General features: G+C 37.5%; 1 pseudogene; it reads left to right on the forward strand.

Annotated features, from left to right (window-relative positions):
- The first annotated feature begins 21,018 nt into the window (after positions 1 to 21,018).
- LOC138155130 (cytosolic carboxypeptidase 1-like) lies at positions 21,019 to 26,224 on the forward strand (annotated as a pseudogene).
- Positions 26,225 to 57,893: the final 31,669 nt, after the last annotated feature.

The following is a 57,893-nucleotide window of genomic DNA, read 5'->3' on the forward strand; positions in this document are numbered from 1 at the left end:
TCTCTCTCTCTCTCTCTCTCTCTCTCTCTCTCTCTCTCTCTCTCTCTGTTTCTCTCTCTCTCTCTTTATTTTTTCTTGGAGTTGATCTGGGAATTCTATCCATAGGTACTTTGTTTTCTATATTTATAAGTTTTAAGCAAGTTTCTTGTATTATTTCTTGTATTATACTGTTCAGATCTTTTGTCTTTTTTATGTTTTCTGGGAGACCTGTAATTCTTAAATTGACTCTCTACCCTCCTTTCTTCTAGATAAATATGTTTTGCTTACTTAGAAATCATGATTACTTTTAACATGATTATTTTTTATTTCTCTTCAGCAAGATTTTCTTTCATTTCTGTGTATTTGTATTCCCAAGTAGTAAAGTGCCAATGGTTGTGGAGAAGGATTGAGCAAGAGGGTTCTCCTGCCCAGCTCACATTATAGGGAAAATGTAGTAATAAATTACTTGTAGTAAGAGAAAATCACTTGTTTGCTCTTTTTGTGGTGGCCAAGAATTGGAAATTGAGGAGATGTGCATCAGTTGACACATGGCTGAACAAGTGGTGGTATATAAATGTAATGGCATACTATTGTGCTATAAGAAATGATGAGCAGACAGATTTCAGAAAAATCTGGAAAGACTTAGATGAACTGATGATGAGTGAAGTGAGCAGAAAGAGGAAAACATTGTACACAGAAACAGCAACATTGTGTGATGATCAAGTGTTACAGACTTAGCTCTTCTCAGCAGTACAATAATCCAAGACAATTCCAGAAGACTCACAATGGAAAATTCTATATACATCCAGAGGAAGAACTAAGCAGTCTGAATGTATATTGAATCATGCTATTTTTACTTTTTTTATTTGCTTTTCTTTCTCATGACTTTTTCTTTTTTCTTCTAATGTTTCTTTTTACAACATGAATAATGTGGAAATATGTTTAACATGATTGTACATGTATAACCTATATCAGATTGCTTGCTGTCTTGAGGAGGGAGGAGGGAAGGAAGGGAGGGAGAAAAATCTGCAAATCAAAATCTTACAAAAGTGAATGTTGAAAACTATCTTTACATGTAATTGGAAAAATAAAATATTATCAAGTGCAACAAAAAGCATTTGCCTCTGTGGGGGGAGGGAGTAATAATGATGATAATAATCATCTGCTCATTCAGGTGCACTTAATATCTGAGCTAAAATTGAAATTGAAGGCAATGAGGGGCCATTGAGCACAGGAAGCATTGAAAAAAAGACAAACTCAAAACTCATATCTGAAATTCTGTATTGCTACTTCCCCAAATCACCCAAGCCTTGCTTAACAAAGACATCTGTCATTTTCCTTCTCTCAAAGGTGATGATTTCTAAAATCAGACTTTCCATGTGTCTGAATGTGAATTTGCTGACCAACTTCCACCATTTTTAATTAAGTTATTTTTTTCCAAGATAAATGATTATTCAATTGTTCTTCTTCATTTAAGGAAGCATTGAACACCTGACCTTTGCAGTATGGAAAGTGCTTATGTGGCTATGATAGAATCATGGAATCAAGCACCTGATTTAATAGCTGTGGGAAAGGAAGGAATTTTTTCCAGAAATTCACAGGAAAGATTGTGCTACTGAGATGGGGACCAGAGTCACATAATTTTAGAATTGAAAGAGATATTAGGGATCAACTAATCCTACCCCTTCATTTTACAGATAAATAAACTGAGACCTTAGAGGCATGAAATTACTTGCCCCAAATCATACTTCTATTTTATTGGCAGAGCCAGCAGTAGGACACAGGTCTCATGACTCTGAACACAATATTCTTAAGAAACAATGTGGTATAATGGAAAAGTCATTAGACTTGGAGTCATATAACCTGCCATGAATGAAATGCTAGCTTTGTGACATTAGGTAAGTCACTTACCTTCTTTGAGTTGCATTAATAAAATGATAGAGGGGTGTGGGGAGAGTTGAATTTAACAATATATGTATTACCTACCTTACAGGATTATTATGAGGAAAAGTGTCTTATAAACTTTGAAGTGCTATATAAAAGTTCTTTCTGCTCCCCCACAATGCTTCTCAGTGTGAGTTTGCCATATTCAGACAACAGGTGGGAATTTACAGATTCTCCTGATCATGATTGTTTGGAAACCATACAGGGTTGTGTAAATATGAGTGATTATTATTGCTAGATCTTGGTTTTCTTACTGTGGTGCTCACTCTATGTCCCGAGGGACCTCTAATAGACCAATTCCTCAGTATTTGTCCTACCAGTCACCTCCAACAGAAACTAGACCCTGGTTTATGCCTCATCCCTCAAACTGATTGCTGACTATTCTCATTCCTATTTTCTCCTCAGGGACAGCAATTTCCAGCTGAAGTCACCACTTGAGATACACCACCATGTTATTTGTACTCCATTTGAAATTCCACTCACACCAAACCCTATTCTTTACTTCTTCCTTCATTGCCCACCCCCTGCACCTTCAATATCTTCTTTATTCTATGCCAAAAGGGTCCTAACCCCCTTTACCAAACAAACTAGATACCATTACTGACCTTTTGTTGCCCTTCTTCCATTGGCTAGCCCTGCCAGATTCTGGATTCACTGTCTGATGACTATTCCTTCCCAGCTGTCCTCCTTGAAGCAGAGACTATCTCTGGGTTCCATAGTGCCAATAGAAAGGGAAAGGAAAGGTCCAGAAAAAGGTACCCTCCCATTTCTGCTAACTGAGTTAGTACAAAATGTGGCGATTTTGCTGTACATGAACTCAAATGACCTTTCTTTTTTTATAAAGCAAATTTCCAGTGGGGCCATTTTTCTATTTTTACACTCATGAAATAATTCTTTGAATTTTGCTTTCATTTGAAACTCTCCAGATTTGACACAGAATTGAATGAGAGAGTGATCCTTTCCTTTTTTAGGAAACAGCATGGTATACTTGCCATCTTTAAAACTCTCCTTTAGGGGTACCTATGTGCATTTCAGGCAAGTGATGGTCTATTTTGGTGTGTTTTATTTCTGCTTTCATCCCTGTATGCACTAAGTGTTACTGCTCTTCTCTTTAAAATTATTTTTGCACCTTTTGCAACATCACATTCTCCATAGAAAGTTTCCATACTTTTTCTCCGCCTAAAGAGATTCCCCCCCCCCCCCCGCCTTTTTTTTGGTGTTGGATTGGGGCATGGGGATGGATGGGGAGAGAGGGTAGGAATTGAATTATATTCATGCAGTTCTTTTCAAGTTAGGTCCAAGGCAATAGCAAGCTTTTTCTGTTTCCCCAGGAATTCTCATAAGAGAAATTTGCTCATAAATGGTTTTTAAAAGAGCTGAATTTCATTTTTTTAAAATAGAAGTTGCTCCTGTTATTGAATGGCCTTTCTGGAAAATTCAGGGGTGGGGGTGAAGGGGAATGAAATCCTACCAGCTAGAATTTGCAAAAAAAGAAAAACATTTTTTAGGACAACTCAAAGGCAAATCATTCTTGTTATTCTTCTTCTATTGTCCTCCTTAGGCCAATTTTCCCCCAAGATATTGAATCGGCATTAGAAAGAACCTCAGAGGTCAGTGAGTTCAATTAGAAACATGGTCCCCTTTTGTAACATCCATGAAGGGTTATCATCCTAATTTGACTTGAAATCTTCCACTGACAAAGATTTTTTAATGTTCCTTATTGTCTTCCCTCTTCAGAAAGATTTAACCACAAGGAAATTATTTTTCCCCATTTTTTTCTTGGTCTCCATAGCCAAAATATTCATTATCTAGTAATCAACCTATTTATAAGGCCCACCAGAGTTCATGAAAGGTATTTGTTAACATCAGATGATATTATGGTGATTGACTTTAGATGTTGAAACTATCTCCTCAACAAGACCTACAATCATCCAAAAGAGAACAGTCTGGCTACCTAGAAAGAAGAAAAAATTCAATGAGAAACACATATTGCCATATGATAACATATAGTTGAGCAAGTAACCCAGTGAATTAAACCATGAGTACATATGTTTGGGACAGGTAAAGAGAATGAAACAGGAGCTGGTCCCATAATTGAATAGGAGGACAAGATTGTATGGGATTGCATTTAGGAAATAGTACAACACTTTTAATGTTCTCAAACTACTCACTTTCTCAAAATTCCCCTTCTTTTCATACCAATATTCTCCCCGTATGCTGTATGGCTGGTAATTATAGAATACCACTATCTCAGAAGAATCAAAATTATGAGCAATGCAAAAAGAGAGAAAGAAAGATGAGTCAGAGTAGGATGCAGTCAGTTTCTAATAATGTATTAGGCAAAGTGGCATAAAGGGAATTATCAGGAAAATGTATGATAGAAAAAAATCACCCATGGAAAAAAGATAGCCAAAGTGCAAAATGAATGAATGAATTAGTGAATTATTGAAAGAATGAAAAAAAAATATTAAGGTCTTCCTATATACCAAGCACTGTGATAAGTCCTGGAAATACAAATGTAAAATTAAAGACAATCCTTGCCCTCAAGGAACTTATCAACTAATAGAAGGAGAAAACACTTAGAAGGGAATGGTGATTTGGGAGTGGTATTTTGGTTTGGAAAATTGCAGGGATGGTAAATGGAGGTATAGGAGGGTAGATTTGGACACCCTGTCTAGGAGCAATGACAGAATAGTTTTGATTATGGAAGCATAACTGTAAAGGATCCAGGGGAAAATCAGGGTGTATGTTTGCAGCTGGTAGCATATTGAGAAGTACAGGGATTAAAGTAGTGTAGCTAGACCCCAGGCCTTAAGAGAAATGGGCAATTGAGGCATACAACATTGAGGACAACGTGGCCCCAGGTGGTAGTCTGGGCATGAAAGAGCTGAGTCTTCCATGGTTTAGTTTTTAGTCTGGTAAGGAGAACCCCTATAGGGCTTCCAGGGCCTAACTGAAGAGCTGTATGGATAATTTATGGAAAGACATGAACAACACTCACACAGAGAAAGCATGAATAAATTGTCTAAACTGGAGAAGAAATACCCAGACTGATAAGATCATTGATCTATTCAATTATTTTTCTTGTCTATCTCCTTTTGACCTTCACTCATTAGTCCTAGTTCTACCATCTGAGATCAAGAAGAACAGGTATAAAACTTAGATATGGAAATTCTATAATTTTTCAGTGACAGATATCATGTCACCCCTAAGCCTTCTCTTCTTTAGGGTAACCCCAGTTGTCTAGGCTGACTCTGAGTTTGACTTACTTTGTAATCTGGCTAAAAGGTTATGACAAAGCAAATTGAATACATGTGGTAAAGTAAAAAGTTTAAACATTCTGTTTAAACCAGTTAAAATTATGTTGTCTGTATTTCTGTCACTTGGACTCATTGACTTCCATGTTCAGATATAAAGCTAAAGACATAGTAGATCTCCACAGACAGTTGAAGTAACTAATGAATTTCTTCTCACTATGGAGATGTGAAAGCTGTTCTTGGTCTTTAACGCTTCAGTCACTAGGTACAGGACTCCCTTTATTAGCTGTCTGGACTTTCTTTACTTTCACATGTATCTGTTTAAGACCTTATACTCCCAATTGCTGTATCCAAGATAAGTTTACCTGCTGATGAGATTTCCCAGAAATCTGATGTAGTCCAATGTGGTCTGACCTTATCCTTCAATATAAAGCATTGATCCCCATCTGGTTTTGTCATAGACCCCTTTGCCAGTCTGGTGCAGCCTATTGTCTACCCAGAATAATGTTTCCAAATTAGAAAACTGAAATTAGAGGTCAATGAAAATAGAGATATACATGCATACATATGTGTGTGTATATATATATATATACACATACATACATACATACATATTTTACTCATCCAAATTCACAGACCCACCCTCTTTTTGCCTCAATTTCATCTGTTTTTAATAGCACCTACTTCCCAGGTTGTGGTGAGGATTAAATGAGATAATAATTGTGAAGTATTTAAGTACAGTGCCTGGCACCAATAAGCACTATATAAATGTTAACTATAGTGTTGTTATTATTGTTATTATCACTATATGAACCCCAGGTTAAGAACTCTCTACTTAAGGCATTTTCCAGCTCACCCTCCCCTAGTCAACTCGCCCCAGCTGATCAAAGGGCAGCTTCTTGGGTGTTCCATTATCATCCATCATAAGTACATCTACTATTCAGTTGCATTGCAGTGAGTGTCAGTTCAATGCCAGGGAGTTACATTCTAGGGTTTCTTTGTTATTGAACACAATAGGACTTTTTTGCCCTTTGGTAAATGAAAGACACCATCAGCACTCAGACACTTTCATCTCAACCCATCTCTCGTGCCCTTTGTTCAGCCTCCCCCAACCCTGCATGTCTATTCAGGCTTTTGCAAATGCCCATGCCTAAAACAATATCCCAGAATTTTGGCCCATTGTATTGAATGACTAAATGCCAAAAGTCTTGGTGAAAAATATGGGTCATAGAAAATTTTGATAAAGTTGTTGATGAAGCTGATGTGACATTGATGATTGGGTATGATTAGACAAGCATCCAAAGATGATGGAGCTAGAAAACAGTTCATATGAAAAGATTTGAGGTTTTTTAGTCAACTACAAGCTTGTAGATAAATCAACAGTGGGATAGTGTTGTCAAAAGATATCCTGTAATCTGAGGTTTCATTAAAAGAAGCATAATGTCCTGAATGAAAAAGGTGATCATCTTACCATATTTAGATATGGTCAGGTCACATATGGAGGGTCATGTTGAGTTTTTGTTCTACATTTTATAAGAGAAATAGTCAAGTTGAAGCATAAACAGATAGAATACCGGATCATAGATTTAGAAGCAGAAGGGGTCTTGAAGGGCACTGAGTGCGACTGCTTTGTTTTTCAGGTGAAGAAACTGAGGCATAGAGATATTATGACTTGCCCACTGTCACCCACCTAATAAATGTCTGGGGTAGGATTTGAACCCAGATCTCTCTGATTCCATGTTTAGTTCCTTATCAATATAGCACTCTTGCTTTCAGAGCAATAAGGGGGAGAGTAGGCCATCTTTTGGCAGAGGAATAATCAGCAAGAGGAGCTGAATGAAACATATACTTTCAGATATAGCCAATAAGTTTATTGATTTTGCTTTACTACACTTATTTTTTGCAATAAAGGGTTTCTTATGGGAAAAGGGAATTGTTTGGTAGTAAGGTAAAGAAAGGAAAGGACATCAAAGAAGCATTTTAAAGAAAAATTGATGGAAGGAGAGAGTTCAGAGGGGTTTTTTTTACTATTATATTTAAAACTCTTAAAAACTAATTGAATAGAACATAAGTTCATGGTTTTATATGAAATAATTTTTTCTGTTCTTTGGATATTGAAATACATCGGTTAAGTTCAATTTTTTTTCTTTTTGGAGGGGGGAGGGCAGGGCAATTGGGGTTAAATGACTTGCCCAAGGTCACATAGCTAGTAAGTGTTAAGTGTCTGAGGCCAGGTTTGAACTCAGGTTTTCCTAACTCCAGGGCTGGTGCTCTATTCACTGTGCCACCTAGCCGCCCCTAAGTTAAATTTTTTAAACAAAAATCTGGTGATGTTTAGCTTGGGGAAGATTAGGTAGGAAAATCATTTTTGGAAGGCCATTGTTAGTATCTGACTTGAAATATTTGGAAGTTTGTTAAGTGAAAGAGGGATTCAATTGGTTGTACTGGGTTATATAAGCTAAACTAGAAGCAGTGAATAGAAGGTAGGGGGAGAAACATTTCAGCTCCCAAGTGTCTTAATTTCCCCCAAGTACCCTGGACTGTCTCAGGAGATAGCAGTTTTCCCACCTCCTAAGGACTTTAAGTGGAGTTTGGATGATCATTATTTGGGAGCACTTAGAGAGAATTCTATTCTAATATAGATTAGACAAATCTTTGAGGTTCTTGGGTCATAGATAGAGCAGGAAGGAAACTTGGGGATCCCTCCATCTAAATCCCTTGTTTTGTAGATAAGGAAAATGAAACCCAGGTAATTAAAGTGAGTTGTCCAAGGTCCCACAGTTAGAGGCAGAGTCAGGATAAGACCTCAGCCCTTTAACTTCAAGTACAGCACATATTAGTACCATTTTACAGACAGAGAAAGATCCAGACCAGAGAGATTTCATGGAAGACAAAGGAATAAAAAAAATTTGTAAAGAAAAGGGGTAGGTAGTATAAAAAGCTAGAGAGAGATAAAGGATGCTGAGGAACGAGAAAAGCATTTAACAGTTAAAATACTTAATGTGATGTTTTCTTTGTCCTGCCTTTACATTTTGCTTCAATTCAATTCTATTCTATCAGCATTTCTTGGGTACCTAGTCTATGATGGTTTTATGCTATATGCTAAGGATATAAAGACTTAGCAAAGCAGGTCTTACCCTCAAGAATTATATGCTTTACTTTGGAAACCAACATTTACAAAAGTAAGTACATACAAAATATATACAGTGCCAATGTGGAGCAAGGGTTTTTTTTTGGGGGGGGGAAGAAAGGGGAGTTGGAAATTCCCTGTCATTTGGGAAGATAAGGAAAGGTTTACTTCAGGAAGTGATACCTGAAGTGTGCTTTGAAAAAACCTAGAAATCTCTACAGCAGAGGTGAGAAGAGAGGTGACCCTAGGGTTGTTGTTTGTCCATTCTCAAAGAGGACCATGACATCAGGAAGATGATGCCATGACACGCAAGTGACTTGGATTTAAGTGAGTCAGGGATGTGCGAAGTCACCAGCCTCACTTTCTCCTCCAGAGTCATCTGAGTCCAGTGACAAGACATAGATCAGAATGACTGAGATGGCACAGGATGCAGTTAGGACATTAGCCTTTTCAAGCTAAGGTCTTTAACAGGTCTCAGTTTGACTGAGGCATAGCATATTCAGCGATTAAGGTTAGGTAAAAAAATCAATCTGGGAAGGGACCCTCAGGGTTTCTGAACAAAACAGAAACAGTATGGCTTATGCATAAGCATGGAAGCTAAGAATTCAATATCATGTGTAGGGAACAATAAGAAGGTGAATTAGGCTATAATACAGAGTATGGAGCGGGAGTACAGTGAAATATTTCTAGAAATATAGATTAGAGCCAGATGAGGAAAGGTTTTAAATGCTAAAAATAAAGTTTTCATTTGATTCTTGTAGCAATGAAGAGACAAAAGGTACATCTTGAACAGTGGGTGATATGTTCACAATCCTGTATTAAGAATATCAATTATATACTCACATGGAGGATGAATTGGAAAGTGTTTGACTGTGGTCAAGGAGACCCATTAAGGAATTATTAAAATATTTCAGTTCAGAAGTGACATGAACCTGAAATAGGGTGGTTTCCATGTGAGTATTGAGAAAGGGACAGAGGTGAGAGATGTTGTGGAGGTAAATTCAGATAGCAGACACATGTGTCCATGAACACGTGCATGCATATAAACTGTATGTGCACATATATTGGCATATGCAATCTGTACATAAATCTACATGTATATAGTGTACAAACATACCCATTCACATGTGTGTAAATGTATGTGTGTACTGTATGTACATGTTTATAACATACACATGTTTATTACATAGATACATGTGCATTTATATTGGAAGAATAGAGATAAATATATAATTAAATATAAAAATACATTTTATCTTTCCTTTTCTTTCTATTTATCCAAATCATTCTCGGCCTACAAGACTCAGATTAGTTTCCACTTGCTTCATCAAAGTTTCCCCAATTATCTTAACCTATATTATTTCTTTAAAAAAAACTAAACAAACTTCTGTTTATATTGAGTTTACATACATTAAGAGTAACACCACTCAATACAGCCCTCACTGTCCTCTAATAATTTTATTAAAGTTAATCCTTACTACCCAGTTAATCTATAAGTTCATTGAGAACTGAAATCATTAACTTATATACCCTTTTTGACTTTTCACAGCTCCAAGAGCAGAACTGGGTACATTTAGTGGTCAGTGAAGATCTATTGATTGAGCAATGCATAGTTCTTGGTTATTATTGGGTCTAGGGATGAGAATAGGGAAAACCTTACATTGAATAGTTGGGTTTTTTAACTTTTCTTTCTCCTGTCATGCAACGAGATACCAAATATAATGGATCCTTGTCCTGCTGTCCTCCTCCTTTACCCCTCCACCTTTCTCTTGAGATACTAGGATAAAGTTGAAGAGAAAAGAGGGAACAGTTCTGGTTAAGGATTACACATCTTGCATCACAAGGTATCCTGGGTCTTTCCCAGATTTACAATGTTTAAATACTTCTTCTGGAACATTGATTCTTAACCTTTTTTTGTGTCGTGGACCCTTTTCATTGCTTGGAGAATCTTTCTCAGCATAGCATTTTAAAATGCATAAAATAAAGTAAATAGGATTACCAAAGAAATAAATTGTATTGAAATAAAGACATAAGTTGTTTTGTTTTGGTTTTTTTTACCACCTTGGGGGGTCTGTGAACATCATATTAAGAACCCCAGATCTAGAAGAAGAAGAATATTTTGTAGCATCCTCCCAATCAGATTACATATTCTTAGATAAAAGAAGTAATAATTTTTCACTGCTAAATCAATATCACTTGATGCATTTTCTTGAATACAATAGATAATTAATGTTTACTGAATTGAATCAAATCTTATGCAGGCTCTGATGAACTCCATTCCAACCTAGAAGTAACATTTCGGTTTCTTGATCAGGTGAGGACTAAATCCAGTATACCTGCTGTTTAATAGTAACTGAAACTAGAAAGTTGTATTAAAACATAATGTCAACTTTAAAGTTATCAAAATAAGAACTAAAAAAAAAAATAACCATAATAAGATTCAGTAAGAATACTCTAGTCATTTGTGACAAAATATTGTCAAACTGCTCAAATCATGACCAAGTCATAGCCCTAGATAAGGTTCTCCTAAAGTCCTAAGTTCTCTAGGAAATATCTTCTCTGTTTCTTAAGAATGGAGAACACCGGGGTGGCCAGGTAGCACAGCGAGTAAGAGCATCAGCCCCAGCGGCCCCAGCCCCAGCGTGGGGATGACCTGGGATTGAAGCCAGGCTCAGACACTTAGCACCCACCCAGAAACACCTGGCTGTGTAACCTTGAGCAAGTTACTTAACCCCAATTGCTTAGGGGCGGCCACTGGCCAGGTGGCAGTAAGAGCACTGGCCCCAGAGTCAGGATGACCTGGGATCAAATCTGGTCTCTGAACTGGCCGAGTAACCTTGAGTAACCCCCACTGCTAAAAAAAAAAAAAAATAAGAATGGAGAACACCAACAATGTTTGGGAGAAACCTAAATAACCAGATCCTGAAATGTTTTGCAATGACTTCTTTAAGACATAATTACTTTAAAGAAAAGGAGACCAAAAAGGGAAAAAGGAGAGAAATCGAACTGAGGGCTAAAAAATATCATATAAAATGTTGGGGCAGTATTAAAACAGTTGGAAAAGGGGCGACTAGGTGGGAGAGTGAATAGAGCACCGGCCCTGGATTCAGGAGGACCCCAGTTTAAATCCTGCCTTGGACACTTAACACAAAAACTAGCCATGTGACCTTGGGCATGTCACTTAACCCCAATTGCACTCCAAAAAGCAAAAAATAAATAAATTAAATAAAACAGTTGGAAAAATACAATAGAAGGAAATCAAAGTAGTCTTTTTTATAAATGTGGCTTTTCATACTCACTTCTTCCTATCTCACAGTCCACTTGGCTAACTTTGTCAAAGTCACAAAAAAATAATTTCTAGGTCTTCTAATATGTGGGTGGAATCTCTGAAAAAGAACATTAATCACCCTTTTCCTAGCTCCTAGAAAATTCAAATAGGCCTACTCTTCCCAGTACTGACATGAATAAGAAAATGAAGTATCTTTTCTTCTCTAGGTATAAGTTGTCATACACTTGGGGTGAGGAGCCAGTTTCAAGACTTCCCTGCTAATTCTCTCTAGTAGAATTACTTAGGAGCAAGGCATTACTTTGCTCAGAGCTATAGAAAACATTTCTCGTGTTTAGGATCTAAGCAGCAGGGAGTGCTGATAAGGCACATACTGTCCTTACCTTTCTATTTGTATTCCCTGCTTTTATTGTATTAACAAAGAAGAGTTGAAGATCTAGGATGATTGAATTTACATTTTAAAAAATTCAAGATATAATACACATGAATTCATTCCTCTTTATGTGGAGGCCTGCCAGTGTGTCACAACTTTCCTTTGCAAATAATTTCCGGTTATCTTTTAACTGGAATGGATTTAATAACTGGAAGACTGAGAGCCATTGAGACTTGATGACCCCTTTAATGGCCCCAAGTTACAGGACAAAAACTACTGAGGAAATGTCTTTTAAGGTCTTTGCCCTGGTGATTTCCGTAAATGACTTGGCCTTTAAATTGCTAGGATTGTTTAGCCTCCTACAATTACTGGTGTTCTAATTTCCTGGGACTAATTTTAGAGGGTAGAAGATTTTAATCATGGAAAGGAATTGTTTCCATTGTTCAGACTAACTTCAGAAGCAAAGCAACATTTGAAAGCCAGCGCCCAAACCTTCAGAAAGGCAGTCAGCATTCCTCAGGGACAAGGGAGGGGCTCAGAGACATACATGCCTGTCTACCTGTGTGAAAGAGGAGCCCAGGAAGGGGCCATTGATTCTCTGATGATTTTTTGGTTTGCTTGTTTGAGGGGGATGACTGTAGGGGAGGTCCTCTCCTTTTCTTTTTATGATCATAGAACAGAAGAGACTAAGAATAAAGGTCTAAGGACAGGTTCATATACTTTGAAAGGTAAGAATTATTTCAAAAGACAAAAATATAGAATAAGCAATAATAATAATAACAGAAAAGTTGATATTTATGCATCCCTTTAAGGTTTACAAAGTGCTTTACATACATTACCTCATTTGACCTATAATAACTTAGGAAAGGTAGCAGAGAGACCCTGAAAATCCAATGCTGACAAGCAAATGCTCTATTCTTTTATGCCTTAGGGTACATTCCTTTGGTTTCAGTGTCAACTGAAAGGGGACAAAAGGAGAAGATAAAGAAATGGGATGGGTCTATGTAAAAGGTGTCCTCCTCTGTGGTTATAGATGCCACCTACAACAATAAATTAATTTCTAACCTATTCCCATTACAAAAGAAACAATTTGAGGGGCAGAGCTTGGAAGAGATGTACAGAATACTGCTACAATATTTTTTTATGTTGAGTGAGTCTCTTGAGATACTTGGGAAAGCACTCCAAAGTTCTACCTTCCTGGATCTAAACATAACCGATGATGTGCTTACCCCAGCACTTACAATCTTCTGTTTCTATTCAGTTTGTATTTTGCCCTCTCTCATCTTCCCCTGTGTTTGGATTGTTCATTCATGACATGCACCAAGACAAATCCAAGCTATTGTACTTGTGGTAGGATCTCCATCACATAAAAGGCCAATTTGATTTTGACAGAGCAGATGCTTTCTTCTAAAACTTTCTCTATATTAACCTATTAATTGAAGTTTACTGGATGAAACCAGACAGTCCCTTAAAATAAGAGTCATTTAGCAAATGTTTATTCAAATAGACTATGATGTCATCTATACTTTTTAGTATTGTTTTAGAATATAGTAGAATATATAGTCATAGAATCTTAGAATTAAAAAGAGTCTTGGTATTTATTTAGTCCAATATCGCACTCGATGAGAAATCCCTTTTGCAGCATCCTTGAAAAATCAGTCATTCAGTTATTTCTTAAATACCTCTAGTGAAATACCTCTCCTGAAGCATTCTATTTCACTGTTGGACAGCTCTGTTTGTAAAATCATAGAATGTTAGAGTTGGAAAGAACAATGGCAGTCATTGAGTCCAAACTCTCACTCAGTATAAGAATGACCTCCATAACATCCCTAACAGATGGTAATTTAACTTCTATTTGAACCCTCCTTGTAAGAGTAATGAGAGCTCACTATTTCACAAATCATAAAGCATCCCATGTCATTGTTATGCAGCACTAGTTGTTTTCTTTAAAACTCTATCATATGGAGTCAAAATCTGCCTTCTTGTGATTCCTTTCCATTAATTCTTGTTTAGTCTCCTGGAACAACAGAACAAGTTTTCTCTTGTCTTTAGATCATTCACAGTTTGTAACATTGTGATCTGAATTAATTCAATAAGCATGTATTAAGCACCTACAATATTCAGTGGACCGTTTAAGACATGGAGGAAACTGATCCCTGATGCCCCTCTCCAAATCACCCAAAACCAAATCCTTGCCTTCAGGGAATTTACATTTTCTGTACATCTGTATTAATTGGTTGATTCATAAATCATGGTATGACAATATTTCAAATATGACAGCTATGTTCCTTTTCTTTTTTTTTTTTTTTTGGCTTTCTTGAAAGGGGGGAAGGCAAGGCAAATTGGGGCTAAGTGACTTGCCCAAGGTCACATGGTCAGGAAGTGTTAAGTGTCTGAGGCTGAATTTAAGCTCAGGTCCTCCAAACTCCAGGGCCAGTGCTCTAGTCACTGGGCCACCTAGCCACCCCAGGACAGCTATTTTTCAACCACTTGTAATGCAGATCAAGCTGGTAAATTCAGTTTACTGTATAATAGGATACCAATTTCTTAGAAAGGGATGAATCCTTTTATGTAGTTTCTGCTATTAGTCTTACACTTATATAAGAACTTTGATTTATTTTCTTCCTTTATATATTTCTGATGGCTGGAAGCTACCACGGAGGAATCTGATTTTAACAGATGATTCTTTTGTGGGATGGAAGACAACTTTTTAGTTTTTGCTTTCTTCATCTGTTAAATAGACATTGTTTATTTCACAGTGGTTTGGGTGGGTGTTTTTATGGGGTTTTGAGCATTCTTTTAAAACTTCCGAAGAAAGCATTATATATTTACTCTACCATTGGATTTTTGTATGTAGTTGTGGATAAATGTCTTTACAATGGATTTAGGATAGGTCAGAGAGGGAATTTGTTTTAATGTAAGAATCATGGTGAACAGTACACAGACTGGAAAACCCATTTACCAATTTTCATTCCTGAGGTTGGTTTGGTTCCGGCCAAACTATGACTCTCAGTTGGTGCTGGACTGCCCTAGACCTTTCCTGAGAGCTTCACTATGAAAAGACTAAGGTTTCAGAGGACACTGGCAAGGTTGAATCATTTCTGTAGGGGACTGTATGTGTGAGTGTGTGTGTATGTGTTAGCATACTGTTTTGTGGGACTAAAAAGAACCTCAGGCTGAATAATACTAGTTGAACCATAAATTAAACTGCAGAAGGACTCCAGAACTAACATAAAAATGGGGTCTTAACAACTTTTTAGCAGCCAGATGAAGCCACTAGAAATCTCCTTTTCTTTTATAGTTTTCAGACTGACTCTTGGTTTAGAGGTTGGGACTCCTTGACCATGCAGAATGAATTTCTTTCTGCATTTTGGCTCTGGCTTTATTGATTCTGGATTTAATTTTGTGATAATTACATTGCTTTAGGAAAGGCTTGTAGGAAGATATTTTCAATCTTTTCATGGACTTTTTAATCTATGCAGTAATGCAATAAACACGGTTACTGAAAGTGATTTTTAAAAATAGTATTCCAATTTAGTTTCTGTAATCCATCTCTTATGATATATATAGATGATGCAAAAAATGATGGATGAATTGATAAACTTAAAAATATTTTAAATTTCTATTATATGCCAGGTTCTTGAAATACAAAGGTAAAAAGTAACATAGTCTCTATTCTCAAGCAGTTTACATTCTAATAGTAGGATACAATCCACAGATGGGAATGGTAGCCAGAGAAGAGAATATTAGTCTGAGGAATCAGAGATTATGAGGGAAGTCATAGTATAATTGATTATCATGTAATTTCTAGTAACAATGGTAATATTAATTTGAAATCAGGAAGATCTGAACTCAAATACAATCTCAGACACTAGCTGTGTGACCCTGGGTAAGTCACTTAACCTTGTTTACCTCCATTTCCTCATCTGTAAAACTATCTAGAAAAGGAAATGGCAAACCATTCCCGTATCTTTACCAAGAAAACTCCAAATGGGCTCAAAGAGTCAGACATGACCAAAATAACTGAACAACAGCAACAATCCTTAATGGAAACATTTTTTAACATCATTAATGTCTTAATGAAAACACGATAGGAAAAGGTAGAGTATGATTTTTCTCCTAAGTCCTGGTATCTATTGAATATCCTGCAAAAGGGATAGGAAGAAATAAAGTAATATTTACACTATCTTTTGCCATATCAAATAAATAAATCTCTGATACTAAATTCCTTTTTGTTTAACATTATATATTTTTCTACTATCTCCTAAAATTAAAAATGACACATTTTTGGCAGTATTAAATAGTAAAATTCTTTTTTCTTTGAAGAATAATAATAGTGGTCACATGCAGCTAAGTAGAACAAAGAAGGCATTGGTTCAATTTTGATTTTATATTTATGTTGAAAGAGGCATCATATTGTAGTATATAGAGAGTCAACTTCAGAGTCAGAAAGACCTGGGTTCAAGTTGCATGTCTGATATACAGGCTTTGTGACCTTGGGCAAGTCACTTAATTGCATAATGCCCTGGGAAATTCTCTAGGACTATAAGTTGCCAATCTGCATTGGAGAATTTCCTTAGCAATAGTTGCATACACACAAATGAAACCAACATCCAGATAAAGCAAACAAGTAAAACCAAATAACTGCAAAAAAATTGTGTAAAACTGTGTTTGTATTTAGATACTTAGTCCAGAAGATGTTTTGTGGTACACATGACTTTCTACCGACTTGAATGAATGGGGGGGGGGGGGTGGCAAGGGAGGAAGGAAAGAAAGAGGAAAGAAAAAGCATTTATTAAATACTTAACATAGACCAAAAACTGAGATAAGTGCTTTGTTATACAAAACCAAAAAGTGAGACAGATACTGCTTTCAATGGGCTAAAATTCTAATTGGAGGAGACAATACCTAAAAATACCTAGCTGTGGGGTGTACAGAAAGTCTCTGTTGTCCTAAGGGTAAAGCAACAGAGTACATGGAAATATCTATAAACTTCCCTAGCTGCCCTTCATTTATCCCATTGTATATTTACCAGCCATGGATTTGTCTAAACTGTTCTTGACCCACCATCTCTACTTTCAGACAGATCATTTTTTGAGAGTAACAATTATACTTGTCATGAGTACCTGGCTATCTAAGTGGATTAAAGCATGGTGCTAATGGCATTAGGGTTCAAGATTTGGGTCTTTGTAGGCCAGCTTTGTTCTTTGATCTTAGACTTTGTCTTTACCTCTAGCCAGCTGTTAGGCAACATATACCTCAAAAATGTGTTTTGCCCATAAGAAGGGATACTCAACAAAAAAGCCATGAATAGAACAGTGGAAGTCTGTCCAAAAGTCACAACTTGTTAGTGAATATCATAGGTCATTTTTTTTCTATTTGTACATGAATCCAGCTAAGTCAATAGTATACTATATTATTATACTGGAGGCAGAAAAAATTGTCTTGTTTCAAAATTTTCATTGATTTCCTTGTTTTTACATAACCATTCCTCTTTGTATCCTCCAAAGAGCTATCTTTTGGAATACATTTTTTAAAAGACAGAATAAGGGAGAAAAAAAGCAGTTCAGCAAAACTAAACAACACATCAATTGAGTGTGGCAGTATGTACAATATGCTGACACCATTGTCTAGGACCTTTTGAATGAAGGATTGATGATCCATTTTTCCATTTTTTCTTAGGGGACAAGTTTTATTATTATAATTGCATAATATTCATTTTTCAAATTGTTTTTATAACAGGAAGATTATATATATGCACACATATATACGTACACATATAAAATCTTGATGTCATTAAAATCTACATGCAGAAATTTCATTAGAGATGAACCTCATATAGTTTTGTCTTCATTTTAATTCAGTGGGGCCTAGAGAATAGAAGAGGTGGCTCCTGGAACTCATTTCAAAATTGTACAAGTAAAGAGTGTAAAATGGAAGAAAGATTTATTATGCATTTTGATAAGACCTAGACTCATACTTCCATCTGTCACCCAACCAAGACAGTGGGTCAGATATTTATAGTTGAAAAATAAAAAATGATACATGCATATAGAGGCAGGAGGTTATTTTCTTAGAAATCCAAGGAGCAATGAATCAACTGTCAATAGAGCATCTGAGGGATTGTCAGGAATGTGATTATGATAGAACATTTCAAGTAATATTTGATACACTATTCATAGCACCTGTTCAAAGTTTGATAAAGCATTATGTAACTGGTATGTTAGGATAAAATTATCTTTATTTAGTTAAGGTCTCATGCACTATCATCACATAAATACTGTGTGCCCACATTCATGACATTATGGGCACATGCTTCAAATTGATCATATTCCATGGGCCTTCTGATCAAAAAAGTCACAAGTAATTTTAGTCCTAAACATAATCCACTTCTCAGTTTCACATCTCTATTAGTCATTTTCATCTATTCAGATTTTTAAGTTACCCAAGTATGTAGAATGAAGCATGGAGTGGGAAATATCACATGACTTCATATTGTCTCTCATTTCAAAATGAAACCAATTATTTGGGCTTATCTTCCATATTCAGATGTATTTTTCTATGATTGTCTCTGTTGCAAGCGTATGATTATTTTATTCAGAGGTTAAAAATAGGGAACAAGGTCTACACCAGCTTTATCCAGCAGTCTTTGGAAATGCATAAGTATTAAGAAAGTGCTCTTTCCAAGTCCTTGAAGCAGCTTCCATGTTCTTTTATTTGTTCCCATAATTTTACAATCATGCTTTTCTCATCCTGCAGTTCACATTATTAACCATAAGCATGTCAGTTCTGCTCTAGGCATTCTATGGGAGAGAGATGTTATGGGGGTAGGTCCTGCTCTAAACACTTCTAATTGAAATGAGACTAAGAAAATAAATGCCATAAAATATATATGAAGAAAACGAATAACTTACTCTGATAGATGGCTTTGGTTTTTATTTCCATTTTCATTAATGTTTGCTTCCAAATTTTGGTCTCAACTTTTATTGTCAAAAACAAATCTTTGTGGAAGTCAAAGGAAAATTTCAAAGAAGTGAGAGATTTTGAGGAGAGGTCTGAAAATATAGTATTCAATTGGTGGATATCTCTGAGATATCTCTGACTGAGTTTCAGGGAACACAGGGAAACAAAGCCCAGAGACAAGTTGGGGGAAGGGAACATAGAGATCCAGGCTATGCTTGAGAAGACCAAAGAGCACTAGATAAGGAATAAGAGATAATTAAAGGAATAGGGCAGTGGATAGGATTAGTGGTAGATGGAAGCACAAGAAGTTTGAATTTAGTATCTTAAGTATGTTCTAACTGAAGGCTGTAATTAAGGAGATGGATGCTGGGGTCAGTCCAAATTTCAAGTTAATTATTTGGCAATGGCATTTTGAGTAAAATAGCAAGGGAAGAAATGGAGAGGTCAAGCTAGACAAGGCAAAGGAGGAGAAAACACTAGCTACAAATTCAGGTTTTTAATTGTATTTTATTATGGAGAGATTGGATTTAAGTAATGTGTAGTTGAATCTCTCATTTATATCACTGAATATGTATCAACCTTCATTCTAGGGTGATACCAGAAGAGGTCTAAATTTCCATTTTAAATAATAATCCCAGCAGCAGCACTTGGATTTATTTCATAAAACCATAATTTCAAGTGTGAAAGGATCTCAAAGATCATCTAGACTAAGCCCAGAGAGGTTAAGTAATTTTTCCAAGGTCACAAAGGTTTTGCTTACATCATTTAATAGTTCCACGTAGTAACTCTGAGTTTGAAAATGGAATATGACATAAAAAATGGCCTTTTCTTTCTATCATTACTGAAAATTGACCTCTCAGAGAGAGTACTAGGGAGGGAAGTCATTGGCGCTGTTGTGCCTAGACATAGGACTACAATTCTAAACACTATTCTGCATTTACAGAGAGAAATGCAACTTCTTTATTTAGGCCGAAACTCACCAGTGAGTTGCCCAAAATCAATGCCATTTTCAGATGCCTTAGGATTCTGGAGCCATGTTTAAGCTACAGAAGATAATGTAAACAACATGTTGGCATTTAAGAGGTCTAATAGCCTCTGGAAATGAATAAGTTTACATGGAGAAAAGGAAAATTTTTATAATTAAAGGTAAATAAGAAACTTCTGATCAGGTCCTATATCAAATAATAAACATGAGTGGTACTAATTATAAGATAAATGGTGCCTGTATGATTTACGTAAGACAAAAAAGCAGATAAAAGAATGACATCTTTGGATACTGTAATCATTTCTTTCAGTGCATCTAGTACTTCTGAAAGTTGCAGATCAACCAGTCTGGAAAATGATTTCATCTTTTTATATTCTTCTTTCCTTTCTTTTCTTATTTCTCCTTCCCTTCTTCTTCCCCTCCCCCCCCCCCAATTCCTCCTAGCTCCCACCCTTTCCCTAAGACAATGAGAGGACAGGACAGGTTTTTCAACATTGCTTTACCAAGTTTTTTTTAACCATGGTCTGGAGACCACCTTGAGGGGTGACAGAATAGTTCACTTCTCAAGCCTATTTCATTCTTGGTTTCTCAGTGGAAGTTGCCAACAAGGCACCAATTAGGGGAAACAAGAGACTGAAGGAAAATAGAAATTTGCTACTGTATTGCGTGAGTGTGTGTGTGTGTGTGTGTGTGTGTTTTGACATCTAGTTTGAACTTCAACATGGCCTGTGCTCTTTTGCAAGCATTTAAAAAGAAATAAACTTAGTCTCATTACCATCAGATAAGATGATGGGGGAAATGGGCTGGAAAAAAATCCTGAATCTTTTCTGAGCCCTATTCTCCAGCTTACAAAGAAAAGGGCAAATTCTTTACTGCTGTGCCATTCAGCTATTATGTTTAACAATCTAATTAGAAAGGCTGGGTAGCCCATTCCCATTGTAAAAGCAAAGACAGTACACACAAGAAAAACCAATTAGACAGCTGTCGTTTACAGATCTGAACTGCCCTCCAGCCAGTTTCTAATGAACCACCCACCTCCCAGGTCTTCCCCTCCCCAACCCCCAGGGGAATGCTCTTGTACATAAACTGGGCCAGATGACCATGGCAACAAGGGTACAGTGTTGCCCATACTCAAGATGGGGAATAGCCTCAATTACCTGGAGTGAGCAGCCAAGAATTAGTTGCCCCTTGACATTAGCTCTCACTTTGATGCTTCATAGTGACTTCCAACTTGTACCCAACTCTATGCAGGGGGGCTTCTCTGGATTATGCGGACCCTGAGTTTAGGCAGGTCAGACCTCTGCTAACAGGTGGCAATAAATCAGAGTCATTGCTTTCACTTTTACGAATATTACTTTCTACACACCAGGGACTTATTTTAACTTGAAACAGATGAAAAACTAAACATTAGGGCTGCATACTTGCCATGCCTTTGTTTTTTGGGGGGCCCCGTATGGCTTAAATTAAGGCGCACTGCATTGGGCAGATTGCTTACTGCAAGTTAGTCATCTGTTGGGTGTTTTGTGTGTCCCATAAGGCAGTTGTGGTTATTCACAAGTCTATTAATTAAAAAGAGAACTAGTAAGGGGGAACTACTGAGTGGGCTGATGAACCATGCAACCACTTCCAAAATGAAGAAGACGTATTAAAAACAGGGGGAAAAACACACCTCTCTTGCATTCCATCTCCTGAATCATCTGATATCACTAGTTGTTTGAACTAAGCTTTATAAAGCTCATGAAAAATAAGCTCTTGTCATCACTGCATCTCAATGAGGAGTTTTCACTATAAGAACTAGAGCAATGCTGTCTGGACTGATGGGACCAAGATTGTGTCAACGTTTCCATTAAAAAAAAATCAGCAGGTTATGACTCATGGACAACAATTCACCTTATGTTGAAATTTGGCCTTATCAGAACAGAAAACATAAAGGCCTTTAATTCTGTGGGAATTAAAAGAGTATATTATGTCTATTAGCAAGATAATTTAATAGAGAATACCTTGGGTTTTTTTTTCCCCTCAGGGCCTTTTCAAGGATCAAAGGACATCATATGCAATATTCTATTATTCTCCCAAGAGTTTTAGGAAGGTAGGAAGAACCCAGGGTTTTTAATTTTACAGGTATAGGAAAGTATTGAAGGAAATATATATATTTTGAAAAATATATTGTATATTTTTTGAAAAATATATATATTTTGAAATATATATATATTGAAGGAAATATATATTGAAGGAACTATATAGGAAAGTATTGAAGGAAAGTATAAAATCTTAAAGGCAAGATTCCCAAGTTCACCTATAAGTCATTGCATAGATGAATATGTAATCGTGTGTGTTTGTATGTGTGTTTTGATCAACTGAATTTTTAAGGATCAAATTTCTGAAGTTTTTGTAGCCATTCATCCTCGATGCTATTAAGAACTAAAATTTCAGACAGGGTGGCACAGTAATGTTGCCCTGCCAGGGTTTGTATGAAAACACCAAGCAACTGGTGACAAGTGACCAGTGGGGGCCTTCTGGGAGAAGCAGCCCTTGCTGCTACTGCCACTGCTACCCCTGTTGGAGCTGGAATTGGAGCTGGAAGCCACCCTTCCTTCTAGGCAGGTCCCTCTTCCCTCCCAGAGTGTACTACTGAAATGAAGAATTAGTGAAATGAAAAAGTAACTGTTTATAAGAACAGATTAAAAGTGCTATCAGAAATAGCAATAATAAACAAACCAAAAAGACACCTTACTAGTAATTCTCAGATTGTGGCACTCCTGGCTTAGCTGAAGAAGATCAGTTATACATGTCCAGAAACAGAAGCCTGAGATACATTACATCAAAGATTCTTCACCTGACCCAAAGTCAAGAGAAAATCGGGGTAAAAATGAGAATCAAAGGTTCTACAGGAATGGATGTTCTATTTTCAACATTAGAGTACATGAAAGATCTTCAGAACACCCTCACTATCTTAAATATTTTTGTTGAATTGGTGTCAGTTGATGGTAGTAGGAGAATAAAGTTAGTCTCCAAGTTCACACCTTTCTTTCAAGAACTGGACCAAAAGACAAAAAATCTGGAGCAAAATCTAGAATTAATGGGGCCTTAACGATAACTCTGAATTTGGTGGAACAGAATTTGCCGAATAAAAGTTTAATGCTGCCTTGTCTTCAACTTTTGCCAGTCCTTTGAATGCAGTGTCCTTATGGAAAAATGGAGTTATGGAACTGATGTCTAAAATCATGGCCTTTTTAGTAAAAAGAACACTGACCTTATGAAGGTTCCTTTAGACACACTTACGGCAATGCTAAAATCAAAAACAAATGCCAGGAGAGCTGTAGACAGAGGATGTGTCCATGTGCTTTTAACAATTTATGTAGATTGGCACTGGCATGATAATCGACACAGAAACCTGCTCATCCAGAAGGGAGTTTTACAGAGTTTAAAAAGTGTTACAAGCCTCAAGTTGGGAAGAAAGGCATTTACTGATGCCAATGGGATAAAAATTCTATACAACACTTCACAAGATTGCTTGGCAGTCAGGACTCTTGATCCTCTAGTCAACACATCCTGTATGATTATGAGGAAATGTTTTCCTAAAAATCATCTTCCATTACTAACTAATAAAAGTGCTTTTCATTTTCAGTTACCAGTTATTCCTGTGACAGTACCTGTGACTCAGCTTTATAATTTATTGCCTGAAGTGGATGGTGTAGTAGATGAAAGTGATGATAATGAAAACTTTGAATTAGAAGCTGAAAATGAAATTGAGAATGAAGATGATATGGACCAAAATGTTAAGAATGATGATATGGAGGCTAATCAACAAGTTAAAACCCAAGCAAGACCTAGGACGACCAATAGAATAACTAAAGGTGTATGCACTTTTCCCACGAACTTTCTGATGACTTTCAAGAATGTGATTTAATTGCCAAAGAACCAATGTCCTTGGCAAAGGAAGGAAATCTAGGTGGACCTATTGTTGTTCCTACAGAGAGGAGCCATCTATGGAACCAAACAGTCTAATAAAGTCAGTGAAAAAGAATATCATTTCACAAAGAGAGGAAAGTGATAAATAACCTGCTTTTTTGGACCTGGAAAAAAGGACATTAAAAAATAGTGATGGTTTGTTGCATCAACAGGAAGGTGATCAAAATAGAAGTTTCATCAAGCCAGTATCTCACTAGTGACCTAGTAAAGACCTGGAATAAATAATGCTGCAGCATGCTCCCCCAAATTCCCAGAGCTTTGCTGCCAGAATAAAGATTCCAGTCCTCACCTTATCTCCATTACATGCACTAAAACATGTCCACATACTTCTACTTGTGAAAATATGCTCTTTGAGGTACAGACTATTCAACTAGGTATGCTTTACTGTAGTTGAAACTGAAGAAGAGGATGATTCTTCATTTAATTCATCAGTGGAGTCAACGTCAATGGAAGTACCAAACATGCCACCGCTCTGTGATTCTCATCTATATGCCGATATTGTGCAAAATACTAAATTTGTTCCTGAATATTCAGAAGTGTTTCATCCTGATTATTTTGGTCACATTCTACCTCCATTTAGGACTCTATAGAGTGCAAAGGACAAAAATTGCTCGGGAGGTTGAGAGACATCAAAATAATAGCATTGACAAAATTATGAATTACATGGATAACCCAAATTTGACATGGATAACTGTACCAGAAGAAGGAGAATGGTTGAAATTTAATTCTATATTTTAATCTGGAAATCTATAGGAAGTTATTCAAATTGGGGGAAAAAACTAAGTATGATCTTATTCTGAACTCAGATAACAAATAGCAATCATTGTCATCAGACTTTGAAGTCAGTGGAATGTGGGCAGGTGTTGGATACAGATTTGATATCATCCACTGTGAAAAATCTAACAGTCTTCAAATCCGGCCTCAGACACTTAACACAAAAACTAGCCATGTGACCTTGGGCAAGTTACTTAACCCCAATTGCCCTCAAAAAAGAAAAAAAAATCTCATAGTTTAATTATGATATGCAACCCCTTACATATTCAGTCCAGGAAGCATTACATACTAGACCAAGGCAGATTCATGTAGGTACTGACATTTCTATGGTAAAATCATTCTTCAAGAAGTTCAGATGCTGCTGGTGGGCAAAAAGGAAAATACTGCTATCCGATTACATTCACAGTCACTTTCCCACATATGGATGATGTTTGCTACTTTGTTTATCATTATCCTTATACATACTCAACTTTACAGATGCTTCTTCAAAAATTGGAATCATCACACAACTCTCAGCAAATCTATTTTCAGCAAGATGTGTTATGTGAAACTCTGCCTGGAAACAGCTCTCCTTTATTGACTATAACTCCCATGCCAGAGTCCAATTATGATGAAAATATCTGTCAATTTAGAAATTGCACTTATATTTTCTTATCTGCTTGAGTACATCCTGGAGAAACTAATTCAAGCTGGATTATGAAAGGAATTTTGGAATATCTCATGAGTAATAACCCTACTGCTCAGAGCTTGCCTGAATATTATGTTTTTAAAATTGTCCCTATGCTAAAACCAGATGGCGTCATTAATGGAAACCACCATTGTTCTTTAAGTGGAGAAGATTTGAACTGGTAGCGGCAAAGTCCAAACCCAGATTTGCATCCTGTGATTTACCACACTAAAGGTCTGCTATAGTATATGGCTGCAAATAAACGATTACCTTTGGTTTACTGTGGTTATCATGGTCACTCTTGATAGAAAAATGTATTATGTATGTCTGCAGCATCAAGGAAACTGTGTGGCATACTAATGATAATGCTGCCTCTTGTGACATAGTTGAAGATATGGGATACAGGACTTTGCCTAAGATGTTGACCCATACTGCCCCAGCAATCTGCATGAGCAGCTGTAGCTTAGTGGAAAAGTCCAAACAATCTACAACCCATATTGTTGTATTGAGGGAAATAGGAGTACAAGCTGCACCATGGAGAGCACATTATATGGCTGTGATCAAGGAAGATACAAGGGTTTACAGATTGGGACATGAGAATTGGAAGAGATGGGAACAAAGTTTTGTGTTAATTTATTCTGTTTGAAAAGACTGACATCGCCATTAGAATATAATCTGCCTAACAGCTTTCTTGAGTTTGAAAATGACTGGATTGAATCTAGCTTCAAAGTAACAAGCCCTACAACTTATGTTTTGGAAGAAGGTGAGCCTAGTTTCCTTAAAGAAGTTGATTATAGTGCAGAAAGCAATTGTGAAAATGTTGAGGATTATGAACCTTCTGTTCAAAAAGATGCACTTTCTGACTCAGAGTCATCAAAAACATGCCTTCTTTGAGCCATCTGCCAATTCATGTAAATGACTGAAGAATAAGAGAAATAACTTAGTTTCTATTGGATAGGAAACTTTAGATTTTTAAAAAGAGCTGACTCAAAAAGACAAAAAAACAACTGGAGCCAGTTGGGTTTCAAGACAATAAATGTGTTTTTGATTTATGATAAAAACTGGCATTTCTTTTATTTAAAGAATTCAATGGTCTGAGTGATAGCATTGAATTGTCAAAGATTGATTTACCTTTTTCTTTTTTTCAACAAAACTTTATTCAGTATCATTGCATAACTTTTTGCCATGTTTCATTCATGGCCCAAACTAGGCATTACCTCCTCCAAGAAGCCTTCTCTGATCACTATCCTTCCAGCCGAAAATGAACTTTCCCTCCACAAAGTTTTCATGACACTTGGACCTCTTCCTTTTGCTTATCGTATCTACTTTTATATCATGGTTACTTGCCGTTGACCTTGATACTGTATTGTGAGCATCTTGAGAATTAGACCTGTATCCTATCTCTATAGCCCCATTGGCCAGCAGAGTGCCTTAAACAAGGAGAGTGTAACCTTATACCCTACCTCAAATAGATAAGTATGCAATGTTTCAGAGCAAAAAAATCCTAGGGGTCAGTGGTAATGAGTTGTTGAAAATAATAAATGTAAAGGGCTTTCTATTGATCTGTGTGTTCTTTGTGTGGGAGTGGGTGGATATTGAAGACAAGAAATTAAGTTCTTCATAATGATGTTAACTCTTTCATAGTTTTTGAAGTAATCCAGAAATTGCTTTGAAACCATTTCATTGTACAGTTACCAAGTTAAACAAATAAAAAAAAAATATATCAAAAAGAGAAAAGAACTAAATTTCTTTGACTAAGCTTTTGTGAATTCTTGTTTCGTAGCCATTTGAGGGATGCCTGTGAATAGCAACTGTGCTCTTAAGGATGTTATGTACTATCATTATTCCTGTTTTACAGGTGAGGGAGTCAAGATTCCTAGAGATTCCATGATGAGTAAGCAGTCCAACCAAGTCCAGCACTCCAAGTCATTTTGAAGATGTATGTCTCCTATCTGGGAGTGTGTTATATTTATTTGTATGGATTTTTGTCCTGGAAGGGAACATAGATGTCATCTAACTCAGAGGTATCAAACACCCAGCCCACACAGACCATATATGGCCCACAACACTCCCCAGCGAGGCCAGAATCAGATTAAAATGTAATTTGGAAATATTTGACAACATAAAAGTAAAATAGAATATAATGCTAATATGTGACAAAGTCAATGGTGTAGCATAATTCAAGAATGCCAGTTTGCAAGGATCTCTTATATATGATTTAGTGGTCCAGTTTCTGTTTGAGTTTGACACCATTGGTTTAATCCATTTGCTTAATTTTACAGAAGAGGAATCTGAGACCCATAGAAATGAAGTAACTTCCTTAAGGGCATATAACTACAAAAGCATAAAATCTGAGATTTGAGCATAGATCCTCTGGTGCTCCTTCCAGGATATCATGTAGACTTTATGCTTTATGATCTTCTTTCCCTTCTCTATCCCTGATTAGTGTATGGCAGGGTGTTCTCCATGGCCTCTTTCATCTCTGGTATCTGCTTGATGATGGAAGCAGTGACAATAACTCAGGAAAAATAATGGTATCTCAGCCCTCAGATCACTGTGTTCTAGATGCAACTGAACTTATTTACTCTCATTATTTGCTGATGCTCCTGGGAAGAAACAGTTGCAATGCTGAGGCTACTTCTTCCTATGGTGGCACTAAATGGAACCAAGATTACATAAGGGTTCCCAACTACTTGTATCAGTGACTACTATGAAGTTGCTAACCAAGCAATACAAGGATCAATGTGTTCCAAGTGACATTTAGGATCATGGCTTTTTATGATAGACATCTTCAACCCCTGAGTTCTGTTTACACCCATAATTCTATGTATACACTAACTTATTTTTTACCTAAAAGAATCTGTTTCATTATAGGGACATAAAATTATTACTAAGTGCCTCAGTGGGAGCCACGTGGCAGCCAGGAATCATGGTTTTCTAATTCAATTCAATGTTGTTCCTTTTTTGTTTCCTTTTATTAAAAAATGATTTATTGATATTGATCTCTTTAATTCTTTTCATCAACTTCACTGCCGAATATGATCCCTTCCTTTTCCACCACCACACATTCCCATTTAGCTAGCCATCCCTTCTGATTGATATATAATAAAGCAAAGATAAATGTATTTTAATGGAAACTATTTATCACACACCTTCTGTGTATAAGGCATGCTGCTAACCAGTGGGGTTATAAAGATAGATAAGATACAGATATAATTCTCAAGAAGCTCATAATCCAGTAGCAAGGTCAAGGGCAAGTAACCCTGATATAAGATCTGATAAGCAAAAAGAAGAGGTCCAGGTGCCAGAAAAATTTTGTGGAGGGAAAGTTCATTTTCAGCTGGAAGGCTAGGAATCAGAGAAGGCTTCCTGGAGGAGGTAATGCCTAGTGTGGGCCATGAAAGAAGAGAGGGGCTTCAATGGGCAGAGAGGTAGGAGGAGAAGTTGAAGAGTACATTACAGGAGACTATGAAACAGGACATGCACATGAGAGAGGGGACTGAAATAAATGTGGAATTCATGAAGGGGAAGCTTATGAGATAATAATAATAATAATACCAACATTTACATAGCACTTACACTATGCCAGGCACTTTACAATTATTATTTCATTTGATCCTCCCAACAATCCTCAGAGGTAGGTGCTATTATTATCCCCATTTTACAGATGAGAAAACTAAGGCAAACAGAGGTTAATTGACTTGCCCAGGGTCACCTAGCTAGTAAGTGACTAAAATTATATTTGAACTGAGACCTTCCTGACTCTTGATCTGGAGCTCTCTCTATCAACTGTACTATGTAGTCAGATAATAGAAAGCCTTCAATGCCAAAAGAGGTTAAATGTTATGTTGTGTCATGTTACATGATAAGGAACTAATGAAGCTTTTAAGTAGATGTGTGACAAGATCAAAGAAGAACATTCCTTAAACTTATTCAAATAGAGGTGTGATACCTCCTGTATTTCTCTCCAGATCCCTTCCTGCTTGAACTAGTTTGTCTTCCCTGCCCTGTGAGTGGCATCTGGTTGACAGTTGTATTTGGTGGGATGGCTGGTCCTTTCTCCACAGGACTTGCTTCCCTGGATATTGGCCAGAAGAATTAGGCTGAAAGTAGACCTGGTATGTGTATGTTGGAGTTTTGGTAGCTGCTGCCATTGAAGGGGATCCTGTGTTTATCAGCCTGTTATTGGCAGTTGGTTAACATTTGTTACTGGTGGTGATGAAAGTGGGTTCTTTCTTCACAATGATTTCTCCTCTCAATTATGGTGGAGGGACATGGGCTAGAAACAGGTCTGGTGGTTTGGGGAACATTGATAATTCCCAAGGTTCTTGGGTTCAGGGTCCTGGGATCTCTCAAAGAACTTCTGAGGGGAGATTATACTCAAGTATTACTGGAGGTTTCACTTGTTTGTCTCTCCCACAAAGTGTCTTGTTTACCAATCATGTAACTCTGGGGCAGTAATTTTTCTCTCTCTGATTTTTAGTTTGCTTATATATAAAATGGGGATAATAATCTTTGCACCATCCGCCTCAACAGCATCACTGAAAGTAACATTACTTGGTAAACTGCAAAGTACTTTGAAAATGTGAGTTAAGGTAAAGTCGGCCCAAAGTATCTGCTGAAATTCAAGCCCTTAAGATTGTGAGCTCCATGAGGTAAGATGCAACATTTTAAATTCTTCTTTGCCTCACTTTGGCTGCCTGGTAGAGTCAAATACTATTTATTAATACTTGTAGAATGAATAAATTAATGAAATTCCCTCTTTAACAGGAGCCACTTTAAAGGCCAAGTGGCCCTAGGAGTTTGTTGTACATTATGTTTGGTACACCTTAGTGTGATTGAATTCCTTGGATAGTTTCCTCCTAATAACTCTCTGAGATCTGGCTTTGAAGGAATTATGGTCTACATGGGACCAAGGACATCAAGGAAAGATACTTTTACAATACGGGGCACAATTTCGAGGGGGTAGTTCTGGGCTGTCAGTTCTGGAGTTGTTCACTGGATTATCTAATGACTAAAGTTCAAGGGAAGGTGCTGAGCAATAAATCATTGAGGCAATAAACATTTATTAAGTATTTTTTTATGTGGCAGGCGCTGTGCTAAGAACTGGATAATAATAGCTAACATTAATTAAATACCCACTATGTGATGAACACTTTACAGATATCATTTTATTTGATCTTCCCAACATTCTTGGGGAGGAAGTACTGCTATTATCCCCATTTTACAGCTTAGGAAACTGAGGCAAACACAGGATAAATGACTTGCCCAGGGTCACACAGCTACTACGTGCTTGAGATAGGATTTGAACTAAGATTTTCTTGTTTCTAGCTTCAGTGCTCTATTCAATGCCTACCTGCCTGTTGATCGACAAACATGTATTAAACACCTATTATATTTCATGCATTATGCTCAGTGCTTGCAGTAGAACCAAACCTGAAAAATTCTCTAAACTCAAGGAGCTCATATTGTAGGAGAAGAAATGCTATCCAGACATATAGATAAATAAAAAAATACATATAGAAAATAATTAGCACAAGGATAATCATGCACTCTATAATAGATCAAGTTAATACTTAGAGAGGCTGTTACTTGATTAGGTTCATATAGCTAGTAAGTGCCTGAAAGAAGATTTGAACACAGGCCCAACTCCAGGTCCATATACTATACTGACCTATATAACAACACATCCCTTTAAAAGGGACTGAATGAGACTGGTTTTAGAAGTTGATTGATTCTTTTAACATGATATGAAGAAAGCTTAGTTGTTCCAAAATTAGGGAAAGAGGAAAAAAGGGAGACCTTCCTCTTTCTCTGTAAGAAGGGTTATTTTCAAATACTCAGAGTCAAAAAAAAAAAAAAAAAGGAAACACTGGGACAATTTGCTAAACCACTCCATTTATTTTTTTAAGGAAAGATTTAATTAATTAGTTTATTTATTTATTTGCTTTTTGGAGGGGGGAAGGCAGGGCAATTGGGGTTAAGTGACTTGCCCAAGGTCACACAGCTAATAACTGTTAAATGTCTGAGGACAGATTTGAACTCAGGTCCTCCTGACTCCAGGGCTGGTGATCTTTTCACTGTGCCACCTAGCCACCCTAAACCATTCCATTTATTTAGAAAAATACAAACATATTCCCTATGTCATCCCTGTTCACAGGGTAGTGAATATGTTTCCTCTGAAAATTTCTCCCCCACCCCCATTCTTCAAGGGATGTTTTTTTTTAAAGAAACTTTCTCAGCTGCTTAAAGGGTTTACCTTTCTTTAAATTTATAATCCCCCTCTTCACTCCTTAGTTATATCCTCCTGGTACCATGCTAAACAATATCTTCTTTTTTCCAATGGTATTTGCACCCTTTAAATACTTTTGGCAGATAGCATATAACCTTTCCACCCTTGGCTTGCCCTTCTCCCTACCCCCATCATAATGTTTAGCCAAGTTTGAATACATTTGTTTTACTTTTTTTTTTAATAGGCAATTCTTCTTAATTATTCTCAGGACTCAGCTTCCCTCCAAACTACTTGATGTTGATACTGGAGACACTTTAAAAATACACACACACATACACGTAAACATTAGGTAATAAGGACATTTTTTCCAACATCATCATTTTGGAAAAGCTGATGCTGCTTTTGCCCCATGCTGCCTCTCCCATGCAAATGAAGGTAAGTACAAAGACCCAGAGGGTAATGGGTGGTTCTTATTAAATTAATTGAACGTGGGGTGACCACCATAAGAAATACCATCATAATTTGAGAGTGAAAAGCAAATATTTTTAGCCAGGAAGAGTTTAATGGAAGGAAAAATGAATTTTCTAGTCATTTATTAGGACTTTTAGCTTTCCATTTAAAAGGGGAGGATGCACATATGCCCAATGTATATACACAGTGATTATCTACTGGTGTAGAAAGGGTCAGGTAAAGACCTGGAGTCAGAAAGACCTAAATTCAAATATAGTCTTAGAAATTTACTAGTTCTAACCCTGTGCCTTAATCTTAATCTTTCTGTGCCTCAGTTTCCTCATCTGTAAAATAGTTGGGACTGAACTTCATAGTTTCTAAATTTATGATCCTATGATAAAGCAATGTAAAATTTGAAATTTAATTGGAAAAGGTGTGTATATGAGAGTGGGGGGGGGAAGAAACCTGTTGTCAAAGGTGACCATGACCCAACATCTATGAAAACTGCCTATAAAAAGCATATGGTCCAGCTGATAGAACACTGGACCTGAGTCAGGAAATCTGGAGTTTGATTTCAGATACTTTTAAACTGTGTGACCCTGGGCAAGTCACTTAACCTCTGTTGGCCTTAGTTTCCTCAACTGTAAAACAGGGATAATAATAACACTTATCTCTCAGGGTTATTGTGAGAATCAAATGAGAAATTTATTTTTTAAGTGTTTAGCTTAGTGCTTGGCACATAGTAGGTGCTACATATACTTATTCCTTTTCTTCCCCCCTCCTATGGATAAATCAATATCCCTAAGGACATGCTGCCTTTGGTCCCCTGCCAGGCACTTCTCAGTGTGTACCAATGGGAGTAGGTAAGAGAAAGAGGACCCACAATTGCAAAGTGCCAACCCATAAATAACGAGGCTGTATTTCTTGTTAACAGTGGGTTGTCTGGCAAATCACTTCCATTAATATTAAACGCAATTACATGGAAGCACTGAAGGGAGAAGAAGCCTCTAAAATGATGCACAAGTCAAAAAGCCAAGAGGTTTGAGGTCTTATCTTAAGTGTGCACATGCGCGTCCATTATGGTCTTGCCCAATTGCTAAGTGGGCTGAAGGTGCCTGGGATTAAGTCCTAAAAATAACTCATTTCTAATAATGAGAAAGTGTGCCAGAGATTTTTTCTTGCCTTGTAAAGTACATTAATTCCCTTGACTAAGAAATAATGAACAGCAGAAGACTGGCAAGCAGAAATGGGGCTCTTACAGGTGCCTACTTAGAAGGAGCCCTGGCACATGGCAGGGCAATGGGACGTGATGAATGAAATAAACTGCTGTTTGTCACACAAATCTATTTGTTAATAAACTGAAGCAGAGGAAGGATTAAGGGAAAGGAAAAAAAATGGATAAAATGGCAACTGGCAAAAGAATGGATGGCCAGCTTTCTCCCATTCAAGAGCTGGATTAACACAAAGGACTTTAACTCCTTCAGAGCCAATAACCCAAAGCAAGAGCATTTTTCCCCCTAGGGAAAACTGGCAGAGAGCACTGGGAACAGGCCCTTGGAGCCTTCCTAGTCTTCTCACTGTGAGTGAGAAACTCATTTCACTCTATACATCGTAGACCACAATCTTATCACTCAAATTTCCTGGAAGGTAGCAACTAGTTGTTTTGTTTGGTTTTGTTTTGGTGGAGGGAGGGGTGGTTAGAAAAGTGGAGGAGCGATTCAGATCTGGCAGGAAATCTCAGTATTATAGAAGTGATTCTTTCCTTTAAGAGACTTTTTTATCAGTAATTTCCGGGATGTGAAAGAATGGGTTGGCTTGGTGGGGTGTTAACAGAAATCTCCAATCAGAAACCTAGGAAATTCACCTGTCAGGATGAAGTTACCAAATTACTCTAATTACCAGGATAATAGAAGGCAGGTGTAGAGTGCCTTAAGTGCTTAATTTTACCTTATCTCATTTGAACTTCACAATGACCAGTGAGAGTAAGGTAGGAAGTTCAATTAACCTCATCATACTGTTTTCTTAATTAGGAAAGTAAGACTAGAAGAGGTGAAGTGTTTTATTCAGAGGCACAGAACACTATGTGCCAGAGCTGAGATTTGAACCCAAGTCAAGTCTCTATCCACTGTAGCCCCATTCTATTTCCTGTTGAACATTATGTTCTAAAATGGGAGTTTTGTTTTATTTTATTTTTTAGACATTCATCTTTGCTTCGAAACCAACTTAACAACTGTCAGGTATTAGATATTAGCAGAGTGGAATCACTTGAATATCGGGAATTCCCCTTTAGAGACAACTAAGGATTTATTCTTCAGTCAAGCATTTTCAGCTAAGTCCCTGTTCATACATTAATTCTGCCAAAGCAGGAGGAGAATTGGGGAAGGGGCAGGGTAGAATTTGCTCTGAGGACTGTCTTTTCTCCATTCAGTTTATTCACTTCTGTTTATATTAGTTACACCCAGAGGATGTAGAGGTACATATCTGTTTACATACATATCCTTCTCTTTTGACATTTTAGTGAACATCTTCAAGTGAATCACAGAATATCCTTTTTCTTAGCAGTAAGTAGTCTATGCATAATTCTCTGATCTTGTCAAACCATCTCCCAGGTCTGTGTATTTGTATAGGATACCCCCTCCCCACTTAGCAATGCCCTACTCACACATCTGAAATCTTTGGCCTGTAGGGCTTAATTCAGGTGTTCTTCTGCCCCTAAGTCTTTCCTGATCTTCTCCTTCTTAAACTGCCCTATAGAACTTTACCTCAATTTCTTGGCCTGTCTCCCACTCTTACCTCACATACATATAAATATTTGCATACATGTCATAATTCTTACTTTTAAAAGCTGTAAAGGCAGGAACTTTATTGTCTTTCAGCTATATATCTCCAGTGTCTATCAGAGTTCCATAACTGTGTAGGAACATATATATATATATATATATATATGTGCATATATACATATACATATAGAGAAACACACATGCACAGAGACAGAGAGACAGAGAGAGAATATATATATATATTTACATATATGTATGTATGTTTGATATATGGAGAGAGAGAGAGAGAGAGAGAGAGAGAGAGAGAGAGAGAGAGAGAGAAGAAATTGGAGAGGGAGCCAAGATGTCAGAGTACCCAAATGCATTCTCCCAATATTCCCCTCCAAACAATTTTAAAACACTGGCTAAAATCAAATTTTAAAGTGACAGAACCAAGAAAAGATCAGAGAGAGAGAAAGATTTTTCCAGCCTAAGAAAATTTAGGTCATCAAGAGAGTTCTGTGGCCTCAAGGTGGGGGCCATCCCAGAACATGGCAGTAGCACCAGCAATGGTCACTGGAGGCGACCTTAACAGTGGTCATAGCAACAACCATTTAGAGAGCCCTCAGCTGAGACTATAAGGGCAGGGGTGGTCAGATCACTGGTCAGAAAGAGATTACAGGGGACCCTTTGCTGACAATAGGTGGTGCAGGCCTTGATTGGCAACTCTATTGACCATACAAAGCTCTGGGTTGCATTTCTAGGAAGAAGAGAAGTGCCAGTGGTGAGTCACAAGAAGGCAAAGGCCCTATCAATAGTTCCAAGGAAGAGAAGAGCCTTAGAACTTTTGGCTGCAGGAGAGCAGGGGCCTGGATCACAGTTCCAGGGTCAAGAGGAGCACTAGTACTTGTGGCTAAAGAGGAACAACGGCCCTTTCTAGATTAAAACCAGAGCATAGACCAAGAGAACAGTGACCACACATCTTCCAGGATCACAGCACCTTAGAACACCAAAAACTTGGGGACCCCCAGAACTAACTCTGAGAAAGCAGCATGAAAAAACCTAAAGCTTAGGCCAGTGCCTCCCCACTCCCAGATGAGCAGAGCCCAACTTTACCTTAAAGTTCAGTCAGGAAATAGATTGGAAAATGAGGACACAACAACAACAAAACTTGACTATAAATAGGACTATGGTGGTATGGAAGACCAAGATAGAAACTCAGAAGATAACATAAAAATGCAAATCAAAACAACCCTGAGGTACCACATCACACCTATCAGATTGGCTAACATGACAAAACAGAAAAATGATAAATGCTGGAGAAGATGTGGAAAAATTGGAACACTAATACATTATTGATGGAGTTGTGAACTGATCCAAACCATTCTGGAGAGCAATTTGGTGCTCTATTCACTGCACCACCTAGCTTCCCCTAACGGGGTTATTTCAGTATTTCATTTTCTTTTCTGTTAATCTGGGCAATTTATATTTTTATAAATATTCATCCATTTCACTAAGATTGTCAAATTTATTGGCGTTCAATTGGGCAAAATAGTTTCTAATTATTGTTTTAATCCCCTCTTCATTGGTGGTGAATTCTTCCTTTTCATTTTTGATACTGGTAATTTCGTTTTCTTCTTTCTTTTTTTAATCAAATTAGCCAAAGGTTTATCTATTTTATTTTTTTTTTTATAAAACCAGCTCTTAGTTTTATTTATTAGTTCAATCGGTTTATTAATTTAAATTTTATTAATCTTTCCTTTGATTTTCAGCATTTCTAATTTGGTATTTAATTGGGGATTTTAAATTTGTTCTCTTTCTAGCTTTTTTAGTTGTATACCCAATTCATTGATCTCTTTTTCTCTATTTTGTTCATGTAAGAATTTAGAAATATAAAACTTCCCCTAAGAACTGCTTTTGCTGTATCCCATAAGTTTTGGTATGCTGTCTCATTATTGTCATTCTCTTGAATGAAGTTATTAACAGTTTCTATGATTTGTTTGACCACTCACTCTTTAGGATTAGATTGTTTTGTTTCCAATTAATTTTTATCCTATCTTTTCATGGCCTTTTATTACATGTAATTTTTATTAAGTCATGATCTGAAAAGGATGCATTTAACATTTTTACCTTTCTGCATTGGATTGTGAGGTTTTTATGCCTTAATACATGATCAATTTTTATGTAGGTTCCATGTACCACTGAGAAAAAGTGCATTTCTTTCTATCCCCATTCAATTTTCTCCAGAGGTCTGCCATATCTAAATTTTCTAAAATTATATTCACCTCCTCAACTTCTTTCTTGTTTATTTTGTGGTTAGATTTATCTAGTTCAGAGAGGAGGAGGTTGACTCTCCCACTAGTATATGGTTTTGCTATCTATATCTTCCTGTAAGTCCCTTAACTTCTCTAAGAATTTGGATGCTATACCACTTGGTGCATATATGTTTAGTAATAATATTGCTTCATTGTCTAAGGTGCCTTTTAGCAGGAGGTAGTTTCCTTCCTTATCTCTTTTAATTTTTGCTTTTGCTTTGTCTGGGATCAGGATACTACCTGATCTTTCTACCTCTGTCTTTTTTACTTCAGCTGAAGCATAATATGTTCTTCTCCAGCCTTTTACCTTTACCCTGTGTGTATCCAGCTGTTTTAAATGTGTTTCTCAGGAACAACATATTATTGAATAATGTGTTGAATCCATTCTTCTATCCTCTTCCATTCACATTCACAGTTATAATTACTATCTGTGTCTTTCTCTCCATCCTATCCTCCCCCCTTCATTTATACTTTTTTTTCTCCCTTCTCCCTTTCTCTCCTCACTAGAATTTTGACTACCACCTCCTTTGATCTGCCCTCCCTTCTATCTCCTCCTCTTATTCTTTCCCCTTCCCCCTCCTACCACGTATAGGGCAAGTTAGATTTCTATACCTAACTGAGTATGTTATTCTCTCCTTGAGCCAAATTCAATGAAAGTGCAATGGTAAGGGAATTTGACAATCTTCCCTACCCCTTAATAAGCCTAAGGGAATTTGAGGAGCTTCCCTGATTTGAAAATATACTCTGCTCCCTAAAAGGCTGAATGTTGTCATGTGGAGCCTGTGGCAGTAGGAGTTTGCTGAAGAGTGGAACAGAGCCCAACAGGAGAAGCTTGCTTAGGTGAGGCTTGTTTTTCAGGAAGGCCCACATGTTGTTACTTTGTAATTAGGCAGTGGGTCCTGAGGGCTGTGAGGTTCTCTGACCCTGGAAAAGGTTTTATATACATTATATATATGAGGTGAGGTTTTGCTTTGGGGCTCACTTATGAGAAGAGTTGTGTGACTTGGCCAGAGGAGACACTGTGCAGCTGTTGAACCCCCCTCCCCCCCTCCCTGATTTGAAAACCCAGATGTTGGTGCTTCTCTCTCTGGTAACTAACACTGTATGTATGTAATAGTCAAACAGCTAGAAGCTCTGTCTGTTGGTTTGTTGAATTGTGTTATTTTCTCTGTATTTTTTATCTGCCTGTAGCTTCTGTTTGTATTCTCTGAAGTTCAGGGTGCTAACTTTGTCCCCCTGAGCTAGGTAAATGATATATATTTGATTAAAGTAAGATTGTTAACCCCTTTTGAGTTGCTTTCCTTTAGAAAAGCAAATCAAAGAACCTGTGCTAGTAGCCATCCTGGGTATGCTAGGGTGCTTGCGGCTACAGAGAATTAAATTCAAATAATGCTCATCTCTCTCCTTTCTTTCCCTCTATTGTAATATGTCTTTGTGCTTCTTCATGTGATATAATTTGCCCTTTTCTGTCTGCTCCTTTCCCCTTCTCCCATTACAATTCCTTTTCTCCATTTAAGTTTTTTTTATCATCACATCAAAGTCATCTTAAACCTACCCCCTCTATGTATGTCACATCTAAATGTCTTAATAAAGATACAGTTCTCAAGAGTTATATATGTCGTCTTCCTATGTAGGGATGTAAATAGTTTGCCCTTATTGAATAACATGTTGTTTTCTTTCCTGTTTACCTTTTTATATCTCTTGAGTCTTATATATATGTATGTATGTATGTATGTATATATTTTGCCTTTTGGAGGGCAATTGGGGTTAAGTAACTTGCCCAAGGTTACACGGCTCATTTTTTTGTGTGGGTATTAAGTGTCTGAGGCTGGAACCGAACTTGGGTCCTCCTGACTCTGGGGCCAGTGTTTTACTCACTGCACCACCTAGCCGCCCCCATAAAGAAAGGCTAGGCTTTTTTTTTGGTGTGCTTTTTGGAGGGCAATTGGGGTTAAGTGACTTGCCCAGCGTCATACAGCTAATTTTTGTGTTAAGTGTCTGAGGCTGGATCCGAACCCAGGTCCTCCTGACTCCAGGGCCGGTGCTCTATTCACTGTTCTACCTAGCTGCCCTTGAGTCTTATATTTGAAGATCAAATTTTCTGTTGCACTCTGGTCTTCTCATCAGGAAAGTCTGCAAGTCCCTAGATCATTGAATGTCTATCTCCTCCCCTGAAAGATTATGCTCAATTTAACTGGGTAGTTGATCCTTGGTTGTAATCCAAGTTCCTTTACCTTATAGAATATCATATTCCAAGCCTTCTGGTTTCTTAATTAGAAACTTCAAAGTCCTGCATAATACTGACTGTGGTTCCACAATATTTAAACTGTTTCTTTATGACTGTTTGCAGTATTTTCTCCTTGACTTGATTATTCTGGAATTTGGCTACAATATTCCTTGGGCAATTTTTCAATTTGGTATCTCAGGAGGTGATCAGTGAATTCTTTTGATGACTATTTTACCCTCTGGCTCTAAGACCTCAGGGCAGGTTTCATTGATGATTCCTTTTCTTTTTTTTTTTTTTAAGCAATTGGGGTTAAGCAACTTGCCCAAGGTCACATGGCCATTATTTTTTGTGTGGGTGTTAAGTATCTGAGGCCAGAACTGATCCCTGGTCCTCCTGACTCCAAGGCCTGCGCTTTACTCACTGTGCCACCTAGACACCCCTCATTGATGATTTCTTGAAAGATGCTATCCAGGTTCTTTTTTGATCATGGCTTTCAGGTAGACCAATAATTGTAAAAATATCTCTCCTGGATCTATTTTCCTGGTCAGTTGTCTTTCCAATGATGTATTTTACATTCTCTTCTTCTTTTTTTTCTTCTTTTGATTTTGTTTGACTGATTCTTGAAGTCTCATACAGTCATTAGCTTAGATTTGTCGAATTCTAATTTTTAACAAATTGTTTTCTTCAGTTAGCTTTTGTACCTCCTTTTCCATCTGGTCAATTCAACTTTTTAAGGAGTTGTCTTTTTCAGTGTACTCTTTTCCAATTTTGTCAATATAGCAGCAAGCACCCCAGCATCCCCAGGGTGGCTGCCAACACAGGTTCTTGGATCTACTTTGATAAAGGAAAGCAACTCAAGATGGGTTAACAAGCTTACTTTAATCAGTCAAATATATATCGTTTACCTCGTTCAGGGGAAAAAGGTCAGCACCCCGAACTTCAGAGTATACAGACAGAATTATCAAGACAGAGAAACAGATCCAGTAGACAGGTTTCCAAACTGTCCAACCATTACATCCATACCAAATCAACGTCTGGGTTTTGCAAAGCCGGGGGGCTCTCAACAACGGCTTCCCAGAGTCTCATCTGATCAAATCACAGGACACTTCTCAAAGTGAGCCCCAAAGCAAAGCCTCATATCAGGGATTATATAGCCTTCTCCTGGGTCAGAAAATGTAACCACCCTCTTGACACACTGCCCAATCACACAGAATCAAGGTGTGGGCATTCCTGAAAACCAAACCTCCTGCCACAGGCTCCATGTGACCACATTCAGCCTATTAGGAGGCAGAGTATATTTTCAAATCAAGAAAAGTTCTCAGAGTCTCTTAAGCCAATCAAAGGGCCTAGGGGCAGGGAAGATCTTTAAATTTGCATTTCCATTATAGTCAACTGCATTTTTAAAGGAATTGTTCAATTTTTCTCCTACTTCTCTTATTTAGATTTTAAAATCCTTCTTGAGCTGATAGCTCCAGGAGCAACTGCTGCCACTGTTGCTGCTGCTGATTTAGTAACTCTGTGGTTCTCTCTCCCTTCTTTCCCTCTATTGTAATATGTCTTTGTGCTTCTTCATGTGATATAATTTACCCTTTTCTGTCTCCTCCTTTCCCCTTCTCCCATTACAATTCCTTTTCTCCATCTAAGTTTTTTTTTATCATCACATCAGTCACCTTAAACCTACCCCCTCTGCCTATGTATGTCACATCTAAATGTCTTAATAAAGATACAGTTCTCAAGAGTTATATATGTCATCTTCCCATGTAGGGATGTAAATAGTTTGCCCTTATTGAATAACATGTTGTTTTCTTTCCTGTTTACCTTTTTATACCTCTTGAGTCTTATATATATGTATGTATGTATGTATGTATATATTTTGCCTTTTGGAGGGCAATTGGGGTTAAGTAACTTGCCCAACTGTGGTTCTCTCTCACCCAGTTGCTACAGACCTCTCCAGATGACCTTCTAAGTTGTCTCTGCTGTCTGTGGGCTGATAAGTCTGGATAGGGAAACTGTGGTAACTTGCCAATGTTACATGGCTCATTTTTTTGTGTGGGTATTAAGTGTCTGAGGCTGGAACCGAACTTGGGTCTTCCTGACTCTGGGGCTGGTGCTTTACTCACTGTGCCACCTAGCCGCCCACATAAAGAAAGGCTAGGCTTTTTTTTTTGGTGTGCTTTTTGGAGGGTAATTGGGGTTAAGTGACTTGCCCAGGGTCATACAGCTAATTTTTGTGTTAAGTGTCTGAGGCTGGTTCTGAACCCAGGTCCTCCTGATTCCAGGGCTGGTGCTCTATTCACTGTTCTACCTAGCCGCCCTTGAGTTTTATATTTGAAGATCAAATTTTCTGGTGTTCTGGGGCTAGGGCTCTATTGGCATGCCCTGAGCAACTGTGGTTCTCTCTCACCCAGTTCCTACAGACCTCTCCAGATGACCTTCTAAGTTGTCTCTGCTGTCTGTGGGCTGATAAGTCTGGAAACTTCCACAGCTGCCAGTGATTCAGTCCTCCAAGGTCTGCTCCAGCTTTGCTGGGGCCAGGTCTGTGTTGTCTTGACCTGTACTAAATTGCCCTCCTCTCTCAGCCTCATGCAACAGACCCTTCCAGTAGATCTTCCAGTTTGTCTTGAGTTGGAAATCTGCTTCACGCTATCTCTTTGTGGGTTTTGCACTCTAGAATTTGTTCAGTCATTTTTAAAGGTATTTGAAGGGTTTGGGAAGAGAGCTCAGGTGAGTCCCTACTTTTACCCTGCCATCTTGGCTCTGCCTCCTCTAAATCACTATTTATTAGAAAAAATAAAATTAAAACATCTCTGAGGTACCATCTCAGACCTATAAGAAATGACAAATGATGGAGGGGGTTAGAAAAAATAGATACACTAATAAACTGTTGGTAGAGTTGTGAACTGGTCTCATCCTTCTGGAGAAGAATTTGAAACCATTCCCAAAAAACTATAAAACTATGCATACCCTTTGATCCAGCAATAACATTATTGTGTCTGCACCCCAAAGAGACCAGAGGAAAAAGAAAATGACCTATACCTTATACTAGTCCTTTTTGTGATGCCAAAGAATTAGAAATTGAGGCAATGCTCATCAATTGAGGACTGACTGCACAAATTGTGGCAAATAATTGCAATGGAATGATGAAGAGGATAGTTTCAGAAAAAAAAACATGGCAAAACCTATATGAAATGATGCAAAGTGAAAGGAGAACTGGGAGATCATTGTGCACAGTAACAATAATGTTGTAATGATGATCAACTGTGAAAGATTTGGCTGCTCTAATCAGTACAATGATCCAAGAAAATTCCAAAGGAGTCATGGTTAAAAAAAAAAAGTGTTCTCCACCTCCAGAAGGAGAACTGATGAACTCTGAGTGAAAATTGAAGTATAATTTTTCTCACTTTACTTTCTTGCTTTTTTGGAAATATGGCTAATATGGAAATATGTTTTGTATGATTTCACACATATAATTAATGTCATATTGCTTGCATTCTTAGTAGGAGAGGGGTAAGAGGGAGGGAGAGCACTTAGAGCTAAAAATTTAAAATAAAAGAATGTCAAAAAATAAATAAATTTTTAAAAGGCATAAAAAAAGAAGTAGGAGAGATGTGTATTTGATCTTATCTTGGGCAACAATAACTGTTACCCCACATCAGTGGTACTTACTACTTCAAGATAATCCTCCTACTTCATATATTTTCTTTTCCCTTCCCTCCATGCTCATCCTTTGCCTTCCCTTCCCTTCTGTTCCTCTGTCATATAAAATAATGATTATTGGGGTTAGGGTACAAAAATATGGGGCAAGGATTAAGTAAAATTTTCAACTTTTAGCATAGAAACATTTTTGGTTGCCTTCTTTCTTCACTTTAAAACCTGGCCTAATTTTTTCCATTCAAATGTCTTCTTCCCCCAGCTGCTGGACTATACAATCTGGTTATTAATGTGATAAGAAATTATACAGGGTCTTGAAAAGAAGATGTTGTATTTATTATTTTTTTGCAACTATCAACAATGAAAGAATGCTTAAGAACTGGGGATTTCCTCACAGTTTGGGACATGATATCAAAGACCTGTGCCTTATTCCCCTTTCTTCATTCCAGCTCCCTTTCTCCTCAGAATTCCTCTTTAAAACCAGGGGTATGGAAATTCTGGTATCTAGGAACAGATTCTAAGCTCCCAGGACCTTGGGAGTGACCTATTAGTGTACATGAAAACCACAGTGAAACCAATTGGAGACAAACATAACTGTAAAGAAATCACTACTGGCACCCTGGAGTTCCCACTCTTAACTCAAGGCAGCAGTTCAGCTCAGTGAACATCTAGGTGGGCATGTGGTTCAGGTGATTAGTAGCATTAAGACAGAGTCCTGTGGGTATGCCAAATGGTCTCCAATTCACCAGAACACTTTGGGAAGTGGCCAGTTCTCCTAGGTACCTTCCAGATCTTTGGGGCTAACCTGGAATAAATGGTGACAACTAGATTGCAAAATTCCTTTTTCCCTCCCACCTAGTTCTAATCCATATCCCAAAAGTGGTCCAATATATTCTCCCACCTACCAAGGGATAAGTTGGATCAGTGTAATGGCAAGCACAGAAGTAGTTCACACCTTGTTTCAGCTATTGAATTAACACCTTGTTTCAGTTCAGGTTTCTTTTGAGCCTTGTACCAAGTCTGTTAAGAAACAGAATGTGTGAAAGCCACAAATTGTGAACCCTAGAACTCATGAACTCCTGAAACAGGAAGAGGAGGAGCTAATGCCCTTATATAAGGAGAGGGCCAGGCTAGATACAGCAGAACTGAGAAAAGGATTCTTGTGGTGGCAGAGTCAAGAAGAAGAAAACTTGTGGTATCCCAGCACTCTGTTTGTCTGCTATTAGAGTCTGTGTTGATGTTTGTTTGTGATACTTTGTACAGAAGCTTTGGGACCCTACTGGAAGCCCTGAAAGAGGATTTTCTGGTTGTATGTTTACAGAACTCCTGGAGGAGGGTTTTGGAGATCCTAGGACTTTACTGATGATTTGTGCTGACTTTTTGGACCTTGTTTGTGGGTCTGTGTTGATTTCTATATTGATGATTTGTGTTGAGATCTCAGACCTTGTTGGTGGGTCTGAGCTGATTTCACAGGAAGATAGTGAATTGATGATGGTGCCAGCAATGTGCATGAATATTATTGTGGCCCTGTCAAGCTTTGTCTTCCCAGAAACAGGAACTGTGAAGGACTTGAGGTGGACTGGACACTGTAAACTTCACTATGAAATGGGAACTGGACAAAGAACTGGACAAGGAACTGGACAAGGAACTGGGAGCTGCCTGCCTTTGAGCCCAAGTGACAGTTGAACCTGGGACCATGGAAGAGGAACCATGGAAGCTGAGATCCAGCCTCAAATAAAGCTGAAAGAAGACTTTACTTGGAGACTGTGTACTGACTGAGATTATGATTTACTGTGACCTAGGGGTGGAGAACTTTGACTTTTATACTTTGTTATCAAATTAAGGATCTTGTGATTGACTAAATGAATGTACTTTGTTTAAAACTATGTGATTACTTTGGTAAAAACTATGTGGCCATTTCAGTGATAAGTTGAGTTGTGACATGGTGAATGCTGTATTTTGATTTTCTATGAATGTTTTGCTCTGATTTGTTATTGAATAACTAGAGAGCTCACTATACTTTATAATCAGAACATTGAAAGCTGTTCACAGCAGCAATCCTCTGGAAAGCTGCTCATGCTGGCTTTACATTGTAATGAATAATACTCAAAAAAGGTGTGAACTACTTCTGTGTTTGACATTACAATCACCCTTTCACTGACTTTGGTTTTCAAGTCTCTAGATAGAGAGTGAGCCTGGCTTTCCCCAATTTTCTATCTGATATGATATTTAATAGCCATACCCCGCCCCTCCCCCATCTTGTGGGGAGAGGGGAGAACTGTTAGGAAAATTTGCAAGTTATTGTCTGTCCATCTCTCTTACCCATCTACAACTTCCTATAGACATACAAACATAGACATATACTTTTAGGAAAATATCAGGGAAAAAATCCTAGGCATATTTAGGGCCATGGTTTTATATGAGGCAAACAGATGAAGATAATTGTGTTGGTGAGTTCATTTGTTCTGTTCCTGCTTTGCTTTGAACTGATCTCCTGTGCTGAGATGACACCACTACATTTGGAATATTCAACTTTCCTCAACTATACCTAGGTTTCAGCAAGTTCCTTATCTAAAAATCCAGATCTCTCCCAATCCCACCCCCCTCAAAAAAAAAAAAAGGAATTGGTAGAGGGATCCTTTGCTTTACAAAAGATTTGCAAATTAGCAATACCATACGTTTAAATAACTAGTTAATTTAAACTGTTATCCAGTCTACAAAGTCATTAAATTAAATTAATTAAAAAACTAACTTTATAAAGAAATGAATCCATTTCATACAATAAGACACGCATGCCAATAATCTATTTATTTATTCAGTATTTATTAAATATCTACTGTGAGAAGAGGACCATGCTGGGTGCTAGGTCATATAAGTAGAAAAAGAATTCACCATGGTCCCTATTCCTTAAGGAACTAAGAATTTAATCAGTTTTAGAGCATAGACCCTGGAGTCAGGAGGATCTTAGTTCAAATCTGGCCTCAAATACTTACTAGCTATGTGATTCTGGACAAATTGCTTGACTTTGTTTGTCTCAGTTGCTCATCTATAAAATGAGCTGGAGAAGGAAATGACAAACCACTCCAGTATCCTTACCAAGAAAACCTCAAATGAGGTCATGAAGTGCTATACACAACTAAATTGACAGAACAACAACCAAAAGTTCCAATTCAGTTTGGGGCATATCCCACCCCCACTACTTGAGCTAGATTCCTCCAACTAAGGTAACATTATAAGGTAAGCCTTGCCCCTTAAAGTGGAAAGTACATCCAGAAAATGCCTCTGGAAGTCAGTCTACCCATAAATGAAGTGAAATTCCTGAAGTCCTCATCATGGCTGAAACAGTCACCTATTCTCATTTCAAACTAATTGCCATCCTTCCAAGGTGTAACTAGTCAGCTAGATAAGAAACTGAATAAAACCTAGTGGGCAATACTCAATAACTTTCAGAAAATACCTACTATGTGTAGACCATTCATTCAATAAGCATATTTTAAGTATCTACCATATGCCAGTAAATGTGTTAGACATGGTGTTACAAAGACAAAAATATAGAACCTGACCTCATAGAGCTCATATTTTACATCAACTCCAGTGGTCTTTTTTTGCCATGGGAAAGGGGTCAAGGTTACTGGGGAAAAGAGTAACCAAAAGTAGTGGGCAATTATAAAATAAAGGATCTAAACCAGAAAATTATGACTGTAGAGTCAGGTGGCAATTGTGAAAACCAGAGAGTTGAGTGTAGGTTCAGTAGGGTATGAAACTGGGGACAGAAATTGGACAAGGGGTGAAGCATCAAGACAAACCAAAGGAAAAAATCTTTTGTCATACTGGGAGCAGACATCACTTGAAATGTTTGACCTTCACAAAAGTAGCACCCCTGCATAACATGTGCCAGTTGTACCCCATTGTGCTTCTTAAAGACGCAAAGATGTGAGAAACTCTACTTCATCCACTGAATGGTCCTAGATAGTCCATACAATAGAAGACTGAGCTCTGGTAGCTACTGTCTTTCAATACTTAAGTCTTCTGATAAATGATAAATTTAATGAAATTCAAGTGCCATTTGGGAAGAGATAGAGGAGTTCTTTAGTTCTATTTACTTATAAATGAGAGCACAATTATTCTAAAACTCTGCCCCCACACAGCTTTATCTCAGGTAGAATAGTCAGGGTTTTCTTAAATGCACAACATTGTGCACGTGTGTATACAGGCTTCCTTTTTTGTTAAATGTCATCATAATGAACCATCACTTGAAAAACCTCCATGATTTTAACAGAATTGGAACAACTGATGTGAAAATAGAAGGTCAGGAAAACCCTGTATGACAGAGCTTAGTTGGGCTGGTATGAATTTCTTCAAAGAACTTCATTGCTTACCATGAAGCTGAGACTATGTGTCAAAACTATTTAAGATAGGGATCAATTTTAATGAATGCGACCTCCACTTTCCAAGGTGTTTAGGTCTGGGAACACTTAGAGTACATCTGTTATTATTTTGGTTCTTCTGAGTTTCTTGTTTTATATGGTCTCATTTCAAGAGGGGCTGTTTGAAGAAACATAGAGGGAAGGCTCTTGTCATTGTGCTTTGGGCATATGCATGGAAGGGAAGGTAGGGAGTGGGAATGGGGGTGGGACTTTTTCTTCCCATTTCTTTCCATTAGATATTTCTGCTTATTGTCAGTTTCCCTGTTGGTAATATTATACCTAAAATGATGATTCTGAGATTTTCTCAGCCCAGTGTGAAAAATCAAATATCCCCCTCGCCATTCATTACACATGGGCTCAGTTGTTTTTTTTTTTTTTTTTTTTTTTTTTGCAGAATGTGTCTCTGCATTAGCAAGGATAATGGAAAGAGAGTAGAACTGTAGTCTGATAATCTAAGGTAGAATCTTATCTGTGTGGCTTACTACCTGAAGGAACCTGGGAAAGTCTGCTCCCTTCTCTGATCCTCAGTTTCCTCATCTTTGTATATAAAAAATGAAAATTTTGGACTAATGAGGCCTCTTCTACAAATGATTGATAGATACATGATAGATAGACAGTAGGAGGCAAATCATCCATTTATTCTTTGTTTATTATGTACCAACCACTAGGCTAAGTATGAAGGATACAAGTACTATCAAGCAAGGTAGTTTTTGTCCTCAGAAAGCTTTCATTCTAATGAGGGCAGATAGTATGTAAAGAGGAGCATGAAATCGGGTGGGTTGTTGGAAAAAAAAGAAGAGGGGAGAGGTAGGAGAAGGAAGAGGGATGGAGAAGAAGGAGGAAAAGATGAAGAAGGGGGAGAGGCAGGAAGGAGGAAGGGAAGAAGACCAGGGATCCAAATTCGGAATGAAGAGAAGTATGGAATATGAAGATACTTGTCTGGGAAGAAAGTCACCAATTGAGAAAGTAGGGCACCAGGAAAGAAACTTTCCAAGGCGAGAAGGCAACTAGCAAGAAGGAATGGGAGAAGGACAGAGAGATAAATCTGGAGCTAGGTAGAACACTAGGCCTAGATTCAGGAAGACCTGAGTTCAAATCCAGTCTTAGACACTAATTAACTTTCTTACTAGCTTTGATTCAACAACCAAACTATCATCAAACATTTATGTGGAATGGAAAAAGGGTAGGCAAAGAGGGTGAATTACAATGGCTCTCTAAATCTTCCATTTCTTCTCACTCCTTCTATCCTTATTGAACACTATTACATTTATGATAGGATGTAAATAAAAAAGAAATAATAGATATTGTCTGCCCTGCCATGGGAGCTCCAGTAATCTTGCTGTGGTCAGGAGACACTAACTAGTATGACCAAGGGCAAGTCCCTTAAAATCTCCAAACCTCATTTTCTCCATGTATAAAATAGGCAGATGACACAGCTTCATCTATCTCTCAATTTCTTAGTATTGCTTTGAGATCAGTGCTTTATTAACCTGAAAGTGATATATAAATGTGAATTATTATCATATCATCTCTTTAAAAGCAATAATTCATGGGGGCGTCTAGGTGGCACAATGAATAGAACAACCAGGCCTGGAGTCAGGAGGACCTGAGTTCAAATCTGGCCTTAGACACTTGACACAAAAACTAGCTGTCTGACCTTGGGCAAGTCACTTAACCCCAATTGCCCTCCAAAAAGCTAAAAGAAAAAAAGCAATAATTCATTTATACCTATTCCCTATTCCTATCCTGATACTATCCAGTTCAACAATCATATAGTACTTTAAAGTTTACAAACCAACAAAAATGCTGTGAGGTAGCTTGTACAGATATATTCAGCAGCATCTCTACATGAATAACCCAGGCTTTGAGAAGTTAGGTTTCCTTCATATGGCCACCAAGTTGGAGATGTTACCTTGATTTAAATTCAAGTCTTGTGATTCAGGGCTTTTTTTTCTCTTCTCTGTGCTGCCTACAACAATCATATGGTTAAGTGCAGAAATGATTGATAGGGACGTTAAGTTCTATACCAAGAACACCTACCTGCCCTTAATGAGTTTGAGTCATTTGAACCTGATGAAGTGGATCCTAGGGTGTGGAAAGAAATGGAAGATGTGATTACTGAGGCACCTCCAGTAATCTTCTAATGATCATGGAAAATAGGAGAGGTACCATAAGAATGGAGGTGGGCAGATTCCCAATTTCAAAAAATGAAAGAAAATACATCTCCAAATTACAAACCAGTGAGCTAGGTTTCCTTTACCTGGAAGAAAAAGAAAAGAAAACAAGTTTAGGAGAGTTACTATTAAAGAAATGATTAGCAATCATCTCAAAAATTTAGGAGCAATCACAAAGAGCCATCATATCTTCGTTAAGAACAGGACATACAGAAAAAGCTCTATTTCCTGTTTTGACACGGTGACACAATTCCCTGCTGTGTCAGTTTAAGTGCCATAGATGTAATTTACCTAGTCTCTTAAGCTAAGCTTATGGAAAATTTGGTGAAATGGTTGCTACAAAATAGCACCATTAGTGTGATTCAGAACTGGATGAATGGTTAGACCCAAGGAACAGCCTTTTAATGAATTGATGTTAACTTAGAAGGAGTGGAGTATTTACCCCAGGGAAATGTACTTGGCTTTGTGATGGTTAATTTATTTTAATCAGTGAATAGAATTAATGTAAAGATGGCTTACTTCTTAAAATTTAATTGAAAAAGTATATAGCATATTTTATTTGGATTCAAAAATCTACTTCATAAATATAAGATCATGTAGGTATGGTCAAACACAGCAGGTATTCTGAGAGATACCTCAGGAATTTAGTGGATTGCAAACTGGAGTCATTAGTATTATATGCCCCCCCCCCACTTGAAAAAAGGTCATGTAAACTGAGGTGACATTAAAGTGGGCATAACGTCTAGCAGAAGTTTTTAACCCTTCATGAGTAATGGATCTCTTTGGCAATCTGGTGAAGCCTTTGGACCCATTCTCAGAATAATGTTTTCAAATATGTCAAATAAAATTTATAAAATAAACATATATTTTCCCTATTGAGTTTCAAAGACCCACAGAAATCTATCTATGCTCCCACCCCAGGTTAAGAAGTTGTGGTCTTTAGGAAAGAGGACATGATATTTCCTCATTTCTCTCCTATGGACAGGCCACATCTGGAATATGGTATTTTATTCTTAGCATCACATTTTTGGAAGGACCTTGGTAAGGTGTAGAGGGTCGAGAGGAGGACAACCAGTAAGGGAAAAGGCTTTTAGTTAATGGCATATAAAAAGGAGTTGAAGGAACTGAGGATATTTAGCCTAGAAAAGATATGATTTTATGTATTTTAAAAGACATCTATCTTCAAGTATTTTGAGTTATTCTATGGAAGAGGAATTAGAGCAATGCATGGAAATTACAAAGTAGCAAATTTAGACTTGATATAAGAAAACAAACAATCAAACAAATCCTTCCTAAGAGTTAGAACTACCCCAAAACAGAATGGACCACTTTTGGAAATAGAGGTGGAAACAGACCTCACTTGAGGTCTTTAAGCAAAAACTGCGCAACTAGTTGTTATATATGTCATAGAAGGAAATCCTTTACAAATACATGTCAGATAAGATGATTATGGTTTCTTTAAACCCAGAAATTTGTGATTCTGCTCTTATAACTTGAACTCACATAAGAAAGAGTACCACTGGAAAAAATAATGAAGTCAAGGTGATTCTATCTGCTATAAATTTAGAGAACACAACTTCAGCTGGACTCTTACTTGTATTGATGCTTCAGTGGACCTGTATTCTCCTAAATGTAGGGAATTCCCTCAAAGGATGCAAATTAAAGTTCACTTATAGTGATCTGCACTGTGATTTCTTCTGGTCCATCCACTAAGTGTGCTAGAGGTGAGGGGCCTGTGTACTTCAAGATCTCTTGATATTATGTGAATATGAATGCAGTTTATAGATCAGGGGTGGGGAACCTATGGTATAGAGGTTATATGTGGCCCTCTGGGTCCTGTGAAGTTTGGATTCAGTCAAAGGACTGCGCTTGAGGACCTAGAAGGCCACATGTGGCCTTCAGGCCACAGGTTCCCTACTACTGTTATAGACCATTCATTATTCCTTATTCTCATTTTCTAATTGTTATATCTATATACAATATTATGTGACTCAGAGGGTCACATAACCCCCTAAGTGCAACCTTATTCTCTTCTCTTCTACAACATGTACTGGGCTGCAGCCTGTTTATACCTTTCATGTACTTCTTAATGCCTTTTGGGCGATCCTAAATTTTAATTTTTTCATAGATTGTGGTATTGAATGACTCAGCTATGCAGCATTACTGGAAGGGTGTAAAGCAAAAGCCTTTGTTTCAAGCAGAAATTTGGAGTCATTAAATGTACTGGGGCTCTTGCTGCTACTTAAACATACTTCTACTAATATCAGCTCTTTAATTCATTCCCCAAATGGAGATTCCAAATTTATTTACTCCAATCTGCTACCCTACTTATACCTATAGTAGATGACCTAATCTCCCACTTTATTGAGAAAATTGAGGTTTCCTTCATCAACACCTTCTACTCCATTCCTCAGCTGCTTAAAGCTCAAACCTTCTTCTCATATTGTTATTCTTCATTAAATCTAATTCCTATACTTATACCCTAGATTCTATTCTCTTTAACCTCCTACAGGAACATACTTCAGCAGTGACCCCTTGTTTTTTGTCTATTTTCAATCTGCTGCTCTCCACTGGTTCTTTAAGTCTTTTGCTCAGCATTCAAAGACCTCCATCATTTGGCACTATGCTACCTTTTCAGTTTTATTTCCCTTTACTCCCCGTTATTTTGTGGAATAGGAAGAGCACTGATTCTCAACTCAGGGTACCTGGATTTGAATCCCCTCACTCTGACATCTTTGCTATTCACTAAACTTCACCCTGCTTAAGTTTCCTGATTTGTAAAGTAAATGGATTGGATTAGGTAGTGTCTGAAGGCCCTTTTAGTTTTAAATCCATGAACCTACCCTCAGCTCCACAAATGTGCACTACAATCTACCTTCTCTGTTTGCTTGCACTGGTCTCCATCTAGGATATGCCTTTTTGTGCTTATTGATTTCTTCTTAAGTCGATTTCAAATGTCACCTCTATAAACCTCTCCCAATATTACCACACCCCCCAAACCTCCTCCACCTCACAGAGCACTTTATTTTGTAACTCTCTAGTGCCCTTAACGTGGCATTTTTAACACAATAATCTTTTTATTTTTATTGATGTCTTTTGAGTCTCACTATATTCCTCCTTTCGCCCAGAGAGCCATCTCTTATAACATAGGGGAAAAAAAAAGAAAAAAAGAAGCAGGGAAATATTTACCAATACATCTATCAAGTCCAACCATATATGTTGTGTTTCACCTTTTTTGTCCACTACCTCTAAGAAGAAAGGAGAAAAGTACATCTTCATGTCTTTTTTCAGGGCTAAACTTGGTCATAATGATTTTGTAGTATTAAGTTCAGATTATTTTGCTGTTGTTCTTTCCATTTATATTATTTTAGTCATTGCGTATTTTGTTTTCTTATTTTGACTTATTTTACTTTGTACTGGCTCTTACAAGTCTTCCTACAAAAACTACCCATTGTTGTCTCACCCTCCTGCTAAGCTGTAAGGAGGGCAGTTCTTGGAGGACAGATACCATTATCTAAATCTTATCTAAATCTCAGATCTCTCTCTGGGGCTGGCATAGTGCCCAGTACACAGTAAATCTTTGGTAAATACGTGTTTGCATTGTTATTGTTGAGGAGTCAATACAGGGCCCTGCAGAGTCAATTCCTGAGTGTCTGAGCACCATAGATTGTATATAGCTCTGCCTAGGCACTTAAGGCCAACCTATTTCTTTCCCTTTGCTTCACTATCCCAAAGTTGGGATCTCTTTAGTCCCCATTTGCTTCACTCCCAGGGCAAGGCTGAGTTCCTTTTCATGGTTGCCGTAACAACATGTCTCATCTGGTCCCCAGCTTCTACAATATTAAAGGCCTTTCCTTTTCTTTCCCTGTCCTTGGCCTCCTGCAGGGCACCTGGATTCCCCTTTGATCTAGTGTTCTCTCTGCCACACACCTCGCCCTATTCCTTCCCCCTCTTACTCTTTTGGTCTCTCCTGTGGAGGGACTAGAGAGGTATCTCCTACTTGTCTGCTTATTAATTAATCTTTGTAATCATGCTGCAGGGCTTAATATACATACAGAAGACATTAGCAGAGTTATCCCACAGATAACTCATGCAGTGGGAGAGATTGACCCGGAGAAGACTGTGTTGGGGAGGGGGTCAGGCAGGGGATTCTGCTTCATTTTCTATGATTATATGATCTTGTTCTATTTTTCTCTGCCCTTTGAGAGACCTATCATCCACCTAGCTTACGTAAAATGATCTGATGAATTAGGCTTACATATAAGTGTATGTATTTCTATATGTATATATCTGTATCTCTCTCTCTCCATCCATCCATCTATTCATCTATTATAGCTTCCTTTGCTCCTCATCTACTTTACATATTTCACCAATTAATCCTTAAGTAAAGCATAAGTATGGCAAAATGGAAAGAGGATCACATGTCAAGTTACATGAGAAAAACCCAATTCCTACTTATTTTTAAATGGATAGATACTAATGGGATGGAGGAGAGGAGAGCTTACTAGAATCACAATGTGATCCAGGGGAATTAATTTAGCCACACTATGCCTCAATTTCCCTATCAATTAAATAAGAATGACAACACCTTCCTCTATTGGGGTCTTGTTAGAATAAAAACATTCTCTCTCTGTTTCTTTGTCTCTGTCTCTGTGTCTCTCTTTCTCTCTCTCTCTCTCATGCACACACATATACCATAGATGTAGAGCAAATACTTGAGAGGATTTTTTGTTTTTAAAAATGCAATTATTTTATTAATTTATTTTCCAACCCATTTTTTGAAACTATTATATACTATGTGAAAAGTTCAGTTTTTAAAGCCTCAAATTAAGTTTTTGTTTTTGTTTTTACCTTGGTTGGCCAGATTTTATATATATTTGTGGATGGGTTAAGTGTTACATCTTTTCCTGAGGGTTGATTTTTTTTTTTTTTGAGTTCTGTGCTAATTAAATAAACAATTATACTCACCACTTTAGGTTCTGAAATTACTTTTTAAAGTTGCATTCCAAATCAAATAGACAATTATGAAATTACTATGTTATATTCTAAATTTGTTCCTTCTAAAATTATCTGAGCAAAATTTGTATTGGAACATACAACATGAGCAACTGGGAACCCAGGCAGTTAGTTCCCTTGCAACAGCATACATTTGGATCTAAGAAGTTAGCACTAAAGGCAGATAAGGTGGCAATGTGTACAGGTGGGGGGTGTGAGACCTATTTTCTGTCCAGTTTCTGCTTTTTACCCTCTTGCATAACCTTGGACAAGACACTGAATGAGTTATAGCCTCAGTATCCTCATCTGTAAAGGAGAGGATTAGATTACATTACCTATAAGATTTCTCTCCCTTCTAAACCTACTATACCAGATTCCAATCCAAGAAGCTGAGACTCAGAAAAGGTGGAGCAAAGTAGTCATTTGACCCTAGGCAACTTAACCTCTGTCTACCCCTGTTTCTTCAACCCTAAAATAGTGGTAATATAAGCATCTGCTTCCTAGGGCTTTTGTGAAGAAAAAATAAGATATAATATTAATGCTTAGCACAGTGCCTGCAACACAATAGGCACTTAGTTAAAAGCTTTTTCCTTTCCATTTCATATAGTTAATAAGACTCTGAAACTGTGTTTGAAATAGGGACTTCCTGACTCTAAGTCCAATGCTTCATTTACTGTGTTATTTACCAATATAAATTTTCATGGGTCCAACCTCCAAAGAAACCATATATAACATGCACATCTCCTTTGGCCCTACCCCATAGCCTGTTAGTTCAGGTTTTTTTAGGGTATCCTTAATTTCTGATATATTTCATATTTGCAAAGTTGTTATTGAATATCATGTGTCGTTATCAGTCCTAGATTTTAATTCATCTCTTTCAGGTCTACTCGGCCTTTGGACAACTTAATTTGCTTAGAAGGATATATCCTTTAGGAGAAAGAGAGGAAATTTAGAGCTATGAGATATCTGTGTTTCCTACTTCTAACACCCACAAGCTCCCAGCCTCTTTGTTCTTATCTGGGAATAAGAAGAGCTGTATTATCTATCCTATAAGGTTCCTGCACATGAACAAATGAGATAATATGTGCAGAATGCCATCAAGTCCTATATAAATGTCCCCTATGATTATTGGGTACTTTACTAAGACTTCCATTTGGGCCACTCTTTATGGAAGTATGAGATCATAAATGGTCCATTTTAGTGGACACACACAATAAAAGGTTTGTTCCGGAACATCAGATCATTTTAACAGCTCAGATTAGTGTGCAGTAATTTATACTTTGGTGCTTACAAAGTTTATTTTCTGTTCTGGTTTACTCACTTTTGCAGCTAGCCACCTGAGAGTGTTATGTGGACTTTTTTTTTTTAAGTTTTGGTTTAGCACATTCCTTAGAAACTTCTAGGTTGACTTAAGCAAGTACAGTATTATGGTTACATTCATAGATGATTTAAGACCATTTTCCCTCTGGTCATAAGGAATGGAAATCTGTTGTCATTTTCCTAAGAAAATCCTAGAATTCATAGCAGAGTCCACTATGCTTCATGTCCCTGCAAACATCAACATGTCCCTTTTTTCTGTGTATTAAGGCAATCTCTTTGGCACAGCTGTTGATTCTGAGCCCGTTTTCCACCAGGGTTAGCAGGATCTTGGACTCACATGTTTCTCCATCTCTATGTCAAGTCAGAAATAACTGATTTCCCTTTTTGTGCGAACGTGTGATCATTGAGGAAGGAGGATGTGCCGACACTACAATATAATTAGTTTTCTCTCTTGGGTTGCCTTAAAATGTGGTCAACCAGCCTTCTTTAGCTCTCCAGTACATACCTGACATGCAACAGTATTTCTGAATGAGCCTAGCGTTTGTTTTTGTTTCTGTTGAATTATGGAATGCCTTTTCCTCACATACTCAAATGTGTTTCTCATTTTCCAGGCTTTTGTATTCATTCAGTGTCTTCTTGCCATTCCCCCTGACCAAGTTAGCACAGAACTTCATTGCTTTCAACCCTCCCCCACCACAAGACCATTCTGTTTCCAAAAATGGGAAATTTTATGTGTGAAAACCGCAATGTGTCCAAATCTCTTCAGTCCACTCAGAAGTCAACAATCAACTTAATGCAGGGGGAAGTGTACTGAATTTGGAGCCTGGGGATTTGGGTTTGAATATTGGTTCTTTCACTTTACCAGTGTGATTCTGGGCAAGTCGGTTAACATTTTTGAATTTTACTTTCTATAACTAGATGATCTCCATAGTGGGAGGCAAGTAGGGAGGTGTGGGCAGTGGCATTTGAGTTATAACTTAGCTCTCTCATTTATTTATCTGTATGACTTTGGGTATTAGTATCCTCATCTATTAAAAAGAAATGGTGGTGAGCAATGTGGTCCAGTAGAAATAGGAGCCAAGGACTTGCATTTGAATTCCTTCTTTACCACTTACCTGTAGTACCTTGTTCAAGTCATTTACCTTCCCTGGGTCTCAGTTTCCTCAATTGTAAAATCAGCGACTTGAACTCAGTGACCTGTAAGGATATTTCTAGCTCTTTCAAATCTGTGATCCTAACCCTGTTTACAATTAAGCAATAGTTTGAGAAGTGGCTACTGAAGTCCAGAGGTATGGGGGAGAAGGCAATCTTGCCAATTACTGTTTCTTATCACTCTGACCACCCTAAACTATTAAAGCCACTGTAATAGTATGGCTAATTTGATTTCCTGCACATAAACAACCTTTGCTAGCTTTGAAGTTCTTAAGAAAGTGTATGAATAGTTTCAAATTGCAATAATTCAACCCAAAGCATAAGGCTAATTCATCTTTTTTTTAATAAATCAGTAAAACAGAAGTTAATTAAAGTGTAAACAATGGGCAGTATTGTTGCTGATAGCTTTAGAAAAGAAACCTTTGAAATTCTTTGTGTAATGGATTTTACCTGATTGCTCTCAGAGCAGGGTGGAGTTTAGAAAAGGATCATGTTACTGAGCTCATTCTTCTCCCCCTTCCTCTTCTCAACTTAAAAAAAAAAAGAAAAGAAAAGAAAAGAAAAAAGAGGGAAAAATCCCTTTAATTTTCTGCTCACCCAACTAGGTGATGGCTACATAAATCTGAGCCAGTCCAAAGGGGCCAGGATTCTCATTTTGCCAGGGAGGCCCAGAGGCCTTAACACTGGGAGACATTGTTAGGGCTATCGGTGATGCCAAGGTCTCAAATAGAGTGGGATGTGTGCAGGGTGGCGGCAGAGATAGATGATGTCCACACTAAGTATGCAGAAAGGATGTCACTTGAGTGTGATTAACACCAGGCCAGGTTATACTAAGGACACAGGCTCCCTTCACTCCCCCCC

This window comes from Petaurus breviceps, unplaced genomic scaffold, assembly GCF_028583685.1.
Source record: "Petaurus breviceps papuanus isolate PSGF00001 unplaced genomic scaffold, PetGlider_PUasm1.0 91133, whole genome shotgun sequence".
NCBI classification, from domain to species: Eukaryota; Metazoa; Chordata; class Mammalia; order Diprotodontia; family Petauridae; genus Petaurus; species Petaurus breviceps.